This window comes from Hyperolius riggenbachi, chromosome 1 (genome assembly GCF_040937935.1).
Source record: "Hyperolius riggenbachi isolate aHypRig1 chromosome 1, aHypRig1.pri, whole genome shotgun sequence".
Lineage (NCBI taxonomy): Eukaryota > Metazoa > Chordata > Amphibia > Anura > Hyperoliidae > Hyperolius > Hyperolius riggenbachi.
Genome location: NC_090646.1, coordinates 85,453,677 through 85,525,765, shown reverse-complemented (window position 1 = coordinate 85,525,765; position 72,089 = coordinate 85,453,677). Strand labels below are relative to the sequence as shown.

General features: G+C 46.7%; 1 protein-coding gene across 1 annotated transcript; it reads left to right on the top strand.

Annotated features, from left to right (window-relative positions):
* The first annotated feature begins 19,962 nt into the window (after positions 1-19,962).
* Positions 19,963-70,357, top strand: LOC137563527 (NELL2-interacting cell ontogeny regulator 1-like). The gene is made up of 4 exons (XM_068276108.1): positions 19,963-20,126; positions 32,962-33,112; positions 55,681-55,769; positions 70,037-70,357. Exons 2-4 carry the CDS (start codon positions 32,989-32,991, stop codon positions 70,106-70,108), a joined length of 285 nt encoding a protein of 94 aa, XP_068132209.1. The 5' UTR covers positions 19,963-20,126; positions 32,962-32,988; the 3' UTR covers positions 70,109-70,357.
* Positions 70,358-72,089: the final 1,732 nt, after the last annotated feature.

Genomic DNA, 72,089 nt, shown 5'->3' with positions numbered 1-72,089 from the left:
CTACATCATCAGAGACATGACCACTACATCATCAGAGACTTGACCATGACTACATCATCAGAGACATCACCCATGACCACTACACCATCAGAGACATGACCACTACACCATCAGAGACATGACCACTACACCATCAGAGACATGACTACTACATCATCAGAGACATGACCACTACACCATCAGAGACATGACAACTACATCATCAGAGACATGACCACGACATCATCAGAGACATGACCACTACACCATCAGAGACATGACCACTACACCATCAGAGACATGACCACTGCATCATCAGAGACATGACCACTGCATCATCAGAGACATGACTCTACATCATCAGAGACATGACCACTACATCATCAGAGACTTGACCATGACTACATCATCAGAGACATCACCCATGACCACTACACCATCAGAGACATGACCACTGCATCATCAGAGACATGACCACTACACCATCAGAGACATGACCACTACACCATCAGAGACATGACCACTACACCATCAGAGACATGACCACTGCTTCATCAGAGACATGACCACTACACCATCAGAGACATGACCACTACATCATCAGAGACATGACCACTACATCATCAGAGACATGACCACTACATCATCAGAGACTTGACCATGACTACATCATCAGAGACATCACCCATGACCACTACACCATCAGAGACATGACCACTGCATCATCAGAGACATGACCACTACACCATCAGAGACATGACAACTACATCATCAGAGACATGACCACGACATCATCAGAGACATGACCACTACACCATCAGAGACATGACCACTACACCATCAGAGACATGACCACTACATCATCAGAGACATGACCACTACACCATCAGAGACATGACTACTACATCATCAGAGACATGACCATGACTACATCATCAGAGACATCACCCATGACCACTACACCATCAGAGACATGACCACTACACCATCAGAGACATGACCACTACACCATCAGAGACATGACCACTGCATCATCAGAGACATGACCACTACACCATCAGAGACATGACCACTACATCATCAGAGACATGACCACTGCATCATCAGAGACATGACCACTACATCATCAGAGACATGACCACTACATCATCAGAGACTTGACCATGACTACATCAGCAGAGACATCACCCATGACCACTACACCATCAGAGACATGACCACTACATCATCAGAGACATGACCACTGCATTACAGAGACATGATCAACGCATCATCAGAGACATGACCACCCCACCGTCAGAGACATACCCCTACATCATCAGAGACATACCCCTACATCATCAGAGACATGACCACTACACCATCAGAAACACGACCACTGCATGATCAGAGACATGACCAATACACAATGAGAGACATTATCACTACACCATTAAATAATTGAAAGGTGTTCAGGAGGACCGGAACAGAGGTTACTGGATTAACAAGTGTCAGGAGGACATCGTCCGCGAAGAGGCTTAGTTTGTTTTCAAGTGGAGGGATTTTGTAGCCTGTGATGTTGGGATTTTCTTGGATGGAAATAGCCAGTGGCTCCATAGCAAGTGCAAATATAGCGGGGGACAGGGGGCAGCCCTGTCTAGTTCCTCTTTGTATAATAATAGGAGGTTGGGTGGCACCTGGAAGTTTTAATGTAGCTTGGGGAGAAGAGTAGAGATGGGAGAGCCAATTTAGAAATCCGCCTCCTATTCCAATCTTCCTGAACACAGTGAACATATAAGACCATGCAACGGAATCGAATGACTTTTCAAGGTCAAGGCTTAATAGTGTCAGGGGTGTCTTTGTGCGCTGGGCATGGGCTATAATATTGCATTTTTTCCTGAGGTTATCAGTGACTTGGCGGAAAGGTATGAATCCTACCTGTTCTTTGGTTACTAGAAAAGGAAGGTTTTATTTATGCGGGCTGCTATAATGGATGTCAAAATTTTGTGATCTAGATTCAGAAGGGATATTGACCACTACACCATCAGAGACATGACCACTGCATCATCAGAGACATGATGACTACTGCATCATCAGAGACATGACTACTGCATCATCAGAGACATGACCACCACATCATCAGAGACATGACCACTGCATCATCAGAGACATGACCACCACATCATCAGAGACATGACCACTACACCATCAGAGACATGACCACTACACCATCAGAAACACGACCACTGCATGATCAGAGACATGACCATTACATAATGAGAGACATGACCACTACACCATCAGAGACATGACCACTACACCATCAGAGACATGACCACTACACCATCAGAGATATGACCCCTGCATCATCAGAGACATGACCACCACATCATCAGAGACATGACCACTGCATCATCAGAGACATGACCACCACATCATCAGAGACATGACCACTACACCATCAGAGACATGACCACTACACCATCAGAAACACGACCACTGCATGATCAGAGACATGACCATTACATAATGAGAGACATGACCACTACACCATCAGAGACATGACCACTACACCATCAGAGACATGACCACTACACCATCAGAGACATGACCACTGCATCATCAGAGACATGACCACCACATCATCAGAGACATGACCACTGCATCATCAGAGACATGACCACCACATCATCAGAGACATGACCACTACATCATCAGAGACTTGACCATGACTACATCATCAGAGACATCACCCATGACCACTACACCATCAGAGACATGACCACTGCATCTTCAGAGACATGACCACTACACCATCAGAGACATGACAGCTACATCATCAGAGACATGACCACGACATCATCAGAGACATGACCACTACACCATCAGAGACATGAGCACCACATCATCAGAGACATGACCACTACACCATCAGAGACATGACCACTACACCATCAGAAACACGACCACTGCATGATCAGAGACATGACCATTACATAATGAGAGACATGACCACTACACCATCAGAGACATGACCACTACACCATCAGAGACATGACCACTACACCATCAGAGACATGACCACTGCATCATCAGAGACATGACCACCACATCATCAGAGACATGACCACGACATCATCAGAGACATGACCACTACACCATCAGAGACATGACTACTACATCATCAGAGACATGACCATGACTACATCATCAGAGACATCACCCATGACCACTACACCATCAGAGACATGACCACTACACCATCAGAGACATGACCACTACACCATCGGAGACATGACCACAACACCATCAGAGACATGACCACTGCATCATCAGAGACATGACCACTACACCATCAGAGACATGACCACTACATCATCAGAGACATGACCATTGCATCATCAGAGACATGACCACTACATCATCAGAGACATGATCACTACATCATCAGAGACTTGACCATGACTACATCATCAGAGACATCACCCATGACCACTACACCCTCAGAGACATGACCACTGCATCATCAGAGACATGACCACTACATCATCAGAGACATGACCACTGCATTACAGAGACATACCCCTACATCATCAGAGACATACCCCTACATCATCAGAGACATGACCACTACACCATCAGAAACACGACCACTGCATCATCAGAGACATGACCACTACATCATCAGAGACATGACCACTACATCATCAGAGACTTGACCATGACTACATCAGCAGAGACATCACCCATGACCACTACACCATCAGAGACATGACCACTGCATCATCAGAGACATGACCACTGCATCATCAGAGACATGACCACTACATCATCAGAGACATGACCACTGCATTACAGAGACATGATCAACGCATCATCAGAGACATGACCACCCCACCGTCAGAGACATACCCCTACATCATCAGAGACATACCCCTACATCATCAGAGACATGACCACTACACCATCAGAAACACGACCACTGCATGATCAGAGACATGACCAATACACAATGAGAGACATTATCACTACACCATTAAATAATTGAAAGGTGTTCAGGAGGACCGGAGCAGAGGTTACTGGATTAACAAGTGTCAGGAGGACATCGTCCGCGAAGAGGCTTAGTTTGTTTTCAAGTGGAGGGATTTTGTAGCCTGTGATGTTGGGATTTTCTTGGATGGAAATAGCCAGTGGCTCCATAGCAAGTGCAAATATAGCGGGGGACAGGGGGCAGCCCTGTCTAGTTCCTCTTTGTATAATAATAGGAGGTTGGGTGGCACCTGGAAGTTTTAATGTAGCTTGGGGAGAAGAGTAGAGATGGGAGAGCCAATTTAGAAATCCGCCTCCTATTCCAATCTTCCTGAACACAGTGAACATATAAGACCATGCAACGGAATCAAATGACTTTTCAAGGTCAAGGCTTAATAGTGTCAGGGGTGTCTTTGTGCGCTGGGCATGGGCTATAATATTGAATTTTTTCCTGAGGTTATCAGTGACTTGGCGGAAAGGTATGAATCCTACCTGGTCTTTGGTTACTAGAAAAGGAAGGTTTTATTTATGCGGGCTGCTATAATGGATGTCAAAATTTTGTGATCTAGATTCAGAAGGGATATTGACCACTACACCATCAGAGACATGACCACTGCATCATCAGAGACATGATGACTACTGCATCATCAGAGACATGACTACTGCATCATCAGAGACATGACCACCACATCATCAGAGACATGACCACTGCATCATCAGAGACATGACCACCACATCATCAGAGACATGACCACTACACCATCAGAGACATGACCACTACACCATCAGAAACACGACCACTGCATGATCAGAGACATGACCATTACATAATGAGAGACATGACCACTACACCATCAGAGACATGACCACTACACCATCAGAGACATGACCACTACACCATCAGAGACATGACCCCTGCATCATCAGAGACATGACCACCACATCATCAGAGACATGACCACTGCATCATCAGAGACATGACCACCACATCATCAGAGACATGACCACTACACCATCAGAGACATGACCACTACACCATCAGAAACACGACCACCACATCATCAGAGACATGACCACTGCATCTTTAGAGACATGACCACCACATCATCAGAGACATGACCACTACACCATCAGAGACATGACCACTACACCATCAGAAACACGACCACTGCATGATCAGAGACATGACCATTACATAATGAGAGACATGACCACTACACCATCAGAGACATGACCACTACACCATCAGAGACATGACCACTACACCATCAGAGACATGACCACTGCATCATCAGAGACATGACCACCACATCATCAGAGGCATGACCACTGCATCATCAGAGACATGACCACCACATCATCAGAGACATGACCACTACACCATCAGAGACATGACCACTACACCATCAGAAACACGACCACCACATCATCAGAGACATGACCACTGCATCATCATAGACATGACCACTACATCATCAGAGACATGACCACTACATCATCAGAGACTTGACCATGACTACATCATCAGAGACATCACCCATGACCACTACACCATCAGAGACATGACCACTGCATCATCAGAGACATGACCACTACACCATCAGAGACATGACAACTACATCATCAGAGACATGACCACGACATCATCAGAGACATGACCACTACACCATCAGAGACATGACCACTACACCATCAGAGACATGACCACTACATCATCAGAGACATGACCACTACACCATCAGAGACATGACTACTACATCATCAGAGACATGACCATGACTACATCATCAGAAACATCACCCATGACCACTACACCATCAGAGACATGACCACTACACCATCAGAGACATGACCACTACACCATCAGAGACATGACCACAACACCATCAGAGACATGACCACTGCATCATCAGAGACATGACCACTACACCATCAGAGACATGACCACTACATCATCAGAGACATGACCACTGCATCGTCAGAGACATGACCACTACATCATCAGAGACATGATCACTACATCATCAGAGACTTGACCATGACTACATCATCAGAGACATCACCCATGACCACTACACCCTCAGAGACATGACCACTGCATCATCAGAGACATGACCACTACATCATCAGAGACATGACCACTGCATTACAGAGACATGATCACCGCATCATCAGAAACATGACCACCACACCGTCAGAGACATACCCCTACATCATCAGAGACATACCCCTACATCATCAGAGACATGACCACTACACCATCAGAAACACGACCACTGCATGATCAGAGACATGACCAATACACAATGAGAGACATTATCACTACACCATTAAATAATTAAAAGGTGTTCAGGAGGACCGGAACAGAGGTTACTGGATTAACAAGTGTCAGGAGGACATCGTCCGCGAAGAGGCTTAGTTTGTTTTCAAGTGGAGGGATTTTGTAGCCTGTGATGTTGGGATTTTCTCGGATGGAAATAGCCAGTGGCTCCATAGCAAGTGCAAATATAGCGGGGGACAGGGGGCAGCCCTGTCTAGTTCCTCTTTGTATAATAATAGGAGGTTGGGTGGCACCTGGAAGTTTTAATGTAGCTTGGGGAGAAGAGTAGAGATGGGAGAGCCAATTTAGAAATCCGCCTCCTATTCCAATCTTCCTGAACACAGTGAACATATAAGACCATGCAACGGAATCGAATGACTTTTCAAGGTCAAGGCTTAATAGTGTCAGGGGTGTCTTTGTGCGCTGGGCATGGGCTATAATATTGAATTTTTTCCTGAGGTTATCAGTGACTTGGCGGAAAGGTATGAATCCTACCTGGTCTTTGGTTACTAGAAAAGGAAGGTATTTATTTATGCGGGCTGCTATAATGGATGTCAAAATTTTGTGATCTAGATTCAGAAGGGATATTGACCACTACACCATTAGAGGCATGACCACTGCATCATCAGAGACATGATGACTACTGCATCATCAGAGACATGACTACTGCATCATCAGAGACATGACTACTGCATCATCAGAGACATGACCACCACATCATCAGAGACATGACCACTGCATCATCAGAGACATGACCACTACACCATCAGAGACATGACCACTACACCATCAGAGACATGACCACTACACCATCAGAGACATGATGACTACTGCATCATCAGAGAAATGACTACTGCATCATCAGAGACATGACCACTACATCATCAGAAACACGACCACTGCATGATCAGAGACATGACCATTACATAATGAGAGACATGACCACTACACCATCAGAGACATGACCACTACACCATCAGAGACATGACCACTACACCATCACAGACATGACCACTGCATCATCAGAGACATGACCACCACATCATCAGAGACATTACCACTGCATCATCAGAGACATGACCACCACATCATCAGAGACATGACCACTACACCATCAGAGACATGACCACTACACCATCAGAAACACGACCACCACATCATCAGAGACATGACCACTGCATCATCAGAGACATGACCACCACATCATCAGAGACATGACCACTACACCATCAGAGACATGACCACTACACCATCAGAAACACGACCACTGCATGATCAGAGACATGACCATTACATAATGAGAGACATGACCACTACACCATCAGAGACATGACCACTACACCATCAGAGACATGACCACTACACCATCAGAGACATGACCACTGCATCATCAGAGACATGACCACCACATCATCAGAGACATGACCACTGCATCATCAGAGACATAACCACCACATCATCAGAGACATGACCACTACACCATCAGAGACATGACCACTACACCATCAGAAACATGACCACTGCATGATCAGAGACATGACCAATACATAATGAGAGACATGACCACTACACCATCAGAGACATGACCACTACACCATCAGAGACATGACCACTACACCATCAGAGACATGACCACTACACCATCAGAGACATGACCACCGCATCATCAGAGACATGACCACCACATCATCAGAGACATGACCACCACACCATCAGAGACATGACCACCGCACCATCAGAGACATGACCACTACACCATCAGAAACATGACCACTGCATGATCAGAGACATGATTAATACACAATGAGATACATGATCACTACACCATTAGAGACATGACCATTACACCATCAGATACATGACCACTACACTATCAGAGACATGACCACCACACCATCAGAGACGTGACCACTACACCATCAGACACATTACCAATGCATCATCTGAAACATGACCACTGCATCAGAGACATGACCATGACTACACCATTAGAGATATGACCAATTTGTCATCAGAGACATGATCACATCTCAATCAGAGACATGAGCAGCACACCAACAGAGACATGACCACTACACCATCAAACACATGACCATGACTGCAGCATCAGAGATCATACATCACTATACCCAGGCCCGCCATCAGGGGGGGACATCCGTGACTCCCGTCACGGGCCCCGGCCCTGCAGGGGGGCCCCATCCCCGCCTCGGCCCTGCCGGGTGCCGCCCGGCCGCCGCTCAACCCCCCCTGACCGCTTCTCCCTCCCTCTCCCTCCATCCCTCTAGCCGCCGCCGCCGCCTCCGCCGCCTCCGCCTAGTCAGACCCCGATCAGGCGGCGACAATAGTGCGGGCGCTAGGACCCAGCGCCCGCACTGATATGCGGAAGTGACGTCACTTCCGCATATAGAGCGGGTGCGTCCAGCGCCCGCTCTGGTCGGGTCGCCGCTGATCTTGAGGTCTGACGCTGGGCAGCACTCACTGGCAAGGTAGGGGAGGCAGCGACGACGACGGCGGCGGCTCCCTGTCACTCGCTCACTAGCTAAAGGGCCTCCCTGTCACTCACTCCCTAAAGGGCCTCCCTGTCACTCACTCCCTAAAGGGCCTCCCTGTCACTCACCCACTACTTAAAGGGCCTCCCTGTCACTCACTCCCTAAAGGGCCTCCCTGCCACTCACTCACTACTTAAAGGGCCTCCTTGTCACTCACTCACTACTTGAAGGGCCTCCCTGTCACTCACTCACTACCTAAAGGGCCTCCCTGTCACTCACTCACTACCTAAAGGGCCTCCCTGTCACTCACTCACTCCCTAAAGGGCCTCCCTGTCACTCACTCACTCCCTAAAGGGCCTCCCTGTCACTCACTTCCTAAAGGGCCTCCCTGTCACTCACTCACTAGCTAAAGGGCCTCCCTGTCACTCACTCACTACTTAAAGGGCCTCCCTGTCACTCACTCACTACTTGAAGGGCCTCCCTGTCACTCACTCACTACCTAAAGGGCCTCCCTGTCACTCACTACCTAAAGGGCCTCCCTGTCACTCACTCACTCCCTAAAGGGCCTCCCTGTCACTCACTCACTACCTAAAGGGCCTCCCTGTCACTCACTACCTAAAGGGCCTCCCTGTCACTCACTCCCTAAAGGGCCTCCCTGTCACTCACTCCCTAAAGGGCCTCCCTGTCACTCACTCACTACCTAAAGGGCCTCCCTGTCACTCACTCACTCACTCCCTAAAGGGCCTCCCTGTCACTCACTCACTCCCTAAAGGGCCTCCCTGTCACTCACTCCCTAAAGGGCCTCCCTGTCACTCACTCACTAGCTAAAGGGCCTCCCTGTCACTCACTCACTACCTAAAGGGCCTCCCTGTCACTCACTCACTACTTAAAGGGCCTCCCTGTCACTCACTCACTCCCTAAAGGGCCTCCCTGTCACTCAATCACTCCCTAAAGGGCCTCCCTGTCACTCACTCACTCACTCCCTAAAGGGCCTCCCTGTCACTCACTCACTAGCTAAAGGGCCTCCCTGTCACTCACTCACTACTTAAAGGGCCTCCCTGTCACTCACTCACTACTTGAAGGGCCTCCCTGTCACTCACTCACTACCTAAAGGGCCTCCCTGTCACTCACTCCCTAAAGGGCCTCCCTGTCACTCACTCACTCCCTAAAGGGCCTCCCTGTCACTCACTCACTCCCTAAAGGGCCTCCCTGTCACTCACTCACTAGCTAAAGGGCCTCCCTGTCACTCACTCACTAGCTAAAGGGCCTCCCTGTCACTCACTCACTACCTAAAGGGGCTCCCTGTCACTCACTCACTACCTAAAGGGGCTCCCTGTCACTCACTCACTACCTAAAAGGGCTCCCTGTCACTCACTGCCTAAAGGGCTCCATGTCACTCACTACCTAACCTGGGGGTCCCTGTCAGAATCCAGGTGAGAGGTGTCTACCATAATAAGGGGGCATTCTGCCTATTTATGTGAAATGCTGTCTATTTATGTGCCTCATGACTGCTGAATTTGTCTTGTTGGGGGCCTAATGATTGAATTTTTACTTGTTGGGGGCCTCATGATTTGTTGGGAGCCTCAAGATTGCTGAATTTGTCTTGTTGTGGGCCTCATGATTTGTTGGGGGCCTCATGATTGCTGAATTTGTCTTGTTGGGGGTCTCACGAATGCTGAATTTGTCTTGTTGGGGGCCTCATGATTGCTGAATTTGTCTTGTTGGGGGCTTCATGATTGCTGAATTTGTCTTGTTGGGGGCCTCATGATTGCTGAATTTGTCTTGTTGGGGGCCTCATGGTTTGTTGGGGGCCTCATGATTGCTAACTGCGAGACTATGGGAAAATCTGAATCATTACCATATGAGACAATAGCATTAAACCTACTTTTTTAGCTTTTTTAAACAGAAAATAAAACTGGGAGGTTCTAAAAAAATGATGGAGCACTTCCTCCTTCCGGCTTGAAGGAGGAAGTGCTCGATATCGAGGCTTGCAACGCGTCCATTCAGACACTTGCACCTCCTTGAAACGCTGGGTGGAGATCGGCGTTCTGGGTAATTAACCCCGCCGCATCTAGCCGCTCAGCTGTGGCAATTAGAGCTAACTTGAATCACGAGTATCCACCGTGGTTATTCGTGATTAATTTGTGGACAGCAAGCCTCCAACTAGCTCTGCCAACATGTAATGGCTACACACATTTCTCAGTTTGTGGGGGGGGGGGGGGGGGGGCCCGGACTGATGATTTGTGAGGGGCCCCAAAATTTCTGATGGCGGCCCTGACTATACCACTACCTTATCAGAGACATAGCGAGGGAGGATACCATTGATATTAATAATATAATTATCACCACACCATCAGAGTCTTAATCATTACAACCTAAGAGTTATTACTAGGGACATAATCACTATGCTATAAGGGACATTACAATGGACTTACTACTACACTGTTAGGGACCCTGATCATTCATTACTAAATACAAAATTATCATACAATTTTGCTCCAATTTGTACACTACTTCTTGCTTATTCCCGACTTACCACTACAGCTAGACCTGGATTAAGATGGTAAGAGGCCTTAGGCAAGATAGCGGTTCTTGCCCATCGCTGATGGTCACCTGGCTTTTTCTTCCCACAGTGTGATGTTAGCACCTAGGTACTGACATCACACTATGGGAGCCTTGTTGCATTGTGGGTTCCAACTGCCAAAAAAGCAGAACCTCCTTCCACAGACATCACCTGCCAGCAGTAAAAAGGTCACCATGTGATACATTTCAGAATGTAAATCAGGGAGAGGAAAGATTTTACAATGGGCAAACACTGACTAAATCATTTATACATAATTATTGTAAAAATGAAGCACTTTTTAAGCACGTTATTTTCACTGCAGTTCCTCTTTAAGTTTTTGGAAGAAGTCCTTTCTGGAAGTCCAAGAAAGTTCCTTTTGTTTAAAAGTCAATTTAAAATAAAAGTCAGTCTTGGTCCTCTGCTGGCTCCACAATTCGTAAGTGATGTTACAAAATGGAGAATGTCTGAACAGCTGTGATTTGAGAGTACGTTTGAAAGTTTCCAGGCTCAGAGCATGGCAGACAGGCTGGGGGAGTGTGTTCCAAAGGAGATTTGATGCTCGTGAGAAGTCCTGGAGGTGGGAGTGAGAGGAGGTGACCAAGCGAGCATGATGGACAGGCTGGGGGAGTGTGTTCCAAAGGATGGGTGATGCTCATGAAAAGTCTTGGATGCGGAAGTGAGTGGAGGTGACAAAGCTAGAGAACAAGAGGGTCTCCTGTGAGGAATGATGGTTCCGGGTGGGATGGTACATGGAAATTAATAAGCAAATGTATGAAGGTCACAACTTATTAGAGCATTTTATGATTGGGTGAGGACTTTAAAGAGGAACTCTAGTGAAAAAAAATACAATGAATAAAATTGCTTATTATTTACAATATTTATTTATAGATTATTTAGTCAGTATTTGCCCATTGTAAAATCTTCCCTCTCTCTGATTTTACATTCTGAAATATATCACTGGTGGTGATATCTTTAGTTCTGCCAGGTGATCTGTACGGAATGTTCTTAACTGAGAGTTCTATGCACAGAGGGAGATAGTGCTTGGTTGGCAGATGGAACCAGCTGTTTCCCACAATGCAACGAGGTTCACAGACCGAAAACTGTCAGGACCTTTGTCCTGACATCACACTGTGGGAGGGGTTTCACCACAATATCAACCATACAGACCCCCCTGATGAAATATTTGAGAAAAGGTAAAGATTTCTTATGGAAAAGGGGGTATCAGCTACTCATTGGTATGAATTTCAATCCTTGGTTACAGTTCCTCTTTAAACTCGATCCTTTGAGTAATTGGTTGATTTAGGATTTTTTTTAATTGTATATGTACCGTATATCGCGCTATCGTGCCGTGAAGCTGACATATTCTTTCTTGCGGCTCCCACCGAGCAAAACAAAGCATCTATGCGGAAAATAAGGTGGTGTAAACATGGAGCTGCAAATATGCAAATCTGAACAATTGCTTTTCAGGTAAAGTTTATACTAATAACTCAGTGTGAGCACTCTGCACATGACAGCTTCCCTTTAACAGCTGTGCGGCGAAGAGACGTTTGACATTTGATTAAACAAAAAACGAGCTTTCTAGCATTTAAGCAAACAACTGCTACATATTTAACGAGCACTGAATGGATTTAACTACTGTAATTTTGTTAAATGTAGTACAATCACATCCTGTTAAATATTACATCATTTTAATCTATTGCAATTACATCGTGAATCAGTTGTTTATGTCGAAGAAAATGCTCAGGCCTTGAATCCAATTTGTGTTATGAGCACTTTTCCCAGAGGAAACAGATCATCTTATTCATTTAAAGGAAACTAGAGCTAACAAATAATATAAGTTTACATACCTGGGGCTTCCTCCAGCCACATCCGCACGGATCGCTCCCACGCCGCCGTCCTCAGCCTGGAGAGATAAGTAGAGGACGCACTTCTCTTGCATCAGACTGGCCGTGGCTGGCTGAAGTTACGGGACCCGGTACCGGAGCAGGAGAAGGCTGAGGATGGCGGTGTGGGAGCGATCCTTGCAGATGGGGCTGGAGGAAGCTCCAGGTATGTATAAAACTTGTATTATTCATCAGCTCTGGGACACTTTAAAGACAACTTGAGGTGGGTTTTAAGAACCCTATAAGGACACAGGGGCTGGTTGTGCATACTATCACCAGCCTCTGTTACTATACTGTGCCCCCCCCCCCCCCAGGCCCCCTCTGTGCTCTGCTGTCCCCCATAAATCAAACCACCGTGCTAGTGACACACAGCGTGACGATAGCAGGCTGCTTACATGCAGACCGTCACTCTCCGCCACTCCCCCGCCTCCTCTTTAGCGCCACTCCCTGCCTACGTCCCCCCTCCCACCTTTGTAAGCTGATTGGAAGGAAGGGACGCAGGCGGGGAGTGGCAGTTTTACTTTATGGGGGGCAGCAGAGCGCAGGGGAGGGGGGGGGGGGGACAGTATAGTAACAGAGGCTGGTGATTATATGAAGAACCAGCCTCTGTGTGCTAATAGGTTTCTTAAAACCAACGTCAGGTTCTCTTTAAAAACACCTGAATTGAAAGGGATATGTAGGCTAATATGTTTATTTCCTTTTATCGGTGCACATTGCCTAGCTGACCTGCTGATCCTTTGCCTCTAATACTTTTAGCCATAGACCCTGAACAAGCATGCAGCAGATCAGGTGTTTCTTTGGGTGCAGCCATAGGCACTCACTGACTAATTTGGTCAGAGGCCAAATGATGATAATAATATATCAGCCACCAAATTACACAAGCAGATAAATGATTAGGTAGCCAGCAGGACTCCGGGCAACTGGTATTGCTTCAAAGGAAATAAATATGGCAGCCACTATATGCTTCTCACTTCAGGTGTACTTTATTAAAGGATACCCGAACTGAAATGTGACATAATGAGATAGACATGTGTATGTACAGTGCCTACCACACAAATAACTATGCTGTGTTCCTTTTTTTCTTTCTCTGCCTGAAAGAGTTAAATATCAGGTATGTAAGTGGCTGACTACACTTCCTGTAGTCACAGGAAGTGACTACAGTGTGACCCTCACTGATAAGAAATTCCCATTTTTATCTCTTTCCTATTCTCAGAAGCCATTTTCTGCTAGGAAAGTGTTTTATAGTTGGAATTTCTTATCAGTGAGGGTCACACTGTAGTCACTTCCTGTCTGAGTCAGGACTGAGTCAGCCACTTACATACCTGATATTTAACTCTTTCAGACAGAGAAAGAAAAAAAGGAACACAGCCTAGTTATTTGTGTGCTAGGCACTGTACATACACATGTCTGTCTCATTATGTCACATTTCAGTTCGGGTATCCTTTAAGGTCTGCCATGGCTGTTTTCCCCTTTTAGACCATGCCAGTGTTCTGATTCTTTTTTCTTTTTCCAGTTAAAACAAAACTATTGTAGGAGTAATATGGAAGCTTCCAATTTCATGACTTTTAAAAGTGCCAGTTGCCTTGCTGTCTAGCTGCCTGTTGTAAGTGAATCAGAGTCCTCTTTTACACTCGTGCAAATAGCCCGCTGCAGAAGAGCCACAACACACCAAAGCCCCTTTCACATTACCCTGTGACAGAGTGCGCCGACAGGATAATGAGCAAAAGCCCGCCCCCTGTTCAGTGACATACTCCCTGCTGGACAAGAAGTACGTCACTGGGATTCGCACTGGTCGCACGCTGCACCACGCCTCGTTGTTCACACTCTGGGTCGCCATAGACTTGCATTACTGCATAATCCATGCAATAGGCACAGATCATGCGGTAACGCACAGGTGACTTTGCGGCAGGTAAGTGGCGAGTTAACTACTTCCGTCGCAGCATGTTGCATGCCATTAAGCATGAAAGTCTCTATAGACATTTATTGACTTTTGGTAGAAAAAACTTACCACAACACTATAGTACAAAAGGGCCCTCAAAATGCAGCAGCTATGTATGTGATCCCAATGCAGGAGCCTAGTCCTGGCTTTTATGTTAATTAGTTGGTTTTTCTTGAGGAAGGTTCCCATAGGGACCTGAAATATTGGGTTTCCATCAATGAATACATTTTTTTTTTAATTGTATATTTTTTTTGCTAGGGCTCCTTACTATGTGAGTTACTATGTGGCGCTGTAGCAAGACGCCACGGCACACAGGGCTCCGGCTCTTTTTCTTCTGCTGCCCTTCTCCCCCGTCGTCCACTCGTCTTTCTGAGCGGGATGGACTCCTCTCTCATCCAGGGGACACAGGCAGGCCAGGCGCCGGCAGTCACGAGCTGCCGATCGGTTCGGGATAGGGCCGCCACCCACGTGGCTGGCCGTGGATCCCCATGCACGCCCATCTCCGGCTGCTCCGCACTCCAGCAGCACCCGCCGCTGTGGCAACCCAGGACGCCCAGCTACCACGACTGGGACATGGCCGCGTGCAGGACACCTGATGCGGGCCGGAGGTCACGGGAGGCCGCTCGTTTTGGGATCGGGCTGCCACCCACGTGGCTGGCTGCGGACCCCCGTGCACGCCGCTCCTGCTTCGCCCTCCAGCGAGCCAACGCCGCTGCCAGCGACAACGGCAGGCCAGGCGCCAACGATCACGAGGGGCTGCTCGTTTTGGGATCGCCTCCCCTCCCCAGTGGGAGCCGCTCCGCTGTGCAGCCATGGAGGACCAGGCTGCCGCTGCTGAGCCTTTTATCTCAGGTAACGGGTGTGGGAGCCGCAGCCAGGAGGTCACATGGACACATCTGCCGGGTCGAGGGGCCGGAGGGAAGCACAGCAGCGGTCATTACAATCATCATCAGCCCCCTTCGCATTATCTGCTGGGGATGGGGGGGGGGGGGCGCAGGCCATGGGCTAATTTTTGCAAATCTGTGTAGGAGCTGTGGGGCTGGGACTTTTATGGACCATGTGGACTGGTTAACAACTATGGGGACGAAGGGACTCTATGTCTATCTCTCACTACATGTGGGGGGTCTGGAGGGCTGCAGGGCAGAGAGCGCCGCTCAGATTGTGGCTGGCAGCTCCGCTGGACATAGCTCTTGGACAGACCCCTCTGGTCTTTCTTGTCTTTCTCTCGTCAATGTGCAATGTGGTATATGTAAGGTATGCTCTGAGGAATGCTTATTGTTTGTCTACTGTATTGTCTACTGTAACTTGTGTAATGCATAACCTATGTTTACTGTACCATCACCGACCCTGATTGTGCCAAAAATAATTCCGGGTACAACTCACAGTTGTACTTGGCGAAATAAATCTGATTCTGATTCTAATTGTTGAAATAAGCATGCAGTGGAGTGATAACTTCTTGTGGTACTTGCAGGGCCGTTTCTTGGGCAGTGCGGGCAGGGCGACCGCACTGGGCGCAGACCAGCAAGTAGATGAAGGGGGGGCGCAAGCAGAAGGACATAACCGCTAGGGAGCTGGTGACGCGCGGTGCAGCCAAATGGAAGAAGAAAGAAGATTACCAGCGCAATCACCTTCCTTGACTCTTCCTAGGCTGCCTGTTTCAGACTTCAAGTCATCATCATGTCACCACCACGTGATGACAACTGATGTCTTGTAGCGATACTGCAGGCTGTCAGTGCGCGGCACCCATGGAGGAGTCGGCTTTCCGGGCTCTCCTCGCCTGGGTGTTTTCCTGCTTCCTCCTGGATGAGCGGCTGGTCACTAGAAAGTAGGCAGATCTACTTGTGACCTGTGGCTGTGTTTCTGTTCCTAAGGGTTCCCGAGTGCACGGGGGTGGGGGGAAGGGGGCGCAATTTTTACACCCTCGCCCTGGGTGCAATTTAGCCTAGAAACTGCCCTGGGTACTTGATACATAAAAAGTAAGGCCTCTTTCACAAGTGCAGTTCACCCTTCACAGTGATGCATCCACCGCCTGTTGACTGTTGCGATTATTCTGCTGGTTGCTTGCAGGCAGCTGCCAGCATTCGCTGCCAGCAGTAGGGTGGTCCTTGTCCACTACATTTACATCTGAGTGGATGGAGGCAGCCAATTCTTAGACATTACATGCAGTGGTTTCCTGCTGTGCAGTAACCACCCTGTGGGACAATCGCTGACATGTGTGGTTACAAATGCAGCCATTTGGTTTCATTATATAGTAACCAGTAGATGGTACTTGTGGCCTGGCAGATCAGGAGCTCAACCACATAGCAAGTGTAAATTTACTGATATTCTACTATCGGGTTGTCTGGGCGCCCAAATTTCCCTGGCGTCCTTTTTGCATGTACGTTTATTCGGCTATGGCCTTCCCTATGCTATCTTTCACACTAGCCCTCCCCTATCTATGCCTAACACTAGTCCCACCCCTCTAACTACACCTGACTATACACCACTATGATGGAGTTTGGCTATCACCGCATCTAAAGTACTTGGTAGGCATCACCATAGCTGCAAATTACGTTGCGATCTATGGTGGGGTGTTATATTCCGAATGGCCCCACCCCATAATTACCTGATTCCTCTGCGATAATTCATAGAACTCGTTGTGTTGTAAATTCTCGGAATGCTTTGATGTCTCTCTGCTAGCAGAGGATATAGAAACTGAAAGCAGAAGTCCTCTGTTATTGTCTCACACTGCCTCCTAGTGACAAGTGGCCATAAATACACATCACAGCAGTACTAATTAGTGGCAAGGAAATGCAACAAATAAGAAATAAAAAATGTGCTAAAATAAATTGACTTGGAACACTTGCAACAAGGCTCGTAATTAATTGGGCAGCAAAAGGGTTAAGGTGAAAAATTAGTAAACTTTATGAATCAACCCGATTTTTTCCATGGAGCTTCCTTTCGAGCTAAGCTTACAGCTTCGAAATGGATGAATCAAGTGCTGCATTTGATTGGTCAGTTTCCAAGCTGAATAAGCATGCATGCATTTATCATAACATTTGCATCATCTCAGAATTTTTAGCTTTTCATTGATCATCCTTACGCCTCAGTAGTGTTGCAATGGTTTTTTGATGGGAAAGTTGATAGGAAAATGATTGCCTAATTATCCAAGTAAAAGGACCCAGAGGGATCAATTTATAAAAGGCTGTTAAAGATTCAAAATAAAATGTTACTTTTAAGTGATCAAAATACAGCTGTAGTCTGTGTTTGAAGTTGCAAAAGTGATAGTGAAGAAGCAAAAATAGCTTCACCGCCTTCAGGACTGATGTCTGTTTATTTTACTCCGGCATGACAAAAACCTCTACGTTTTAACACATTTTTGTATTGGTTTGGGGCGGGGGGGGGGGGGGGGGGGGGCATGTTTGATGTTTAGTTGCGGTTTTGCTCTGACTAAAATCGAGACTGATGCCCTAGAATGGTTATTTATTTAGCTACATGCATGGGAGGCGGGGCTACATACAATATAGAGCAATATATAGCTACTAGTGACCTAAACCTGTTTAAAAACAGGCTCTAAGTCTGTCACCACTGCACACGCGCACCCACCCGGCTGCTCGGCCCGCCCCCCGGGCCCGTCCTGCATCCTGTCCCAATGGTTGTCAGTGCAAGACATGCGCAGTAGAGCAAAAGCAATGACACAGGGATAGGACGCAGGGACACTTGCCTTTTATTAGGTAGGATAGGAAGTGTTTCTGATGCTAAAACCAGGATAATTAAAGAGGGTGTGTAACAAAAAAAAATAGCCACTGGGGGGTACTTACCTTGGGAGGGGAAAGCCTCTGGATCCTAATCAGGCTTTCCTTGTCCTCTTCACCCTCCGGGATGCAGTGCTTGCAGCCCCCCAAAAATCAGCTGACAAGCTTGTTGACTGTAGCGCAGGCGCGGTAGCGGCTGAAATATTACCTTCCGCGCTCCTGCAGAGGCACAGTTGTGGATTTCCAATGGGCACCAGTGGAAATGGCTCGCGCCTGCGCAGTAGAGCGGACCCGATCCGGCTCGGCTAATTCCACCGGAGCCCATTGGAAAGCTGCTACTGCGCCTGTGCAGGACCGCGGAAGGTAAATATTTACATGGTTGCTGTTTGGGGGCTGCCAGCCCTGAATTCTGGAGGGTGAAGAGGACGGGGAAGCCTCATTAGGATCCAGAGGTAGGTACCCACCAGGGGCAGGTTTTTTTTACAGATACTCTTTATTTATCCTGGTTTCAGCATCATAAAACACCTCCTATATCTATATATTGCTGTATATTTGTAACTCTGCCCTCCCAGTGATATTTAGCCTAGGCTGTTTAGTTATGCGGATTTCTCCTCCCAGAGCATTCTGGGAGAGCAGGTAGATTTTATACTGGCTTTGAAACTCTCAGTAAACTAACATTCAGCAGAGATCACCTGACAGGACGAAATATCTTGTCACCTGTGATAAATTTCACAAATGTAAATCAGGGAGAGCAAACATTTTACATTTGGCAAACACAGACAAAATAATTTTTAAATGAATATTATTTTTTTTTAAAAAGGGCAATTTTATTCATTTTGTTATATTTACTACAGTTCCTCTTTAATGACATGTTTGCTTTAAAGTCCATCACATGCACTTCTTATATTTACCACCAGATTCCCCACCTGTGGCGAAAACCCCCCATATTTTATTCCTGCATGTAAATGTGTAACACCCACCAACAGCCATTACCCTTCAACATGTCAGATGTCTTCTGGGCACCATTGCAGAGACTGCTCGGTTGCTATGACTGATCACCATGGCAACAAGCATCACCTAATTCACTGCACACTCACCACATACACACGCACACACAGAGACACAGAGCCCTGGCTCCCAAATGCTGGTCTGCTAGCACATCCGAGCAGCCATTTCTGACACCCAGAAGACAAAAGAGAAGCAGGACACAGGTACCTTGCATGCTGCCAGCTCCTCTGATGGGAACAGGCATCTGCCTATGTATAGATCATGGTCTCTGTAGGACTGCATTAGCCAATATTGCATGCTGGAGGGTGGGAGGGGGTGAGATGGACCTACTGCTTAACATATAGATCTCTCTGCCTCTGCAGTTTATCTCAGCCTCAGTGTTCTGACATTGCATGCCAAGCAGAGCCTACAGGCAATTAGCCTCATATATGGGAATGGTTAATAATGTAACAGCAAGGATTTCCAGTGGCACGCCGCGTCCAACCACAAACAGAAATCTGCTCCCGTTTAGCTGCATACATTAAGCACATTACGCTCATTTTAATTGGGTTTTCGTCGGGTTACTCGCATACAATTGCTGTAATTCTAGGCAATGAAATCATTCTCTCACTAGCTGTAATAATAATAATACAGTATTATCTCTGTTTAAGATGGTGAGCTTATGTATTATGCATGGGCTGCTTTTATGGAATTAATATTAACAGGGGATGTGATGGATGGAGGGGGGGGGGGGGGGGGGGGGTTGCAGGCCTCGCCAGCGGTGAAGCAGTTAATAACATAAATGATTTTCTGCATTGACTGAACAGCATTGACACTGCAGATAGGTGACTGGCTGCTCCGCTGCAGTGAAAACTGTGCTGTGCACTTTGTGTGCTGCTGCTGCTGCTGTCTCTCTCTAAACCACCCCCCCCCCCCCCTCTCATTTCCACGCTGAATGGGTAACACGCCACTTCATTAAAAAGTAATGGGATTTGCTAGATGCCATTTATTTTTTTCTTGCTGTGTAAAGATTTCATGCTTGTTTGCTTAGCGGAGCTGCGAAGGGTTGGCTGGGTAAAGTGTGTTCTAATTACATAATCATTCTATTTAAGTCTGCGTTCCTGCATCTGACCTGCTCTGTTTTATGACACAGGAGTAGATTGGGGGTATTTATAGATCATGCTTCCCCGAGTGGCACAGGGACCGTTCCCGCTACTTGTTGGTGGGGGGCTAACGCACTTGGAACACCATCTTTTCCTCTGATTCAATGAATGGGCGACGATTCATAACTCTGCCCATAGTGCTATTCAGTGCGGCAGGGCTGAAGTGCCAAACACATGCCAATGCAGCAATATCCTCTCCTGGCATCAGGTCTATAACCGTAGCTGTGGCAAGCTGTACGGCTGCTAGAGGGCCCCGGGTGGAAGGGACCCTAACCTGTTTGTTGCTCTCATTTTATTGTTGTTGTTGTGACACTCCTCCCTAAAACTACCAGACACTTGAGCTTAAATCCGGTGGTTGAGTTTCCTGTATGCGTACATTTGATATAGGCACTTGTTTAAAATGGCGCAGGATAGCGTTATTAGAATATCAGTAAATTTACCAATATTCTACTACGTCATTCATATAGTAAAATATTAGTAATGTTTACCGATATTTTTCTACGCCCTAACCCCTCCCTACTCTCACACAGAACCCTCCCCTGGTGGGCGGCTAACCTTAACCCCCCCCTTCCTCCTCCGCAGGTGCCTAACCTTAACACCCCCCGGTGGGCAACTAACTTCCACCCCCCATGGGTAACTAACCTTAACCCCCCCTTGGGGGCCTAACCTTAACAGCGACATGCATCCTATTTAAAAGGACGCCCACTATAATAGCGGGTGCCTGGGTCAACCGCTATGCGGACTGTGGCTACAAATAGCGGACGTAAGCCCCAGCAACTGCTATTGTAGCAGGCCCCTTTTAAACAGTGGCTGAAAAGTGTAATGGTTAAGGGCCTCTGACATAGGCGACATGGGTTCAAATCTCAAGTCTTCCTGTTCAGTAAGCCAGCACCTATTCAGTGAGGAGACCTTGGGCAAGACTCCCTAACACTGCTACTGCCTATGGAACGCATCCTAGTGGCTGCAGCTTAAAGAGACACTGAAGCGAAAAAAAAAATTATGATATTATGATTTGTATGTGTAGTACAGCTAAGAAATAAAACATTAAGATCAGATACATCAGTCTAATTGTTTCCAGTACAGGAAGAGTTAAGAAACTCCAGTTGTTATCTCTATGCAAACAAGCCATTAACTCTCCGACTAAGTCTTAAGGTAGCCATACACTGGTCGATTTGCCATTAGATCGACCAGCTGACAGATCCCTATCTGATCGAATCTGATCAGAGAGGGATTGTATGGCTGCCTTTACTGCAAACAGATTGTGAATCGATTTCAGCCTGAAACCGATCACAATCTGTGGAGCCGCCGCTGCCGCCTGTCCCCACCCCCTCATACATTACCTGAAGCTGGCTCCGGGTCCTCTTCTCCGCGCTGCACCCCGCACCGCATCCCAGCGTACACTGTGTCACTCTGTGACCAGGAAGTTCAAATAGAGCGCCCTCTATTTGAAATTCCTGGTCACTGGAGTGACACAGGAAGTTAATGTACGCTGGGATGGAAGCAAGAGCGGTGCAGCGCGGAGAAGACGCGGAGAAGATGTCCGGGAGCCAGCGTCAGGTAATATATAACTGTATCGGTTCGGCTGCCGCTAGCGACGCACTCACTACCCGCGGGCGATCGACGGAAGTGACCCGCACGGCGCGATCGACGGACCGATCCGATTTCGGGAGGAAATCGGATCGGCGGGTGCATTAAGCGCGAACGATTGGCAGCAGATTCGATCCCAGTGATCGAATCTGCTGTCAAATCGGCGGCAAATCGGGCCAGTGTATGGCCAGCTTTAGTCGTGGAGAGGGCTGTTATCTGACTTTTATTATCTCAACTGTAAGTGAACTGTTTACTTTTTCTCTGCTAGAGGAGAGGTCATTACTTCACAGACTGCTCTGAAAGACTCATTTTGAATGCTGAGTGTTGTGTAATCTGCACATAATATAGAATGATGCAATGTTAGAAAAAACACTATATACCTGAAAATAAAAGTATGAGAATATTTTCTTTTCTGCTAATCTTCTAGTAATTATTCATAGTACACAACCAATTCACTATATCATATTTTTTTTTCGCTTCAGTGTCTCTTTAAGTGCTTTGAGACCTCCAGGAGAAAAGCGCGATATAAATGTTATTTGTCTAAACAGGACGGCTCCTGCGCCAATTTCAACTGCTCCGTCCTAGATATTATTTTATAATGGTGGTCACTGTATGCTTTGTATACCTAGGTATACTGTGCATTGCTGCATTCACTTGTCCTCATGGTGGTAGGTGAATGGAGAACACCATTGCTTAGTTGTGGTTAGAGCTGTGGCCCAAACAAAGTATTGCAAATAAAGATTTGTAGTTCTGTCTCTGCATTGCAAACTCTACCATAGCCATCTTAGCTTCTCTATTGCTTCTTATTTGGTCCTTGTAAATGTCTCTTTTACACAAGGGCTACCTACAAGCAGTGTACTCACTGCCTGACAACTGCTGTCGTGTACCGGCTGGGGTGCTTATTATTGCTCAGTGGGGGCAGTGAAGAGGGGGCATCCCAGCCATATTTAGATACTCCAGGATGCAGTCTCTTGCAGCTGAGTACCATCACAGTGCTACAAATGCTGCCATTCAGTTGCATTGAACTGCAGTCGGAAGGATCTTACTGGCCGAGAGACCTAAGGCTGAACTGCCCAGCAAGCGTACAGTCCAGCCGCCCATGTGAAGGAGGCCTAACAGTGTCGCTGTGTCGTGACCAGTCACCCCATGATAATTCACGCTACTTTCTACTCCCTACAAATGTCCTTAAAGTAAACCCTTAATTGGATAAAAAACCGAGTTTAACTTACCTGGGGCTTCTACCAGCCCCCTGCATCTGCCCTGTGCCTGCGCCGTCACCGAGGGATCCACCAGTCCCCTGCAGAGCCCCTCTTTTGGCCGGGCGACTCAGCCTTATGATTAAGGTTCCCTTCAACCACGTAAGTACCAGTGGTCTCTGCCCCCTAAAGGATCAGAGACCGCCGGTACAAGGAACGGTGGAATAACTACGAATACAGACGGATCGTCGCACATACCCATCGCAATCGCCATCCACGCGGCACGCCTGGAACCTCAGCCACCGACTCTGCCGTCTCTATGACAGCAGAGTTCCTGTGAGCCGGTCAGGAGCCGCTTTCATTGGCTCCTGACCCTGCCTATCAATGTAGGCCATTGGGAGTTGCTTACGTTAATAGACAGGGTCAGGAGACGACAGAGCGATTGAGAACGTGCAGCGTTTGTGTATTGAAATCTATGCCCTGGCAGCCAGATAGCCATCAAAACAGGGCGTAGATTTCAATCAGCGTGGTCCTTAACTAGTTAATATGAACAGGTTGTCTTTGATTTTTTTTTCTTTCATGGGCATTTTATTAATGTCAACATCAGAGGCGGCCTTTGGGGGGTGCAAGTGGGGCAATCGCCTCAGGCCCCACACCTGAAGAAGGCCCCGCACCCTCTCCCGCGGGAGAAAAGGAATACATTTCTAATGTAAAAGGGGGTATCAGCTACGTACTGATTGGGATGAAGTTCAATTCTTGGTTACGGTTTCTCTTTAACCCTCCCCGTTATGTCTCACAAACTAGAGGCCTGTGCGGGTCTAATTTTTCTGATCCGCACCCGACGGGCATCCCCACTACCTGCACCTGACCCGCAACCCGCTTTTTGGTGAATCGGGTGCCCGCACCCGACCCCCAGGCCTCAAGACCCACTTTTTTCATTTTATTATAAAATATACATTAGTAGTCTCACTGGAAGGCTGTAAAGTAGGTGAAACCTATTTTTATACACAAACCAAAGCCAAAGAAGCATTTAAGATCTTTTTTTTTTCTTTTGACTAAATTATGACTAAATTATCTCATACTTGCTTGCTTTCAATACCCGAGACTCGACCCGCACCCACAGGCCGCTACCCGCAACCCGACCCGCAATCCGATTACAATCAAAACGGGTACCCGAACCCGACCTGCAATTCGGGTAACCCGCGGGTCCCCAACCCAATGCAGGCCTCTATCACAAACCCCCACCCCACCACATCACCAAGGTCACATCCCCAGCGTCTACACCTATTTCACGTTAACACAGAACAACCAACCTCAAATAGGAGAGGAGGCCCTTGCCACCACTAGTTGTCCACATACAATTCTTTTTAGATATGTTTTGCAGTCCGTACACCTTCATCCAGGCACTTGAAGACTCAGAATCTGCATAATAACTTCAATTTGTTAGCCTGTTGCTGAAGTAAGAATGCCTAGGAGTATCCTTCAATCACCAGTTACAAGGCTTCAGTGAAGAAACACCTTCTAGAACAGGAAAAAGTGTTTAGTTGAAGCTTCCTTAAAGGGAACTCGAAGTGAGAAGAATATGGAGGCTGCCATATTTATTTCCTTTTAAACAATACCAGTTGCCTGGCAACCCTGCTGATCTATTTGGCTGCAGTAGTGCCTGAATAACACCAGAAACAATTATTGACAGATAATTATTGTCAGAAACACTTGATCTGCATGCTTGTTCAAGGTCTTTGGCTAAAAGTATTAGAGGCAAAGGATCAGCAGGACAGCCAGGCAACTGGTTTTGTTTAACAGGAAATAAATATGGCAGCCTCCATATATCTTTTGCTTCAGGTGCCCTTTAATCTCTCTTTTTCAGTACTTCATTTGACAGGTTAGATATACGGAATGTTTAAAGGGTCAGAGTTATGATAAGGTGAATGGTCAGGGTGAGTGTTATGCCACGTACACACATGCGACAACGATCGTTCGTTGAGAACGACGAACAAACTTTTAATTGATGAAAGAACGACCTAAGTAAAGATAGTTTTAAAAGGTGTGTAACGATCTGATCGTTAGAACGAACGTTACATCACGTAAAGCAACTATTGCGCCTGCGCATAAAAATGAGAAGTTTCACAGAGAAATAGTGAAATGCGCATGTCAAGCCTAGTACGAACGACCGTTTCCAACGATGTACTACTTTTGCAAACGATCGTCGTTGGTTAAAATCCGCCGAGACAGAACTTTCTTTTGTAGCGATTTGGCTCGTTCGTCGTTTGCCTTAATAGTCGGTGGTTGGTTTTTTTAACGATCGACGTTGGTAAAGATCGGGGAACGATCGTTACAAACGACTATATTCGCATGTGTGTACGCACCTTTAGGCTTTAAGCATTGAATGGGTCAATGGTAGCCATAGGATTTAGGACAAGGCTAATAATCTTCAGTAACAGCTGCTTAAGTTAGCTAGTGAAGTTACTGACTACTATGTCACACTGGTAGCAACTTGCAGCTACTAAATTGTAGTTGCATAGGCTTTTAAAAACAGCATGTTTTAAAATGATTAGTACTTGAAGAGGCATTGGTTGCTATGGTGATATGACTTATTTTGTAAATGTTAAACTTGTCCTCTACCCATCTGGCCTCCGAAGGCTTCCAACTGTTCTTTAGTATGACAGGTAACTTGCTGCTGACTTTTAAGAATCAGATACACCTTACTGTCGGTGACACGTGAGAAACAGTAAATTATATGAGAATAACCATAAGGATATTCATTATAAGCAGCACTGTACTCAAGGTCTTAGGACTGGTTCAGATGTGCGGTTCTGCGACGTTAAAAAATGGTCTTGGCGTTTAACGCTGTCCATTCAGATAAACGTGCTGATCGTTAAAGAGTAGCTGTTAGGTATAAGGTCTCAGAGAAAAAAAACACATATATCAGTAGCTAAATATTGGCTGTACTTACATTACATATGCATTTCACTGTCCACGTTTGGATTTCACAGAATTTTTATATAGTATTTGCAGAGAATGATGCTCCTGACAGCTCATGGCAGGTTTCATGTTTGTCTGTCTCCTATGAAGCCAATTGTGTCGTCATGTCCTCCCTGCTTCCTGATGATTCGAATCACAAAAATGATCCTAATGGACAACACTACTGTGCAGTGAATATTAATTAACCATGTGGCTAGGAACAATAGCGAACTCATGCAGTATACTCTGCCCTGTGATTTTTCAGTGCTGTGAGCTGGACTGCATTACAAGCTGCTGTAACATGAGCCTGTAACTTCTCACTAGCAGCCGAGGGGAGGGCCCCAGAATGCTTTGCAGTATGGTATGCGGCCTCTCATCCTTTTTAAGGGCTTGGGAATAACAGCCTTGCTGTTCAGCACACATCAAAAGTAAGAGAGATTTTTAACTTCAGTATTGCCTTTTTGGCTTCCTTCTTAACTGTTTAACACAGGAGAATAGAGGTTTAAATTAGCTTTTGCAGCCTGACAGTTACTCTTTAACCAGTTGTAACGATTGCGGAATTGTTTCCGTGGTCAGCGCACAAGATGTGCGCTGACACTGCGGAAATCCTCCACAAGCGTGTAATTTACAGAACCCAGCTATGGTGCAATGCACCTGTAGAGGGAAATTTCCACCGGCAGATGGAGCTGTGGAGTGCAGAGGAACACAGCCTCTGCCCTGCCACAGATGCCACATGGGAATTGCACGAGTTGAAGCAATGCAGGGCAAGATAGCCCTTAAAGAAAGAGAGAGCACAGAAACAGAATGTATGTGTGTCCACCAATCTAGTCGCTACCCAGCGATGGTGAACACACAACAACGGAACCGAAGTGGGAACGCAATCGCAAGAGTGGCAATTGCCAATAGTGACACAAGACCGAATCAGACAGAGCACAAGTGTAGCAAGAAAGACATAGCAAATAACAATGATCAGAACGTCAAAGAAAATAACAAACGCTAGCTAAACGCGAACTCCGCACTCATTTGCAACAGCGAATGCGTTAAAGACATGATCACCACGTGTTAGGCACCCAGTGTTTAGCATGCCACCCTAACTAACCAATGTGACACAAACACGAAAATAGAGAACGCGAACGCTTGCTAAACGGTTACCTCACCGAGCCTACAGCAAGCGTTCGTACCAGACAAGACAGAGAGAAGGAGTAGCCAGCAGCAAGCGCAGCTCTGGCCTACACTCCCAGACAGAGTACAGAAGGAACCACCGCCACTACCGCTAGGGCGAATGCGATCCAGACAGACAAACAGATGGAGCAACCAGTAGCAACTGCTGCTCTGGCTTGCACCCCTACAGACAGAACGGTTTCCTGTCGACCGCCGCTGGCGACAAGACAATCGCAACAGATAGACAGTTATAAGGCAAAACAGATAATACAACCAGACTACGCTAGAAGGGATGCCTAGTGCAGTCCCAAGGAATTACTCTAAAATAATCTTAGCAAACAATAGCAAGGCTGATACTCCAGGTGAGTTTAGCAGGAACAAACCATCATGACCAGCAGGGAATTCTGGGAGCAAAAGGTATACTTATACTGCAAGCCATCAAAGGAAGCAGCTAAGCAATTTGCATGACAAGTGTATGCAAATTCCTCATCAGCAGAGCAAATCTGAAACTTACAGAGTGAAGACAGGTCTCTTTTCCAGAGACCTGCAGCACTCAGACCTAAACAATGGTCAAACAGCTGTCTGCCTATGCAGACAGCAGCGCGGATCATTACACCAGTGTTAACCGGCATTTGTGCAAACGCAGTGTTTTGATCCCGATATTCGGCAACATTGTTCCCAGCGCATAGCCTATCCTACCAGGATCGTTTATTGCCACTCTTCCGTGTCCACCTGTGGGGATGAAAAATGCAGCATGCCGGAAAGCGCCACTGGAAGCTGCACGCTCACAGAAAACTATTTGAAACAAGACCCCGGGCTGCCACGGGCCGCTGGTACAGATGTATGTCTGAACCAGCCCTTAAGGTCCATATTAATGTTCAACAAACGTCACCTCAAACAAACAACCAACAATGTGGAAACAACTTTACCAAAGACAAATGACGAGTCTTTGCAACGATGCTGTTTGCATACCAATATTGCGGTTACACACACAGTGTTTCTCTCCCTCCTGCCTCTTCCCCCTCCCCTTACTTGTAGAGTCATCAGACACAGACTGGGGGCGGGAATGATTTGTCTGTCATCTGTCCACACAGGAGCAGCCTTCTAGCAAATAAGGAATAAAACATGCCAGCCAACTAGCAAAGTACATCTGTAGGTAACTTTTCTTCAACAATAGCACCATCATTTAGACAACCCGCTCTGCTCGAAAGCCTGAGTTCTGTTTGCGATGTTTACATTTGATTCCTGTCTCTGCTGAACTAGTTAGCCTTAATTTTATCACCTAAGTTAGGCAAAAAATATCTAAAGCTCGCCATACAAACATCAGTTTTGATCCCCCAAATGGACCCCACCAGCCAGCCATCATGCCCCCTTTGTGCCCCTTCAAAAAATTTGAAGCTGAAGCCACACCTGTATCTATCGTAATGGGAAGTCCCACTATTTGAATCATCTACCACATATCAGCATTGAAAATCATGGAATGATCAGAATATAACCTCAGATTAGATCCAAGAAGTCAAGATCTGCCAAAACACAGACACCAAATCCCAAATGCTAATAACATCTAGCTGAGCAGATAGTTCACCACCACAACCAGCTACAAACCACTAACAGAAAATAGTCTGCAGTGTTTGCAGTGAAACCCATTGCATTCATGTAAAAAAGGCGCCTGGAAAAAAGGGTGCGGGGGATTGTCGCTAGTAGAATAACGGTAAAATTACCAATATTCTACTACTTAATTCCAATAGTAAAATACTGGTAACCTTTACCAATATTTTACTATGCTCTAACCTAACCCTGCTCTCACACAAAACCTCCGTCTACCGATGCCTAACCCTAAGACCTCCCTCTACCGATGCCTAACCCTAAGACCTCCCTCTACCGATGCCTAACCCTAAGACCTCCCTCTACCGATGCCTAACCATAAGACCTCCCTCTACCGATGCCTAACCATAAGACCTCCCTCTACCGATGCCTCACACAGAACCCTCCCTCTACCTATGCTTAACCCTAATACCCCCCTCTACCAATGTCTAACCCTAAGACCTCTTTCTACCAAAGCGTAACCAATAGACCTCCCTCTATCGATGCCTAACTCTAAGACCCCTCTCTACCGATGCCTAACCCTAAGACCTTCCTCTACCGATGCCTAACCCTAAGACCCCCCCCCCCCCACCGATGCCTAACCCTAAGACCTCCCACTACCCATGCCTAAACCTAAGACCTCCCACTACCCATGCCTAACCCTAAGACCTCTGTCTACCAAAGCAGCGCCTAACCAATAGACCTCCCTCTATCGATGGCTAAACCTAAGACCCCTCTCTACTGATGCCTAACAATAAGACCCTCCTCTACCGATGCCTAACCCTAAGACCTCCCATTACCGATGCCTAACCCTAAGACCTCCCACTACCCTTGCCTAACCCTTAAGCCCCCCAGTTGGAGCCTAAAACTTAACCAATCCCTCCTTCTCTCCTCACCCTAACCCACCCCCCACCACAAACCCGCGATTTGCAGCAAAGAAGGGAAATTTGGGGGCACAGAGGCACCCTATAAAAGTGTGGGTGCCGAGGCTTGTCAATATGCGAATTGCATCGATTTTATATTTGGGCACTGAAACTTCAGCTAAAGGTGCAGATATGATGCAGTGAAAGGAGTCTTCATACTATTATTATTATTATTATTTAGTATTTATATAGCGCCGACATCTTCTGCAGCGCTGTACAGAGTAGATTGTCTTGTTACTACTAAGTATAGTATACTATATTCACAGTATATTTACCATTGTTACAGAGATAAAAGTGTTAATGCTAATCCAACATTTATCAGAATCCATCCTAGCAGATCGGAATTTTGGCCAAGACAGATGTATTGAGTGATTTGATAAGCTCACTTGTCACTCACTTTAGCTGTATATTGATGTGTAACCCCATCATCACAGAGATATTTAGCCTAGGCAATTTAGTTAAGCACAAATGCAGACATCAAACCAGCAAAAGTTGATTCCGGTGATACCATTAATGACTAACTACATGGTTTATTGCAGGGCTCAGGAATCTTTTTGGCTGAGAGAGCAATAAACGCCACATATTTTAAAATGTAATTCTGTGGGAACCATACAATATTTTTCAAACTAGAATTGTGTGCATGCGCAGTAGAGGGCTCACGTCCCTGTTGCCATGGTAATGTGTATACAGTTGTTCCTTCGGGCAGCGGAAGTGTCAGACACGTCTTCAGCTTCTCTTAGGTTTCAGCAACATCAGCAATTTCCCCGAGAGCTAGACAGGAGAAATACAGACTAACAGTTTGTACAATTAGCTATCTGACTTTGGCATTGATTCACTTTGTAGGATGAGATCCTCACACTTTGGCCCAATAGGCTGCTTGTCAAGTGACTGACAGCCTATTCGGCCAATCAAAGTGCAGGACTCTCGTCCTACAAAGTCACTGGACCTGACAGGATCCAGGGTGGGACAAATGGAGCAGCCGTTAGTTTTGGGGTAGCGCAAATAAGTTAGTAGTTAGTAGTGCATGCTACAGCAGTAGCGTGCCTACTTTGAAAATTTTACTTGAGCTGCCACACTAAGCTGTGCTGCTTGAACAGTGTAGCTTAGTGAATCAACCCCTAACTGTGAGCCAGATGTAGCCATCAAAAGAGCCACATCTGGCTCCCGAGCCATAGGTTCCCTACCCCTGGTGTATTGCAAGCTTTTGAAACATTAAGTTTCTTCTTCAGGCATTATACAGAACTGTATCAGAACTGTACAATTCAGAAGATGCTTGAATTGTGCACACAGTAGAATGAACTCAGCCGTTTGAGAATCTTGCGTGTGCACAGGTGTCCAGTGACATTGCATCTCTAAGAAACACAGACGGACAAGTGACAAATGAGTGCATTGATCAGCACTTATCCTGCCAATTGAAATCTGCCCCATTGCACCTCCTCCCCTTCCACTGAACAGTACACGTTGTTCACCTGTACCCAAGTGTTGTGTATGTATAGCAGTGGTTTCTCATGGTATAGCCCTAGCAATCAAGCACAATGAATATAGGTGACACTGATTCTTCATGTGCACACACATTTAGGGCTATGGGCAACTGATTTTAGCAGCGTTTTGGAATTACCAACGATCGCTGGCAATACCAAAGGCAATATCCTAATGACAATCTGTATGGTATGTTTGGCATTTTCGTGGTGTGTAGATTTTATAAATCTCTGTGTTTGTGTCGGTATCTGGATTCTGGTAGATTCCAATAAATCACACACCTTCAGCAAGGTACCTTGTAGCAATCAGAATCCATATATCCAAAGTAAAGTCCGGACCAAGACAGGTTTGACAGGAACTAATAAATGTATTGTTCCACAAGAAGGTTACATAGGCAAATGACCGTCACTCTAACAATCATTTCGGGGTCCTAGGAGGTCCCCTTTATCAAGTCAATGTGACATCCCTGTCTGTCACATTGCCTTGATAAAGGGGACCACCTAGCACCGCAAAACGATCATCGGAGTGATGGTCATTTGCCTATGTAACCTACTTGTGGAACAATAAATTTGTTGGTCTCTGTCAAACCTGTCTGTGTGCGGACTCTACTTTGGCTATATGGATTCTGGGTTCTGTCCATACATTTTAGCTTGCTGGAAGTATTGTCTTTGTGTTTTTTACATTCTGTAAAGCAGGAGGGTAGGAGGACTCATTGCTGCAGGAGGTAAGATACTGCTGAATGGGGCGGGGATGTCACAGATGAACTGGATGTCATTTTTCTACCGTGTAATAGTTGAGACTCCCCTTTCTGGTCCTCCAATCTACTACACCAGACATCCAAATAACTGCTATGACCAACGACCTTACAAACTGCAGTAATGAGCATTATGAATGGAGGTCAGGACGCCATTTTGTTATTAATCATAGCCATACTGGCGAGCACAGCTGTGCTTTGTTCTCTTGCTGGCAGCGCTTAACAAGATAAATTGTTGTTTTTCTTTGTAGTTGGCGGAGAAACACGGATATTAAACAATGTATTGTAGAAGCACGACAACCTGCATTTACTCCTTCTTCCTCCTGATGATAACGGCGGGGCTGCCCTTTACGAAGCTCGTCTCAGCGGAAGAACTGCCTGGAACCACAATCCCGCCAGAAAGTATGTCATGTCATCTATTACTGGAGCGCCAAGTGCAAGTGGGGAGCATTCACACTGGGCTGCATGGGGAGAATAAGCAGATATATCTTTGAAAAGAAGGAAATATTTCTGGGTCATTTTTATATGTATGTATCAGATAAAGGAGTGAGAAGAGAGTTTGCAAATTGCAAAAAAAATGCACGTACAAGATCACATACATTTTACAAGTGTATCTCCCATGCGCAATGTTCCACTCCTCAGACGTCGATCATGGCCAGCGGGGGCAGTGGCGTACCTAGGGCATTTGACACCCGGTGCTGGGTATTAAAAAGACACCCCCCCCCCCCATTAAAAAAAAAAAAAAACAGCAAATGTGGCATGCTAAACGTGACACGGCGGGTAATGCCAGGTGTAGGCTCGCTCTCCCCCCTAAAGTTGTCCTTAGTATAGTATAGTGGCACCAGTATAGCTAACAAAAAATGGGTGCGGTTATAACATGCGGCGCGCATTGCGCGCCGCGGCGAAAAATGGGCGTGGCCATGACCGGATGAGGGCAGAGCTAACTAATTTAAAGTGAACCCGGGATAAGAGTGATATGGAGGCTGCCATATTCATTTTCTTTTAAACAATAGGCAGCCCTGCTGATCTATTTGGCTGCAGTAGTGAACTGAATTACACCAGAAACAAGCATGCAGCTAATCTTGTCAGTTCTGACAATATTGTCAGAAGCCCCTGACCTGCTGCTTGCTTATTCAGGGTCTATGGTTTAAAGAATTAGATGCAGAGGACCAGCACAGCAGCCAGGCAGCTGGTATTGCTTAAAAGGAGATAAATATTGCAGCCCAATATTATTCTCACCTCGGGTTCCCCTTAAAAGTGCAACACAAAGACAGTGGGCCTTTCCCCAGAAAATTCACATAATTGTTCAGGTTTTCTCAAGAAAATACACGTAATGTGAACAGATTTGACCAGAAAATAGTTCAATCATGTCGGCAGATTTGCCCAAAAAACACGTTCAATCATGTCGGCAGATTTGCCCAAAAAACACGTTCAATCATGTCGGCAGATTTGCCCAGAAAATACATGCAATCATGTCGGCAGATTTGCCCAGAAAATACATGCAATCATGTCGGCAGATTTGCCCAGAAAATACATGCAATCATGTCGGCAGATTTGCCCAGAAAATACATGCAATCATGTCGGCAGATTTGCCCAGAAAATACATGCAATCATGTCGGCAGATTTGCCCAGAAAATATATGCAATCATGTCGGCAGATTTGCCCAAAAAACACGTTCAATCATGTCGGCAGATTTGCCCAAAAAACACGTTCAATCATGTCGGCAGATTTGCCCAGAAAATACATGTAATCATGTCGGCAGATTTGCCCAGAAAATACATGCAATCATGTCGGCAGATTTGCCCAGAAAATACATGCAATCATGTCGGCAGATTTGCCCAGAAAATACATGCAATCATGTCGGCAGATTTGCCCAGAAAATACATGCAATCATGTCGGCAGATTTGCCCAGAAAATACATGCAATCATGTCGGCAGATTTGCCCAGAAAATACATGCAATCATGTCGGCAGATTTGCCCAGAAAATATATGCAATCATGTGGCAACCTGGCCAGAAAACACTTCAATCATGTAGCAGACCTGGCCAGAACAGTCGATACACCTGCTAATATAAATTAAATAAAAATTTACTCACCTGAAGCAGCAGCAGACCTCCTGTCCCGGCCTCCGTCCGGCGCGCAGCTCTCACGATCCTCTGCAGCCAGCAACTGAAACTCCCGCGGTGAGAGCAGGGCTACGGGAAAATGGCGCCCGAAGCCCTGCATTGCAGACTCAGTCTCCAGAGCAGGGCTTCGGACGCCATTTTACTGTAGCCCTGCTCTGCCGCTGTTGGAGCTGCGGGCTGCTGCTGTCAGTGAACTGACACAGCGTCTATTAGACGCCGAAAATCAGTTCACGCTGGGGGTGCTTGGACAATATTAGGGGGTGCTTCAGCACCCAAACCACCCCCCTGGCACCGCCACTGCCCCAGTATAGCTAGTATAGTTGCCCCAGTATAGCATAGTGGCCCCAGTATAGTTTAGTGTAGCATAGTGGCCCCAGTGTAGCATAGTGGTCCCAGTGTAGCATAGGTGCCCCCAGTGTAGCATAGTGGCCCCCAGTGTAGCATAGTGGCCCCCAGTGTAGCATAGTGGCCCCCAGTGTAGCATAGTGGCCGCCAGTGTAGCATAGTGGCCCCCAGTGTAGCATAGTGGCCCCCAGTGTAGCATAGTGGCCCCCAGTGTAGCATAGGTGCCCCCAGTGTAGCATAGTGGCCCCCAGTGTAGCATAGTGGCCCCCAGTGTAGCATGGTGGCCCCCAGTGTAGCATGGTGGCCCCCAGTGTAGCATAGTGGCCCCCAGTGTAGCATAGTGGCCGCCAGTGTAGCATAGGTGCCCCCAGTGTAGCATAGTGGCCCCCAGTGTAGCATAGTGGCCCCCAGTGTAGCATAGTGGCCCCCAGTGTAGCATAGGTGCCCCCAGTGTAGCATAGTGGCCCCCGGTATGAGGGAAGCTTGGAAGGTGGGGTGGAGGGGTCCCCTCCTTCCGGCGCTTCCCCCTCCTAATTAGCAGCAGCCAGCAGCTTAGCGAAGCGGGCGGGGAGGACTTACTCACCTGCTCCAGGCGATGGCGCATAACGTCATCCTCACGTGACGCTGGTCTCTCTGTCGCTCACTGTGCTTCCGCAAATCAGGAAGCACAGTGGGCGGTGGAGAAGGTGGAGACCAGCGTCAGGTGACGATGACGCTATTTGCCATCGCCTGGAACGCAGGAAGTAGGTGAGTAAGTCTTCTCCGCCCGCTCCTGCCCGCTCATCAAGCTGCTGCTAATTAGGAGGGTGAAGCGCCAGAAGGAGGGGACCCAGGTGAGGGAGGTGGGGGGTCCGGCCCCCCTCCCCGCCGCTTTCCCCGCCACCCCTCCTTTCCGGGTTGCTTTCCCCCTCCTGTCCGGCCGGCACAGGCCTCTGTGGGGGCCTTGATGACACCCCCTGGGGCGCCCGACACCCGGTGCGGGGCGCCCCATGCCGCCCTATGGTAGGAACGCCACTGAGCGGGGGGACATCTACAAGGGTACTTGTTAGGTCTAGAGTCCCGGCAAGCTCCATGTGCCGGCTGACTTGACAAAGACACACTGGTGTGTCCAAATGTATTGTCATTATCACCCGGCACACGGAGCTTGCCTGGACTGCAGACCCACCATGTACCCTTGTTGATGTCCCCGCTGGCGACGGTCGATGGATTATCATCAGAAGCGGTCGTTATCGGCAACCTCAACTGACTTTAATCTACCATGGGCTTGATTCACTAACTGGCACTAAGCCGGTTAGTGTGCCTTATCACTTAGTGGGCACAAACTATAGCGCTAACCTTATCTGAGGTTAGTGTGCCTTATCTGAGGTTAGTGTGCCTTATCTGCAGTTTGCGATGTAGCTTTGTCCATCTTTTAGTATGCACAAAGCTATTTAGTGTGCACTAAGCTACTTAAGGCACACTAACTCAGATAAGGCACACTAACCTCAGATAAGCCACACTAACTCAGATAAGGCACACTAACCTCAGATAAGGCACCCTAACCGGCTTAGCGCCGGAAAACTCTTTTTTACTCCGGCGCTAACACTTAGTGCCGATTAGTGAATCAAGCCCCATGTGTTTACACTACTGTACAAAGATGTGGTAAAATTGTATAATCAAGATTGCAAATGATACAATCTTGATTGTACGATTTTAGGTAATAGAAGGGTAAACTTAGTGAATATAATTTGAGTTGATGCTTTAGGTAGTCCCTCATATTACACGGTGGTAAGACTGGACAATCAAGATTGTATCATTAGCATCTTATGATTAGTGGCCAGCTCATTCCTCCTGGTGCTGGTATTTCTAGCCTGTAAAATGCCACACAAGTGTTTTCACTGAAGTAATAATTACAGGTTGGTAGATTTTCAGTTATGTTTAGAGATGGTCAATAAAATAGTAATAATTCGGAACTGCATGCAAATTATATGTAGTGGAGAATCTGGCCAATCAAATTCAGTAGGAAATACATCTGATTGGCGAAATTTCAAGCTGCAAACAGTTTATTAAATTACATTTCTGTACAAGATAAAATTATTAGCATCTTCTTGGATATCTCTTGTTACAGCCTCTGAAAAATGTAACAAGATAATTTAACCACTTGATGTTTTAAGTACAGTATATCTATGCCACCAGAGACTTCATCTTAGCTCCGGGGGCATAGATATAGGTATCTCGCCACTCCCACCGCTGCACGCACTCCAGCTCACTCATGTGAGCACTCCTGTGCACGTACTTGCCACCGCCCATTAGCACGGATGTCAATGAATGGGAACGCAGTTGATCTAATTCATTGTGTCAATGATCGCCAGCATCAATTAGATGCCTGCGTCATTGTGATGTCAGAGGTAACATGTCCACGCATTACTTCCTGTTTAGCGTACTTATAGTACGCTAACAGAAATAATGCTCAAGGACATCTTGTGGCCAAATAGTAGAATTACACCTACCTACGTACATTTTTTTTCAATAAAAACCCTACACACCCTGCACATATTAAAACTCCTTACCTTCCATACTCTCCCATAGTTACCCACGTAGAAATTTTGCATTAAAAAAAAAATTGACAATTAAATAAATGCATAAATAGTTACCTTAGGTAATGAACTTTTTTAATATGTAAGTCAAGAGACTATATTACTTTTATTTTTAAAAGATATGGGATTGTAAATAGTGATGGACGCAAAACTGAAAAAATGCACCTTTATTTCCAAATAAAATATTGGCGCCGTACATTGTGATAGGGACACAATTTTAATGGAGTAATAACTGGAACAAATGGGCAAATAAAATACATGCGTTTTAATTATGGTAGCATGTACAGGATCTTCTCAAAAAATTAGCATATTGTGATAAAGTTCATTATTTTCTGTAATGTACTGATAAACATTAGACTTTCATATATTTTAGATTCAAATACACACAACTGAAGTACTTCAAGCCTTTTATTGTTTTAATATTGATGATTTTGGCATACAGCTCATGAAAACCCAAATTTCCTATCTCAAAAAATTAGCATATTTCATCCGACCAATAAAAGAAAAGTGTTTTTAAAACAAAAAAAGTCAACCTTCAAATAATTATGTTCAGTTATGCACTCAATACTTGGTCTGGAATCCTTTTGCAGAAATGACTGCTTCAATGTGGCGTGAAATGGAAGCAATCAGCCTGTGGGCACTGCTCAGGTGTTATGGAGGCCCAGGATGCTTCAATAGCGGCCTTAAGCTCATCCAGAGTGTCGGGTCGTGCGTCTCTCAACTTTCTCTTCACAATATCCCACAGATTCTCTATGGGGTTCAGGTCAAGAGAGTTGGCAGGCCAATTGAGCACAGTAATACCATGGTCAGTAAACCATTTACCAGTGGTTTTGGCACTGTGAGCAGGTGCCAGGTCATGCTGAAAAATGAAATCTTCATCTCTGTCACGGAACAGCCGTGAGAAACGAGAACGCAATCGGTTTATTGCGCCGATTGCCCTTGATTGTAGTCAGGCCAGCGATTTAGAGACTGACATTCCTGTTTTTTAAATAGGCAGTTTTTTTCCCCCTGTTAGCAGCTGGAAGGAAGACTGGCTCAAAGTTTGTCTAAGCTGATCTCACATTCAGATGTTAATTAAAGGAGCCAACAGGGCCTTTCATAACTTGGAGAGCCAGGAAGCTAATCCCAGCAGGGGGCTATTCAAAACCTGCTCCCACTCCAGACTCAACGGCACCGAGCACGGGCCATAAGAAAGCATGGGTGGTAGGATTTCCTGTCGGTATACGAAAACCGTATATCGCACAGCTATGATATTCATATAGTCTTGTTCGGTAACATCTGGCCATCGGGTTGATATGAAATTCATTGTGATGGCACATCCGGGTATTGAGATATGAATCTTCTCAGGAGCCTGACCTGCTGGCTTAGCCATGTCTGATGTCATATTAATCTGTATTTTCCAACAAGTATGAATCTCTTACCCCCCTAAATATAACGTGTACGGTTCAGGAGTTACAGCAATTCATAAGTTTAGCTCTAAAATCTCTCAGAGGGAATGAACTGTCATTTGTTGGTAGCTCAGAGGGGGCCGGCATTGCCACACCCCCAAACCAGCTTCATCAAAAGCACAGAGCCAGCAGGCGGGCTTGAGTCCTCCCATTCCATCCATATGAGAACATCCTGCTGCCAGCCAGAGGACATAGGGCTGGTGGCCATTTTGCTGAACTTTGAATGAAGCTCTGAAACAAAGGACACATGTGCTTGCGGCCATCTTGATTGGCCATCTTCTGTAACCTGGAACAAACAATTCTGCTGAACTTTGATTGAAACCAAGAGGTTTAAGAATTTGAAACCGTTTTGCTTGAACTTGATGATTTTCCCACGAAAGGACATATTTCCACAAACCCTAAGTATTTTTCTCCCTTCTTTTATTTTTTATACTGGCTATTACTATTTTAATAATTGTTGATTTTAATAATTGTCTGTATATATTAATTATTTATATTGCTGTGAATAAACGACTTTATCCAAGTCATTCACTGTCCGCTACCCTGCTTATCAGCACACACAGAACTGATCCCGGGTCTCTGAAGATACGCTACTGTTTGTTTGTTGTTGGCTAGACAGAACATCGTGTGTTTAACCATTTTATTCGCAGGACTAGTCAGTCAGTGGGCTCCTCAGTCCCATGGTAACCGCGGTGGTGGCAGTTTACCCTGAACCAGTGTGTGAAGTTGTAATTACCCGTATCTCACAGGCTCCCTTCTGGTTTGTCTGCGGCTAATTCTTAACGGTTCCTGCGCATTGACTGCGACCAGAGTTCGCACAATCTGTGTGCTGGCACCGTTTAGAAGGCCAATTGCGGTCAGCCACCAGGGCTCTTGTGACAGTGTTAGGCAGCGGTTGGGACCTGTGTTGTGCTGAAAAGTATCTAAGATAGCGCTAGCGCTATCCAGAAACGAACTAATTCGTTGGTGTAGCTGGAAGGCAATATATTTTTTATATATACAGAGAGACTGTGTAGCCAGTACCCCTCCCCAAAAGTTTTATTTTATTTGGCATGGAAATGTCCGGGAACTACCAGAACATGTGCCTAGCAGACCTGGAAAATCTTTGCAAAGCGAGGGGCATGGACATCCTCCGCAAGAACAAACGGGACCTGATAGCCGACTTGTCCAGGTGGGATACCCAGCAACTGCGGGAGCCGGGAGTGTCCGCTGAAGTGGATACCAGCCCATCTGACCCAAATCGAGGGGAACCACTGACTGAGAATCCTGACCGTACAGAGGTTGTGCATCCTGAGGGCCCTGCATCAACAGTTACGCAGGAGAATGTCAGGGTGGTCCCCAATCTCAGAGGTTCTGAAAGTACTCGCCCGGAACTGGCCAGTACTGGACTGTCCATGGGTGCTGACCCGGTAATGCAGCAGGCATTACGAAAGCTGATGGAGACTGACCTGGACAAGTACCTGCAGTACATGCGTGAAGAGCGCCAATCTGCAGAGGCGCGGGAGAGACGACAGCATGAGCTCAACATGGCAAAGGTTCAACAGGCCAGCCGGAGTTCACCGCCCAGCCTCCCTGCTGAAGGAGTTGCAGCACCCGTAAGTGCAAAATTTAAATTTGCTAATATTGAGAAAGACACAGACTTGTTTTTGCGGTCTTTTGAAAAGCATGCCGTCAGTATCGTCTGTCCCAAGACCAGTGGGCCAGACATCTGACACCTTTGCTGCGCTACAAAGCGCTTGATGCCTTCGCAGAATTGCCTGCGGAGAAGGATAATGATTATGCTGCTATAAAAGACGCTATCATTACTAAGTACCAGCTGACGCCAGAAGCCTATCGCAAAAAGTTCAGGGCCTGGCAGAAAAAGTCTTCTGATTCGTACCGAGATGTGGTCAGCAGCTTGCTCACCACACTCCGCCAGTGGACTCGAGGCCTCACCAAAGGGCCTTATGATGTCCTGGAGGACTTGATAGTCCTCGAACAATTTCTGAACATTTACCCTGCTGATGTACGGCAGCAGAGGCGTCCGAGCCATTAGGCAGCTATAAATTTTCGCCTAAGGCGACAGGAAGAGGCAAGGGCGCTTCTGCACTGAGTAGTGAGAGAAGAAATGCCTCTCAGCTGACTCAGGTGTCAGTTTACACAGCAGCAGCGGGGCTGACTGGACTTCAGCTCAATGATTCAAAGAACCACAGTAATGAATGAGTCAGTGAGAGAAGGCACTCATCCTAGTCAGGGATCCGAGGAGTACAGCATCATCAGCTCCTGAGTCCGACTCCTGAGAATTCAGTCCCTCTCTCTCTGCTACTGGTAACTGCGTGGATGTAGAGACTGTGTAGCAGCCAGGCATTGACTTCCCCCCAGGCCGCCTTTCATTCAATGATTTAGGGTTGGTCCTGTGTCTGCTGTATTCAGGTTTGTTGATGTAAGGCAATGTAAAATACTAGGCTAGCTGATAAAAGTGCAATTAGAGGGCAGGCTAGCTGGTAAATATACACAGCATGATGTAGAACTCGTCTGGAGGGTCAGTGGGAAAAAATCTGTCTGGTCTCTCCCCATTGTTATAATGACTGCATGTGCAGATAAGGTCTTAACCAGGTTGAAAAGTTTTGACAGTCCCTAGACTCCAGGAGGGCTGCTTGCTGACTTGTGTAAGAGATTGGCAGGGACAGCAGTCCTATTACCAGCAACTAGTCTCTGTGTAATGTGGGACTGCAATACAGATAAACTGCTCCATCTCAGGCTATTCTCAGTCTCACTCCACTCCTCCTATCTCTGTATGTGTATAGTGTATATCTACTGTGTGCTGTGTATAGTGTGCTCTCTCTCTGTGTGTGTGTGTGTGTGTGTGTTGTGTGCAGTGTGTGTACTGTGTGTGTGTGTAGTGTGTGTACTGTGCTGTGCGTGTCTAAAGTGTGTGTGTGTGTGTGTGTACTGTGTATAGTGTGTATGTTGTGTGCAGTGTGTGTACTGTGTGTGTATGTGTATGTTGTGTGCAGTGTGTGTACTGTGTGTGTGTGTGTGTGTGTGTGTGTATAGTGTGTGTACTGTGCTGTGCATGTCTAGAGTGTGTGTGTGTGTGTGTGTACTGTGTATAGTGTGTATGTTGTGTGCAGTGTGTGTACTGTGTGTGTGTGTGTGTGTGTGTGTACACTGTGTGTGTGTGTGTATAGTGTGTGTACTGTGTGTGGTGTGTGTGAGTGCATGCCGCAATAAGTATATTTTATGGTGAAACGCTCTGCTGCATAACAACTATTTTCTGGTGAACCCATGCCGCAATAAGTACATTTTCTGGTGAAACGCTGCTGCATTATGATTTTCGGGGGTCTTGGGGGTGGGGTTCACCACAGGAGTGGTGTTCACCATGAGGGGTGCGGGGTATGGGACTGGGGGCAATCACGGGGGGGGGGGGGGGGGTGCCACAGGATTTTTCGCCTGGAGTGACAAAATGGCTAGAGACGCCCCTGTACGGCAGTTTGTGTTGGAGCGCAAGCCTGCGTCAGCAACTGTCGCTCCAGACCTCGCGGAGACCTTTGCAACTACCCGGGTGTCTGATGCACGCAGAACCACACCATCCAGCTGGAGGGGAGGTCAGTCCAATACCTCGGCAGACTCTCCTGCCCCTGTGAGCCATCAGCCACAGAGGCCACTCAGCGCAGCTGCTGCACCCAGGCCTGCAGCCCCTGGAGAGGTCACCTGTCACTACTGCCGCCAGCAGTGGCGGCGCTACACTGGGGCTTCCCCAGGCTTCAGCCCCAGCTGGCAACTTGTTAGCCCCTCTTAAAGCCCCCCCGCTGGCTGTGGCCACCGCAAGTCTGTACTTGTCAGATGACAAAAAATGATCGAGGCGCTAGCCGCGCTAATAAGGGATGCGGGAGCCTGCTTTATTCCTCCCTCCCTCCTCCCTTCCTATGAATGCGCCCCCACCTGCTGTGAATGTCCCCCCCCGTAGGCAGTGTGTGCGGAGCAGAGCGGAGCGGTAGGTCCTCCTACCGCAATCCATGCTCACCGGCAACTAGTCTCTTGCTTCCTGTTTACCATGACGTCACAGGAAGCAGGAGACTAGTTGCCGGTGAGCATGGATTGCGGTAAGAGGACCTACGGCTCCGCTCTGCTCCGCACACACTGCCTACGGAGGGGACATTCACAGCAGGTGGGGGCATTCAGAGGAAGGGAGGAGGGAGGGAGGAATAAAGCAGGCTCCCGCATCCCTTATTAGCGCGGCTGGCGCCTCGATCATTTTCTTCCTGTCTTCTCTCCCCAGGGCAATCTCCTCACACACAGGGGCACCTTCCTCCCCACCCACGGGCATTCTCCCCCCTCCACTGATGACCCCCCTACCCACTGGCACCCTCTTCCCCACCCACTGGCACCCTCCTCCTACCCACTGAGACTATCCTCCTACCCACTGGCACCTTTCTCCCCCACCCAGTGTCACCCTCCTTTCCACCCACAGGTACCCTCCTCCCCACTCACTGGCACCCTCCTCCTACCCACTGACACCCTCCTCCTGCCCACTGGCACCCTCCTCCCCACCCAGTGGCACCCTCCTTTCCACCCACAGGTACCCTCCTCCCCACCCACTGGCACCCTCCTCCCCACCCACTGGCACCCACTGAGCTGCCCTGGGGCTCCCAGCCCACCACCACCAGCCAGGCCTGAGCTGCCCTGGGGCCCCCAGCCCACCACCACCAGCCAGGCCTGAGCTGCCCTGGGGCCCCCAGCCCACCACCACTAGCCAGGCCTGAGCTTCCCTGGGACCCCAGCCCACCAGCCACGCAGGCATGAGGCCTCCAGCCCACCACCAGTCAGGCTTGAGGTGCCCTGGGGCCCCCAGCCCACCACCACCAGCCTGACTACATATACTGGGGACAGCTATACGCCTGGCTACATATACTGGGGACATCTATACACCTGGCTACCTATGCTGGGGACACTGTCTGTCATTATGTGCATGAACTGGTGAAAAGTTGTCCCTTATGTGCATTTACTGCGGAAACGCAGTCTGTCATTATGTGCATTAACTGGTGAAAAGCTGTCCCTTATGTGCATTTACTGCGGAAACGCAGTCTGTCATTATGTGAATTAACTGGTGAAAAGTTGTCCCTTATGTGCATTTACTGGGGAAATGCTGTCTGTCATTATGTGCATGAACTGGTGAAAAGTTGTCCCTTATGTGCATTTACTGCGGAAACGCAGTCTGTCATTATGTGCATTAACTGGTGAAAAGCTGTCCCTTATGTGCATTTACTGCGGAAACGCAGTCTGTCATTATGTGAATTAACTGGTGAAAAGTTGTCTCTTATGTGCATTTACTGGGGAAATGCTGTCTGTCATTATGTGCATTAACTGGTGAAAAGCTGTCCCTTATGTGCATTTACTGCGGAAACGCAGTCTGTCATTATGTGAATTAACTGGTGAAAAGCTGTCTCTTATGTGCATTAAATGGGGAAACTGTCTGTCATTACATGCATTAACTGGTGAAAAGCAGGCTCTTATGTGCATTTAATGGGGAAACTGTCTGTCATTACGTGCATTAACTGGTGAAAAGCAGGCTCTTATGTGCATTTACTGCGGAAACGCAGTCTGTCATTACGTGCATTAACTGGTGAAAAGTTGTCCCTTTATGTGCATTTACTGCAGAAACGCAGTCTGTCATTATGTGCATTAACTGGTGAAAAGCTGTCTCTTATGTGCATTTAATGAGGAAACGCTGTCTGTCATTACATGCATTAACTGCTATAAAGCTGATTCTTATGTGCATTTACTGGTGAAAGGCTACCTGTCATTATGTGCGTTTACTTCATTTTTTTTTCATGTAACTACGTTAGCTGGTTCAACTACATTAAAGTTAGCCCCGCCCACATGACATCATGACCACGCCCAAATTGAAGCGCGCCGCAAATTCCTCCCCCCCCCCAAGCCCGGCCTGCCAGCCCTCGTGCCCCCTATGAGCCCCCCCAAAAATCTGAAGCTGGAGCCGCCACTGGCCGCCAGCCCGGACACATGAAATTTGACTGTCCGGAGCGGAGACAGACACCACCAGCACCTGCAGCACCTGTATCTCACCCACAGCAGAGGCAACCCGCCAGCGAACCACAGTCTGGATCATCAGATTTTGTCCTGTTTGCCCGCGGAAAGGAAATCCGCGACCGAACCGACCAGCAGCAACTTGTTAGAGTGAACGCCAAAGTTGTCACCGGATTCCGAGACACCGGAGCTGACATCACGTTAGTTCACTCACACCTTGTGCCAAAGGAGAGCATCAGCTCCTGCCGATCCCTTGCCCTTACTGGAGTAGAGGGCACCCTTTTTCACATAGCCCACGCGAGAGTGATGCTGGATTGGGGAGTAGGGATCCAAGAAAGGGTTGTTGGGGTTATGAAGGATCTCCCAGTCCCTGTGTTGCTGGGGACTGATTTGGGCAAGCTTGTGTCCTACTATGAACCTGCCACGACCGCCTTGTCGCTCACGGAAGGAGACGGACTCTCCGCCCACCACCAGGTACTTTATACACTTGGGGGAGCACCAGGGGGAGGTGGGTTGAATGTGCCCAGTTTAAGGGTACCAGGTTCAATAGTGCCTGCTTCAAAGGCACCTGAGTTTGAGGTACAGACTGTCTGTTGTGATGATGCTGTAACTGTACCTGAGTTTACTGTACAACCTGTCTGTAATGAAAAAATGTCTATACCTGTCAATGTCATTACTGCATGCAATGATGATTTGAGTAATGTCCGTCTGTGACAATCTGACAGTGTACCTGTGCTAGCAGTACCGCGCAGCTGCACTGCTCAGAACCCGAGCTCAGAACAGGTGGAGGGGGTTCCGGCCTCCTCCCCCTCCTCTGACCGCAGGGATGAGACCTTTCAGCCGCTGGCCTCGTGTGACATGAGCCAGTTGGCTGAAACTGACAGCGCCGTATTCTCAGCCGCACTACAAAGTGACCCAAGCCTGGAGGTGCTCAGGCAGCAAGCCGCTGAGCCCCTCGCAGACGGGGCCGCTTTCAAGGTATACTGGGAAGGTGGGAGACTGTACAGTGAGTCTGTACAGCCCCCTACAGGTAGATCCCACGCGAATACCAAATGGCTTGTGGTCCCGAGTGCGTTCAGGGGACATGTGCTGAAATCTGCACATGGTAATCCTCTGACAGGGCACTCAGGGGTCCGCAAGACACTTGCCGGTATTCGGAAACAGTTTTATTGGCCCCGGATGAACAGGGATGTAGCAAACTACTGCAGAGCATGTGCCGTCTGTCAGGAGCTGGGAAGGTCCAGGGATTCCCGCATGGGTGGTAGGATTTCCTGTCGGTATACGAAAACCGTATATCGCACAGCTATGATATTCATATAGTCTTGTTCGGTAACATCTGGCCATCGGGTTGATATGAAATTCATTGTAATGGCACATCCGGGTATTGAGATATGAATCTTCTCAGGAGCCTGACCTGCTGGCTTAGCCATGTCTGATGTCATATTAATCTGTATTTTCCAACAAGTATGAATCTCTTACCCCCCTAAATATAACGTGTACGGTTCAGGAGTTACAGCAATTCATAAGTTTAGCTCTAAAATCTCTCAGAGGGAATGAACTGTCATTTGTTGGTAGCTCAGAGGGGGCCGGCATTGCCACACCCCCAAACCAGCTTCATCAAAAGCACAGAGCCTGCAGGCGGGCTTGAGTCCTCCCATTCCATCCATATGAGAACATCCTGCTGCCAGCCAGAGGACATAGGGCTGGTGGCCATTTTGCTGAACTTTGAATGAAGCTCTGAAACAAAGGACACATGTGCTTGCGGCCATCTTGATTGGCCATCTTCTGTAACCTGGAACAAACAATTCTGCTGAACTTTGATTGAAACCAAGAGCTTTAAGAATTTGAAACCGTTTTGCTTGAACTTGATGATTTTCCCACGAAAGGACATATTTCCACAAACCCTAAGTATTTTTCTCCCTTCTTTTATTTTTTATACTGGCTATTACTGTTTTAATAATTGTTGATTTTTAATAATTGTCTGTATATATTAATTATTTATATTGCTGTGAATAAACGACTTTATCCAAGTCATTCACTGTCCGCTACCCTGCTTATCAGCACACACAGAACTGATCCCGGGTCTCTGAAGATACGCTACTGTTTGTTTGTTGTTGGCTAGACAGAATATCGTGTGTTTAACCGTTTTATTCGCAGGACTAGTCAGTCAGTGGGCTCCTTGGTCCCATGGTAACCGCGGTGGTGGCCGTTTACCCTGAACCAGTGTGTGAAGTTGTAATTACCCGTATCTCACAGGCTCCCTTCTGGTTTGTCTGCGGCTAATTCTTAACGGTTCCTGCGCATTGACTGCGACCAGAGTTCGCACGATCTGTGTGCTGGCACCGTTTAGAAGGCCAATTGCGGTCAGCCACCAGGGCTCTTGTGTTAGCAGATGGAAGCCTGAAGTGCTCCAAAATTTCCTGATAGCTAGCTGCATTGACCCTGCCCTTGATAAAACACAGTGGACCAACACCAGCAGCTGACATGGCACCCCAGACCATCACTGACTGTGGGTATTGACACTGGACTTCAGGCATTTTGGCATTTCCCTCTCCCCAGTCTTCCTCCAGACTCTGGCACCTTGATTTCCGAATGACATGAAAAAGTTGCTTTCATCCGAAAAAAGTACTTTGGACCACTGAGCAACAGTCCAGTGCTGCTTCTCTGTAGCCCAGGTCAGGTGCTTCTGCTGCTGTTTCTGGTTCAAAAGTGGGTTAATGCTTCCATCTGCTGAAAAGCTTTATGGAGATGAAGATTTCATTTTTCAGCATGACCTGGAACTGATCACAGTGCCAAAACCAGGGACGGATCTAGACCAAGTTGCCCCAAGTTGCGCCTGGGGCAAGGTCAGGTTTTGGCGCCTAAACTGCCATTCCCCATCCAAATTTTGCCGCCTTTTTAAGAATTCAACAAACTGCGCCTGGAGCAAGAGACCTGCTTGCCCCCCCCTAGATCCGTCCCTGGCCAAAACCACTGGTAAATGGTTTACTGACCATGGTATTACTGTGCTCAATTGGCCTGCCAACTCTCCTGACCTGAACCCCATAGAGAATCTGTGGGATATTGTGAAGAGAAAGTTGAGAGACGCAAGACCCAACACTCTGGATGAGCTTTAGGCCGCTATCGAAGCATCCTGGGCCTCCATAACACCTGAGCAGTGCCACAGGCTGATTGCCTCCATGCCACGCCGCATTGAAGCAGTCATTTCTGCAAAAGGATTCCCGACCAAGTACTGAGTGCATAACTGAACATAATTATTTGAAGGTTGACTTTTTTTGTTTCAAAAACACTTTTCTTTTATTGGTCGGATGAAATATGCTAATTTTTTGAGATAGGAAATTTGGGTTTTCATGAGCTGTATGCCAAAATCATCAATATTAAAACAATAAAAGGCTTGAACTACTTCAGTTGTGTGTATTTGAATCTAAAATATATGAAAGTCTAATGTTTATCAGATCAGTACATTACAGAAAATAATGAACTTTATCACAATATGCTAATTTTTTTAGAAGATCCTGTATTATATTAAAACTATAATAGCCCAAAACTGAGCAATAATGATTTTTTTCTTATCATTCCCATTAAAATATATTTAGAATAAATACATTATTAGCAAAATGTACCAACCAAAGAAAGCCTAATTGGTAGTGAAAAAATAAGATATAGATCATTTTGTTGTGATAAGTAGTGATAAAGTTTTCAGTGAATAAAAGAGAGGAGCGCTGACAGGTGAAAATTGCTCTGGTCCATAAGGGGGAAAACCCCTCAGTGGTGAACTGGTTAAGAGACGAAGCACATCTTGATGCCCAACATTTTCAGAGTTTTTCTCACAAGCAGAGGAATATCAAACCTGAAGTGTACCTGAGACCAACGGTGGAAGGGATTCTTACTTACCTGGGGCCTCCTCCAGCCCTTCCGTCTGCTCCCTCACCATCCTCTTGGTCCCCTTCATTGTGGCGCTGACAGCCCTGTAAAGTTCACAACTTGGCTGAGTTGCAGACTACTGTGCATGCTCAGTCCCACGCACCACCTGATCTCGCTCCCATTGCTGCAAGCGTTATGCACAGATGCCAAACAACCAATTGCTGAGCGTTTTTGCGTTTGTTGTTAAGACTGTTATTGCACTTGCACAGAACACTCCCGGCAACAGATGGAGCATGTGGCTGGGACCGCGCATGCGCAGTCGTCCACAACCTAGCTTGGTTTCATACATCGTAGAAGCGCTATGTAGGGGACTGGGAAAACAGGGAGGGAGCAGATGGACTACAGGGGGCTGGAGAAAGCCCCAAGTAAGTATAAATTCTTTCCTCCCTTGCATCTCAGGTTTACTTAAAGGAGAACTGTGAAACAACAAAGGGTTTAGAAAAAAAGTTTAACTTACTAAAGAGTTTAACTTACTTGGGGCTTCTATTCTACCGTTACAACCCCCCTCCCCAGATGTTCTATGCCCGCTGCAGGACAAAGCAATTCTCCGGTCCCCCACCGCAGCTCACTTTTGGTATTTGCTAGTTTAATGTCGTGGGCCACTGCACCTGTCACGTTTAATGTCGTGGCCCTGGTCACGATCGTCCTTGCTCCCGCTCACGTCACCGCGTACTGCGTCTACATGTACTGCACACTTGGGGGGGGGGCTTACAGTTCTCCTTTAAAGGGAATCTAAAGTGAAAATAAAGTTATGATATAATGATTTGCATGCGTAGTACAGCTAAGAAATAAAACATTAGTACCACAGATATGAGTCTCATATTGTTTCCAGTACAGGAAGAGTTAAGGAGCTCCAGTTGTTATCAATGCAAAAGAGCTTCTCTGAGCTCTCCCACTATTTTAGTTATACAGTCAGTGCTCTATTCTGAAGCACTTATCTCAACCTGTCTCTCACTGTTTCTTGTTTGTTTAAGGTTTTACTGCAAAGCTAATGACCCTTTGAACTTGCCTACTCTGTATCATACAGAGTATAGTTTGTAAACTGCAAATGTTAGAGAATGCTGCAATGTTATAAAGAAAGCGACAGTATATAACTGAAAATAAAAATATGATACTATTTTCTATGCTACTAATGTTTTATGAATTATCCGTACTACACATACAATTCATTATATCATAAGGTTTTTTCGCTTCAGTGTCACTTTAAAGTAATTTCAGGAAAACTCATTTTGTCCACTTTTTTGCTTGCAGGAGGGTGAAAAGGTATTTTATTTATAAAATGTGAAACATCTCCTATGAGACAATAGAAAATGACACTCACCTAAAGGATTATTATGCTGGGAATACACGGCTCGATTTGGAGCCATTTAGATGGCTCGATAGATAATTTTTGACATGCCCGATCTCCCGCCTGATCGTTTCCGTGCTCGATTCTGCATGGAGGACAATTGGAAAAGATAAGAAAAACGAGCCGAAGAGAAGAGAATTGCCTGCAGAATTGAGCGCGGAAAACGATCGGGCGCGGAATTGAGCGGCAAAATCGAGCCGCATATGCCCAGCATTAGGAACACCTGTTCAATTTCTCATGAATGCAATTATCTAATCAACCAATCACATGGCAGTTGCTTCAATGCATTTAGGGGTGTGGTCATCATGGTCAAGACAATCTCCTGAACTCCAAACTGAATGTCAGAATGGGAAAGAAAGGTGATTTAAGCAATTTTGAGCGTGGCATGGTTGTTGGTGCCAGAGGGGCCGTTCTCAGTATTTCACAATCTGCTCAGTTAGGCTCAGTGCACACCAAAACCGCTAGCAGATCCTCAAAACGCTAGAGGTTTTTGGAGCAGATTTCGGAGCGATTCTAAGCACGTTTACAGCCATTTTCTAAACATGCCTACCGTTTTTGGGAGCGTTTTTGTGAAGCAGATTACAAATATTGTTACAGTAAAAGCTGTTACTGAACATCTTCTGTAACAAAAACGCCTGGAAAACCTCTCTGATCTAGCGTTTTCCAGAGTGGTTTGAGCTTTTCCTATTCTTTACATTGAGGCAGAAACGCTTCTGCAAACCGCAAACGTGCTGCAGGAGGCACGTTTGCGGTTTGCTAGAAACAGCAAACCACTGGTGTGCACCATCCCGTTGAAATACATTAGCCAAGCGTTTTCACAGGCGGAAGCGATTTGCGGATCGCTGCAAAAACCGTTCGATGTGCACTGGTCTGGTGCACATCGAGCGTTTTTTGCAGCGATCCGCAAGTAGTGGAGATGAGAGGTACCCGGTGGGGTTTTCTGCTGTTGTAGCACATCCGCCTCAAGGTTGTGCATGTTGTGGCTTCACAAATGCTTTGCTGCATACCTCGGTTGTAACGAGTGGTTATTTCAGCCAACGTTGCTCTTCTATCAGCTTGAAACAGTCGGCCCATTCGCCTCTGACCTCTAGCATCAACAAGGCATTTTCGCCCACAGGCCTGCCACATACTGGATGTTTTTCCCTTCTCACACCATTCTTTGTAAACCCTAGAAATAGTTGTGCGTGAAAAATCCCAGTAAGGTCTTTACTGGGATTTTTCACGCACAACTATTTATAGGGTTTACAAAGAATGGTGTGAGAAGGGAAAAACATCCAGTATGCGGCAGTCCTGTGGGCAAAAATGCCTTGTTGATGATAGAGGTCAGAGGAGAATGGGCCGACTGATTCAAGCTGATAGAAGAGCAACATTGGCTGAAATAACCACTCGTTACAACCGAGGTATGCAGCAAAGCATTTGTGAAGCCACAACATGCACAACCTTGAGGCGGATGTGCTACAACAGCAGAAAACCCTACCGGGTACCTCTCATCTCCACTACAAATAGGAAAAAGAGGCTACAGTTTGCATGAGCTCACCAAAATTGGACAGTTGAAGACTGGAAAAATGTTGCCTGGTCAGATGAGTCTCGATAGAGTCAGAATTTGGTGTAAACAGAATGAGAACATGGATCCATCATGCCTTGTTACCCAGTGCTGGGCCGAAATTACACATGAGCGTAATTACGCATCGTAATTCAATGTAAATTTACGCGTAAGCGCTAAGCGTAACTTACGGTCTTACGCGTAAATATTTACGCGTAAGCAGTTAAGTGGTATCGTAATTACACTGTCTACCGTAATTGCTAGGTATGCGTAATTTTACGAACACTTACGCGTAATTTTACGCGTAATTACTAACGTAAAAACTCCCCTTTTCTAAGAGTAGCCAATCAGTCAACATCCTAAGCAACCAATAGTATCTTCTCCCGCCCTTCAGTATAAGCGTACGTTTTGACGCATACGAATGATATGTACGCAATAACTGTCACATTGACGGCTATTGCGTACACATCGTCCGTATGCGTAAAAAAATACGCATTAATGGGTATTACGGCACTACGCGTAACATCGTAGTGTAAGCGCCTACATTACGGTATCCTTACGCATAACTGCGTAAGTTAACGCGTAATTACAGTGATGAACCGTAGATAATTTCCTACGCCGTATCCGTAATTGCGTAATGGGTAATAGCGTAAAATTACGCGTAATGATCCGTAAGCGTAGATTTTTCCATTACGACCAGCACTGTTGTTACCACTGTGCAGGCTGCTGGTGGTGGTGGTGTAATGGTGTGGGGGATGTTTTCTTGGCACACTTTATTATTATTATCAGGGGCGTAACTAAGCCCCACCGGGCCCCCCTGCAGAATTTCAGAGCGGCCCCCCCCCCCCCCGGGCCCGCTCGTGGCCGGTTTTTGGGTGCTGGAGGGGTGGCAGCATGAGGGGAAAGCCTTGCCCACAGTCGGCGGGGAGAGGGGAAGTTCCCCCCTCTCCCTCACCTCGGGGCTCTCCCCTCTGCGCTCCCCTCCAGCTAGTGAACCTGTGTGGGCAGCGAGCAGCAGCGGCGGCAGGATACATACCTTCCATCACATCCCAAAGATGCTCTATTGGGTTGAGATCTGGTGACTGTGGGGGCCATTTTAGTACAGTTGACTCATTGCCATGTTCAAGAAACCAATTTGAAATGATTCGAGCTTTGTGATATGGTGCATTATCCTGCTGGATGTAGCCATCAGAGGATTGGTACATGGTGGTCATGAAGGGATGGACATGGTCAGAAACAATGCTCAGGTAGCCTATGGCATTTAAACAATGCCCAACAGGCACTAAGGGGCTGCGTAATATGTTGGCGCTTTATAAATACAATAAATAATAATAATAATCAGGGGCGTAACAATAGGCCCTGCAGCGCCTGCGCCCGCTCGTGGCCGGTTTTTGGGTGCTGGAGGGGTGGCAGCATGAGGGGAAAGCCTTGCCCACAGTCGGCGGGGAGAGGGGAAGTTCCCCCCCTCTCCCTCACCTCGGGGCTCTCCCCTCTGCGCTCCCCTCCAGCTAGTGAACCTGTGTGGGCAGCGAGCAGCAGCGGCGGCAGGATACATACCTTCTTCCTTGTGTTCCATCGCCGCCTTCTCACTCTAGCGGCTGACGTCACTTCCGCTTCCGGAAGTGACGTCAGCCGCTAGAGCGAGAAGGCGGCGATGGAACGCAAGGAAGAAGGTATGTATCCTGCCGCCGCTGCTGCTCGCTGCCCACACACGTTCACTAGCTGGAGGGGAGCGCAGAGGGGAGAGCCCCGAGGTGAGGGAGAGGGGGGGAACTTCCCCTCTCCCCACCGACTGTGGGCAAGGCTTTCCCCTCATGCTGCCACCCCTCCAGCCCCCCAAAAACGGCCCCGAGCGGGCGCAGGCGCTGCAGGGCCTATTGTTACGCCCCTGATTATTATTATTATTTATTGTATTTATAAAGCGCCAACATATTACGCAGCCCCTTAGTGCCTGTTGGGCATTGTTTAAATGCCATAGGCTACCTGAGCATTGTTTCTGACCATGTCCATCCCTTCATGACCACCATGTACCAATCCTCTGATGGCTACATCCAGCAGGATAATGCACCATATCACAAAGCTCGAATCATTTCAAATTGGTTTCTTGAACATGGCAATGAGTCAACTGTACTAAAATGGCCCCCACAGTCACCAGATCTCAACCCAATAGAGCATCTTTGGGATGTGATGGAACAGGCGCTTTGAGCCCTGGATGTGCAACCCACAAATCTCTATCAACTGCAAGATGCTATCCTATCAATATGGGCCAGCATTTCTAAACAATGCTTTCAGCACCTTGTTGAATCAATTCCACGTAGAATTAAGGCAGTTCTAAAGGCGAAAGGGGGGTCAAACACCATATTAGTATGGTGTTCCTAATAATCCTTTAGGTGAGTGTATAATACAATGGTATAATGTAAGAGGAATATTGTTATATAAACTTAATTTCACTGTGTAGTTCAGATGCTAAAACTTCTTTTTGTTTCCACAATGCCCTACCGAGTTAAAAAAAATCAAGTGTAGTACCAAATATGTGTCTGTAGATGGCAATATTACAGCTGTGATTGATAAGGCTGTGGTATCCAGATGTTAGATGCTACCTGGTAGGTATGGGCAATGAGATGGATATAATGCTACAGGGTTAATTGCAAGCGACATACATTTTCATAACATTTGCATAAACTCGGAGTCTTCAGCATCTCGCTGGCAATCCCTAGAAGCTGGATGGGAAAGCATCTTATTAGTGTATGTGTAGATGAAGGCCCATATGCAATGCATTTTTTCTCCCGGGTTTTCTCCTGGGTCCTAGGAGATGATTTTTCATCTTGTATATAAAATAATTTTTCAGCAATTTGCAATTGAAATAATACCTAAAAGGAGGCAAAAACAAAAGTACCATCAAAATGATTGTGGCATTTTAATACCAAGTTGTGAAAATGTGATTATTTAGTATATATATATATATATATATATATATATATATATATATATATATATATATACACTGTAACTATAGTCCAAATGCAGGGAGCTCCTGACTGTGAACGCCTGCCAATACGAACCTCCAACCCACCGCAATGTCGGGGACTCCCTGTACTTGCCCATGCAGAGGAGGACACAGGACAAACTGAGGACACGGGAGACACAAAGGGACTTAGAAGAGGACACAAGAGGGAGAGCGGCGGAGACAAGAGGCACAAGGGGAATTGAGGCACAAAGGGGGCATACTGTAATTCACAAGATTCCCCTTCACCATGGCTGCACCAGGTTTAGTATATATATTTTTCCCCAGGTTCTTGTCCTAGCCCTTTTACACGTAATGCGTTGGTATGCATTAATATGTGTTAGTACGCATTAGTACATGTTTTTTCCATAGCAATGCATCGTGAAAAGATTTCAGTTAAAAAGCGTATAGTAGGAACTGTGCCATAGGAAAACATGGGCATTACTTCAGGTTTTTTTTTCAGCTTTAACTGAGAGCAACTCATTAAGTGTAAAAGGGGACTCCGCGTTTGCAATTATGCTTAGCGATTTCTGGTTTGAACTAACGGCCACGGACCTACAGTGATACTGATTGACAGCTAAGTTACAGTATTCCTCCAAGTTGTTGCTGACATGATCTCTGTCCTTCCAGGTCGCCCCTGTGTGGACTGCCATGCTTTTGAATTCATGCAGAGAGCATTGCAAGACCTCAAAAAGACAGCTTACAACCTAGACTCACGGGTGAGTATGACACTGTTCTGAACACTGTACAACCCTGTAAATTGTAACTGTGATGCTAGCAGGGAAAATTGGTAGACAATCTCTTTATTCCCCGAGTTTCTGTAAAGCCTTTAATGTAACCCTTTAGTGAAAGGGATATGGAGGCTGCCATATATATTTCCTTTTAAACTATGCCACGTGCCTGGCTGTCCAACAGACGCTCAACCTCTAATACTTTCAGCCACTGATACAGAACAAGGATGAACATCAAGATGATTAACTGCTTGTTACAGGTGTGTGGTTAAAGGGATACTTAAGTGACCTGAAAAAAAGGATTTAACTTACCTGGGGCTTCTACCAGCCCCCATGCAGCCATCCTGTGCCCACGCAGCCACTCCCCGATGCTCCGGTACCCCGCCCCGGGTTAGAGTCGGTGGGCCACTGTGCCTGCACTGCCCTGGCCACGTGTATCATTGCACACATTCCTGCCCGCTATTGCAGATGGGATCATGTGCAAGGATATGTGTGGCAAGGGCTGCGCAGGTGCAGTGGCCCAGCAAAAACAAAACTAACCTGCAGTAGGGAACCGGAGCATCGGTGAGCGACTACGTGGGCACAGGACATCTGCAGGGGGCCGGTAAAAGCCCCAGGTAAGTTAAACCCTTTTTTTCAGGTCACTTAAGTATCCCTTTAACCACTTGCCGACCGCCCACCGCCGATGGGCGGCGGCAAGGGCTGGGCCCAAATGACCGTAATACGCCCATCGGCGGTGGCGGCGGCGGGCGTGGTTATGCGGCGATCGCGTCATTAGTGACCCCCCCTGTGTACTGTTTGCATCTATCCCCCTGTAATAACCCACTGATCACCTGTCAATCACCTGTCAATCACCTATCAATCACCCATCAATCACCCCCTGTCACTGCCACCCATCAATCATCCCCTAACCTGCCCCTTGCTGGGCAATCTGATCACCCACCCACACCATCAGATCGCCTGCAGACCCGCCATCAGATCACCTCCCAACTGCATTGATTACATCTGTTCTCTCCTCTAAACACCCACTAATTACCCATCAATCACCCCCTATCACCACCTGTCACTGTTACTCATCAGATCAGACCCTAATCTGCCCCTTGCGGGCACCCAATCACCCGCCCACACGCTCAGATTGCCCTTAGACCCCCCCCCCTTTATCAATTCGCCAGTGCATTATTTACATCTGTTCTTCCCTGTAATAACCCACTTATCACCTGTCAATCACCCGTCAATCACCTATCAATCACCCATCAATCACACCCTGTCACTGCCACCCATCAATCACCCCCTGTCACTGCCACCCATCAATCAGCCCCTAACCTGCCCCTTGCGGGTACTCTGATCAACCACCCACACCATCAGATCGCCTGCAGACCCGCCGTCAGATCACCTCTCCAGTGCATTGTTTACATCTGTTCTCTCCTCTAAACACCCACTAATTACCCATCAATCACCATCAGTCACCACCTGTCACTGCTACCCATCAGATTAGACCCCTATCTGCCCCTAGGGCACCCAATCACCCGCCCACACCCTCAGAACGCCCTCAGACCCCAGCCCTGATCACCTCGCCAGTGCATTGCTTGCATCTATTCCCCCCTCTAATCACACCTTGAGACACCCATCAATCACCTCCTGTCACCACCTGTCACCCCCTAGCACACCTACCCATCAGATCAGGCCCTAATTTGCCCCGTGTGGGCTCCTGATCACTCGGCCAAACCCTCAGATCCCCCTCAGACCCCCTTCTGATCACCTCCCCAGTGCATTGATTGCATCTATTTCCCCCTCTAACCACCCCCTGAGACACCCATCAATCACCTCCTGTCACCCCCCTAGCACTCCTATCCATCAGATCAGGCCCAATACAACCTGTCATCTAAAAGGCCACCCTGCTTATGACCGGTTCCACAAAATTCGCCCCCTCATAGACCACCTGTCATCAAAATTTGCAGATGCTTATACCCCTGAACAGTCATTTTGAGACATTTGGTTTCCAGACTACTCACGGTTTAGGGCCCCTAAAATGCCAGGGCAGTATAGGAACCCCACAAGTGACCCCATTTTAGAAAGAAGACATCCCAAAGTATTCGGTTAGGTGTATGACGAGTTCATAGAAGATTTTATTTTTGTCACAAGTTAGCGGAAATTGATTTGTATTGTTTTTTTTTCACAAAGTGTCAATTTCCGCTAACTTGTGACAAAAAAAATCTTCTATGAACTCACCAGACTCCTAACAGAATACCTTGGGTGTCTTCTTTCTAAAATGGGGTCACTTGTGGGGTTCCTACACTGCCCTGGCATTTTAGGGGCCCTAAACCGTGAGGAGTAGTCTAGAATCCAAATGCCCCGGGTGCTGGAGACAGACAGTATAGTACGCGCTACGCGTCACGTATCTGGCGGCGGCATGCAGGGATCACGTGACGTGCAGCGTGCTCTCCTCCTCGCCCGCCTGCGCAGCTAGTAGTTGCGCCGCGGCACCCGCCCCGCATAGCCAGTCACACCGTCCGACCCAGTGGCAGTGAGTGTGGCCTCCCCAGGCCCCAGCCAGCCCCAGCAGGCAAGGTGGCACCCACGGTGGTCTGGTCAGCAGCAGCGCACACAGGTCCAGAGAGGCTACTGCAGTCTGCAGCTCAAGGTGGGTGTCCTGCTGTCCTCCTGTTCACTACTCCGGCAGCCAGCCAAATTGTTTTTTGCACCAGTCCAGGCACTGCAGGCAGCCACCCAGGCCTGAGCTGCCTTCCTGAGCCTAGCACCAGCACAGCCAGGTGGCACCACCAACCACCAGGACTGGGGGGCCCCAGCCCACCCACCACCAGCCAGGAGCCAGGCCTTAGCTGCCCTGGGGCCCCCAGCCTACCACTGCACCAGCCAGGCCTTAGCTGCCCTGGGGCCCCCAGCCTACCTACCACCACCAGCCAGGCCTTAGCTGCCCTGAGGCCCCCAGCCTGCCACCAGCCAGGCCTTAGCTGCCCTGGGGCCCCCAGCCTACCTACCACCACCAGCCAGGCCTTAGCTGCCCTGGGGCCCCCAGCCCACCACCACCAGCCAGGCCTGAGCTGCCCTGGGGCCCCCAGCCCACCACCACCAGCCAGGCCTGAGCTGCCCTGGGGCCCCCAGCCCACCACCACCAGCCAGGCCTGAGCTGCCCTGGGTCCCCTAGACCCTAGGTTCTCAACATGCGGTACGCGTACCCCAGGTGGTACTTCTGATGGTTCCAGGGGGTACTCGGGCTTGAAATAATTAACCAAGAATAACAAATTTAGAGTTTTAGAAAATTATAAATCTTGTTTAAACAACACCAAATTAGTGTTTTAGCTAATTAAAAGCAATTGTAAATGCTTGGAAATTGTTTAGAACTAATTATCATGTATTACGATTATATATATATTTGTCAAGGGGTACTTGTGATAATGTTTACTGTGCTAGGAGGTACTTGGTGAGTACAGGGCTTTAAAAGGGGTACATACCAATAAAATGTTGAGGAACACTGCCCTAGACCACCACCACCAGCCACGCAGGCCTGAGCCCGCCCACCACCAGTCAGGATTGAGGTGCCCTGGGGCCCCCAGCCCACCACCACCAGCCTGACTACATATACTGGGGAGAGTTATATGCCTGGCTACATATACTGGGGACAGCTATACACCTAGCTACCTATGCTGGGGACACTGGCTGTCTGTCATTATGTGCATTTACTGGTGAAAAGTTGTCGCTTATGTGCATTTACTGGGGAAATGCTGACTGTCATTATGTGCATGAACTGGTGAAAAGTTGTCTTTTATGTGCATTTACTGGGGAAATGCTGTCTGTCATTATGTGCATGAACTGGTGAAAAGTTGTCTCTTATGTGCATTTACTGGGGAAACGCTGTCTGTCATTATGTGCATTTACTGGTGAAAAGCAGACTCTTATGTGCATTTACTGGTGAAAGGCTATCTGTCAGTATGTGCATTTACTTCATTTTTTTTATGTAACTACGTTAGCTGGTACAACTACATTACAGTTAGCCCGCCCACATGACGGCATGACCACGCCCAATTTTTCAGGCACAAATTACCCCCCCCCCCCCCCCCGCCAAGCCCGCCTTCCAGCCCTTGTGCCCCCTTTGAGCCCCCCCAAAAATCTGAAGCTGGAGCCGCCACTGTCTACTAGTAGCAATATAAATTATTAAAATTGTAAATAAAGTAAAGAAATGTGCATAGGATGGTATGATTTGTCACTGCTCACTTCTTCCCCCAGTGGTGACAAGCGGGTGGTGAATGGTGAGCACATCTGTCCTTTTCATTTCCCAGCTCAGTAGTGATTGATGACCTGCAGTCACCTACTATTTTCACAAAGACAATACTGCCTTGCTGTCTGACATCAGTGGACAGAAGTAGCAGAGCACCAAACAGAGCGTAAACAGATCAGGAAATGCAGGGTTCAACTCGCCTTGCCTGGGCTAATTTAAAGTGTAAATGTCGCGCTTAAAATAAAAAAAATCAATTCCTTATTTTTATCTGGAAAACAAGTAAGATGCTAACCAGGCAATCCAAAAGTTAAAATCACGTACTTTTCTTGTTGATAAATGATCATTCCCCAGCTTATTTGGTACTAGCTGGACGCCCGGCGTTGCCCGGGTATGTATTTGGCTGGTGTTGGCCCCGCCCCCTTTTCATAACCCTAACACACAATTACTTGGTTACTTAATGACCAAGTTTGTGAGCTTTGCGATCTTTGGCATCAATAATTTGCATTGAAATAAAATAAATCTGATTGGCTGTGGCTCCACCCCTTTTCTGAATTTGAACCATATGGGTAGAAAAAAAACAACGTTTTGTAAGAAATAATACCTTTTAATGGCTAACTAATAGAGTTAAATGATGCAAGCTTTCTGGGATCTAGTCCCCTTCTTCAGGTATATTTCCAGATGTAGGCCTCTTGCACACTGCAAGCAATTCCGATTTAGATTCCGCTTTTTAATCTGTTTTTACATCCGATTCAGATTCCGATTTGCAGTGTGCAGGGAGCAAACTGCAAATCTGAATCTGAATCGGATGTAAAAACTGATTAAAAAGCGGAATCGGAATCGGAATCGCTTGCAGTGTGCAAGAGGCCGTAAGCTGAAGTAAAACACTGATGCAGATAAATGGTAAACACGAAGATGCCAGTTGTGTTGGTTACTGTTTATCCGTTAGGTGTCAGGTGATCAGCAGGCTGGAGCCAGTGAGTTAGTGCAACCATACATGAAATCCAGCAGGTTTCTGAAGATCATGAAGCCAAATCAATCATGTTACATAAGGTGTCATGAATCCTGTTCCACAATTTAAACCTTCTGTTAATGTCTCAGAAACTTTTCTTGATTGGTCATTTTTGAAGTTACCCTTAAGAACAAGTACTTTTAGATCTTGCATGCTGTGTCCTGGTTCACAGAAGTGTTGGCCCACTGGTGTGTCCATTTTACCCTCATTAATTTTAAAGCGGTGATGGTTCATTCTTGTGCGCAGTTTTTGTCCTGTTTCTCCTATATAGATTCCTCTTGAGGGGCATTTCATGCAGCGTATCATGTATACAACATTGGATGACTCGCAGGAAAATTGGTCTTGTATTTGATGATATTTCTGTGAGTTTGGTATTTGTATTTGGCTTGTGCTCAAGATATAAGGGCTAGAGTTGGGCCGAACGGTTCGCCGGCGAACCTGGTTCGCGCGAACCTAGGTGGTTCGCGTGCGGGTACCGCACGCGAACTTTATTGCGGAAAAGTTCGCCCCATTGCGGTTCGCCCCATAATGCACTGAGGGTCAACTTTGACCCTCTACATCACAGTCAGCAGGCCCAGTGTAGCCAATTAGGCTACACTAGCCCCTGGAGCCCCACCCCCCCTTATATAGGCAGGCAGCGGCGGCCGTGGCCACTCGTGTGCCTGCATTAGTTAGAGTAGGGCGAGCTACTGCAGTCTCTCATAGGGAAAGATTAGTTAGCCTTAGCTTGTCCCTGGCTGCATACCTGTTCATTGATCCTGCCACTGCATACCTGTTCATTGATCCTGCCACTGCATACCTGTTCATTGATCCTGCCACTGCATACCTGTTCATTGATCCTGCCACTGCATACCTGTTCATTGATCCTGCCACTGCATACCTGTTCATTGATCCTGCCACTGCATACCTGTTCATTGATCCTGCCACTGCATACCTGTTCATTGATCCTGCCACTGCATACCTGTTCATTGATCCTGCCACTGCATACCTGTTCATTGATCCTGCCACTGCATACCTGTTCTGTGAACCCACCACTGCATACCTGTTCTGTTCAGTGGACCCGCCACTGTATACCTGTTTAGTGAACCCGCCACTGCATACCTGTTCTGTTCAGTGGACCCGCCACTGTATACCTGTTCAGTGGACCCGCCACTGCATACCTGTTCTGTTCAGTGAACCCGCCACTGCATACCTGTTCTGTTCAGTGGAGTTTGGTGTGTCAGTGTGAAGCAGTACCTTAATTACACTCCCTGATTGATGTATACACATGCAAGATGTTTTAAAGCACTTTAGGCCTGTCATTTAGCATTCAATGTGATTTCTGGCCTTAAAACGCTGCTTTGCGTCAAATCCAGATTTTTCCCGGTGACTTTTGGCGTGTATCCCACTCCGCCATGCCCCCCTCCAGGTGTTAGACCCCTTGAAACATCTTTTCCATCACTTTTGTGGCCAGCATAATTTTTTTTTTTTTTCAAAGTTCGCATCCCCATTGAAGTCTATTGCGGTTCGCGAACTTTAACGCGAACCGAACCTTCCGCGAAAGTTCGCGAACCCGGTTCGCGAACCTAAAATCGGAGGTTCGGCCCAACTCTAATAAGGGCAGGTCTCACACCTTGTGTTATTGCAGGGTAATGTGCCTGGAGTATCTGGTGTACATAATGCACTTCTGATAATCATTTGTCTCAAATTGGGAGGTTGACTGAAAGCAAGCAGTGGTAAATCAGGAAAAACATCCTTCAGGCGTTTGTCTTTATGGAGTATTGGTTGTAGGGCTTTTGATATCTTCCTCAGTTTCTTTAATTTTGGGTTGTAGGTTACCACAATTGGGATTCTGTTGTTTTCAGTCTTTGGGGTGTACTTCAACAGTTCCTCTCTTGATTTTAAAGTTGCTCTGTGTATTTGATCATCAACGATTTGTGGATGATATCCCTGATCTATGAATATTTTACGTAGTGACATAAGTTGTCTGTCTCTGTCCTCTGAATTAGAACATATTCGGTTATACCTCAGAGCCTGGCTGTAAACAATAGATTTTTTGGTGTGTTCCGGGTGGAAACTCTTCCATTTTAGGTAAATATGCCGGTCAGTTGGTTTACGGTATATGGATGTTTGTAAAATTCTATCTTGTATATAAATTGTGGTATCCAGGAAACTGACATGGGAGGTTGAAAAGCTGAGCGTTAACTTGATGTTCTTGTGGTACTCTGAGAAGTTTTTGTGGAATCTGATTAATTCTTCCTGTGATGCTGTCCAGATTAATAGGATATCGTCTATAAATCTGAAGTAAGCCCATGGTTTAATTTCACAAGTTGAAAGGAAGTTTTCCTCCAATCTGGCCATAAACAAATTTGCATACTGGGGCGACATCCTACTTCCCATAGCACTGCCCATTGTCTGTAGATACATATCATTTCCAAATGAAAAATAGTTGTGAGTTAGTATATACCTGATAAGTTGTAGTGTGGGCTCTGTTGGTAGATCATTTAGCTGAAGGAAATGTTGGCAAGCTGCAATACCGTCCTCGTGTGGAATGTTGGTATAAAGGGATTCAACATCCATTGTAGCCAGGATAGCACCCTCTGGGATGGGACCCATGGCAGTCAATTTGTTAAGAAGGTCAGTGGTGTCTTGGATGTAGCTGGCTGTATTCCTTACCATGGGTTTAAGAATATTTTCTACCCAGCCAGATATCTTTTCTGTTAGTGTCCCCAAACCAGAGATGATAGGACGACCTGGATTTCCTTCTTTGTGTATTTTTGGTAAGATGTAGAAGGTGCCTATTTTAGGATTAGCTGGTATTAATGTAAGTATGTTAGATGATTTTGAGGAAAGATCATTAAGCATATTCTTCAATTCCGTTGAGTATTGCAGCGTGGGGTTGGTTTCTAGTCTTTTGTAGTAGGTGTTGTTGGAGAGCTGTCTGTTTGCTTCTTGAATATAGCTGGATTTATCCAAAATCACTACAGCTCCTCCTTTGTCAGCTGGTTTAATTACTATGTTGTCATTGCTTTTAAGCCGTTAGCTGCAGCCGTTAGCCCTGCCTCCAGGAAGAGCAAATGTTACGACCAAGTTGGTCGTTGATTTTGCAGGGGGGGTTTGGGGTTGAAGGGACCCCCGTTTGGCCGCGGATAGTGGCGTTTTAGCAGGGGCACACCCCTGCTAACTATGAGCTCTGAAGCGAGATTTATTCTCGCTTCAGAGTCTTTTTAAGGAGATCATTAGGAATAAGAGGAAAAAACAATTTTTTAAAAAGACCGTATAGTTTTTGAGAAAATCGATTTTAAAGTTTCGAAGGAAAAAAGTATACTTTTAAATGCGGTAAATGTCACTTTTAGTAGCAAACCTAACGGTAGTGTAATTTTACATGCATCAAACGAAAGCGCAATAAATTTCCTGACGGGGTTTCCAGGGGGTCTATACGCAGCCGCAGCGCTTTGGCCAGGGATCGCTATACAGCCGCAATATGGCTGCATGAAGATCCCTGGCATTTTTTCCTATTTTCCCAATTTTTTTTTTATGTTAGTGTGGGAATTAAAAAAAAAAAATTATGTGGGGTCCCCCCTCCTGAATCTTTTTAACCCCTTGTCCCCCATGCAGGCTGGGATAGCCAGAATATGGAGCTCCAACCGATTGGGACTTCACACCCTGACTATACCAGCTGCAAAAAAGGTCCCCTAATGCCGATTTTTGTTCTGGGGTATATGTTGGGGGGGCCCCCCAGGTTTATTTTGCCCTGGGGCCCCATTGTTGCTTAAACCGTCCCTGCCTCTGTTCCTCTCTGATTGGCCAATATTTCTGATGCTGCCTGAGACAATGCGCTTTCTATAGTAAAGGGCAGCAATGTATACACAGGAGAGTAAGTGAGGAAATGACATCAAGATTAGGTACAAAATCGCCACACTAAAAATGGGAAATGCTAAGAAGGATTTTCTCTTTTTTTACTGTAGAAAAATCACTAATATCAAAACGTGGACAGTGTAATACATATGTTATGCAAATAGAGCACGTATTTATCTACTTATATAACTGACAGCTCCTCTTTAACAGGAGTTTAAGTCACTTTCAGAAGATATGTAAGGGGTGGTCAATCATGCGGGAATAATCCGACCACTCTGGGGCTTTTGGGAGCTTATATTGTACATGCTAATGCTTTTAGTGGATGAAGCTGGCAGAATTCTCTCTGCCCACTTGAAAGGGAAGGCGGAGGTAATCTGTCTGATCAATCTACCTCCTGGATTACACGTGAGCAAACGTCTTAGGATGCAAAATGGTCGCTGTGCTGGTCCGCTTGTGCCTTGGCACCCCTTCCCACTTCTATACCGACAACTGTGCCTTTGTACATGGCACATGAGTACCAGTTTTGTACCTGCAGCTTATGCTACCGCCATAGACATGAGATCATCCCACAATGAACAAGGATATTGTCCTCATACATTTCAGATGCAGATGTTAAAAATTCTAGCTTGGATCACAGCAGCCAATGTAACCTATGAAGGGGTGCAACTATAGGGGAGCAGCTCCTGCAACCAGGGAGAGGTTGGGGGTGGGGGGGTGGTCAGAGCTGTGGGGGTGGGGCAATTACTGATGTTCCCTCCCTCCAATGCAGGGTTCCTTCAAATCAAGTGTTTTTGTGGCAAAGACCATGATGGCCACACTTGTTTTATGACCCTTGAAAGATGATCCACCAGGCTGGGAGGGTCACCAATGGTGGGAGTGGGAGGTTGTGACCATTAGGAGGGTCTCATCAAATTTTTGCTGTGGTGGGCATGATTTGTAGTTACTCCCCAGGCTAGAAATATGAATTCTGCAAATGTGATTACCATATAATGTTATTGTAACGATACTACCTGCTCCTCGCTCCTGCGGAGACGCATCCTCTTCCGGCTTGCGCTCCACGGACTCTTCCTCCTCTGCTAGCGTGCGTTCCAAGGGGCGCACGCCGTACGCCAGGGGGCGGCGCGCGTTCCGAAGGTGACGTCACCAGGTCATCTTAAGCCTTCCGGGAACGCCACGCCAGTTATAGCGTCTGCTAGGCTAGCTAGGTAGCTGTTCGTGAAGCTAAGTTAGTGAGTGTTATAGCTTGTGTATCTATATTGCCTTCTGTGTACCGACCTGATTTCCGCCTGACTATCCGTTTGCCTGATCCCTGTATCTATATTGCCTTCTGTGTACCGACCTGATTTCCGCCTGACTATCCGTTTGCCTGATCCCTGTATCTATATTGCCTTCTGTGTACCGACCTGATTTCCGCCTGACTATCCGTTTGCCTGATCCCTGTATCTATATTGCCTTCTGTGTACCGACCTGATTTCCGCCTGACTATCCGTTTGCCTGATCCCTGTATCTATATTGCCTTCTGTGTACCGACCTGATTTCCGCCTGACTATCCGTTTGCCTGATCCCTGTATCTATATTGCCTTCTGTGTACCGACCTGATTTCCGCCTGACTATCCGTTTGCCTGATCCCTGTATCTATATTGCCTTCTGTGTACCGACCTGATTTCCGCCTGACTATCCGTTTGCCTGGTCCCAGTACCCGTGCCGACTCCAGTACTGGGTGGGAATATTCCTGAGTCCTGTCCTCCTGAGCCTCGGGCCCTCACCACGCACGGCCTGGCCGAGGCGGACTCTGGGAGCTAGGTTACAGTCTGCATAAACACCTTTGTCTATACACTTCTGAATAAACTTGTGCATCCCTGTTAACCCCTTCCTGCTGTCACCGGTGCGAGCCCCACGCCCCAACTGCCCGTTACAGTTATATTTTTGGTTTCTTATTGGAATTTTTCTTGCCTGAGAGACGAAGGTCTCACTTACATCGTGTTCATAAAATTTACTCATGTTTTTCTTCTCAGAATTAGAAAAAAAGACATAAATTATACATGCTGCACATAGATTAATTCATTTATTGTCATTGTGTTACACAACAAAATTACTGTTTATGACAGCCCCATGGTGCACATAAGGAACATAGTGACAGTAAGGTAGAAATAGAGGAATTATACAAGTACTAGTAAAATGGCCCGCCCGTAAAAAAAACGGGCGCTAGGTCACCGCTGCTAAACCTCGGCAAAGCGCATACTGACACTTCCTGCTCACCCGCCCCTTACCACTGTCCGAAGTATATGCACACAGGGAGATGTTGCTTGCTTGGCAGTTGGAAAAAGCTGTTATTTCCCACAATGCAATGAGGTTCTCAGACAGCAAACTGTCAAGTCTGGAAGCAGGGACACACACACACAGGGACAGGAGGCAGAGACACAGGGGGTTTATTATATAGGATGCCAGATATTTCGAATATTTAAACAATTTGTACACAGTGTTAAAGAGGAACTCCAGCCTAAACAAACATACTGTCATTAAGTTACATTAGTTATGTTAATTAAAATAGATAGTTAATATAATCTCTTACCCACCCTGTTTTAAAAGAACAGGCAAATGTTTGATTTCATGAGGGCAGCCATCTTTTTGGTTGAAAGGAGGTGACAGGGAGCATGAGACACAGTTCCAACGGTCCTGTGTGCTGATTACCCCTCCCAGTTGCTAGGCAACGTGAATAACAACATAGGAAATCCCATCATGCTTTGCAGAGCATCAGGGAAAAAAAGCCCAGGCAGTTTTCTGTGATGGGTGGAGCTTAGCTAAAAATGCAGCTAAAAATTATGCTTTGGTAAGAAAAACAAAGTTCTGATGCAGTGAAACTGTTAAAGAAACACCAAGCCTTTTCAGTTCTGTTGAGTAGATTTTTAGTCCGGAGCTTCACTTTAATTATTTTAGAGAGGATTCAGAGTTCATCAAGTTGATGGCAATCGGGAAAAAGCTGTTTTTTTTAGTCTGTGTGTGTATGCAGATTGACCTAAAACATCTACCCGATGGAAGGAGCTCAAATAAGGTTTTTCAAGGGTGAGTGTTGTCCTCGATAATGTTTTTGGCCCTTCTCATACAGCAAGTTTTATACAAGAGTTCAAGTAATGGTATTTCAGTGTTGATAACGACTTCTGCTGTTTTAACAACTTGCTGCAGGGCTTCTCTAGTAGCCTTGGTGCAGCTGTTGTATCAGGGCTGTCATGCAGTTGGTCAAGATGCTCTCGATAGTGCATCTATAGTAATTACCCAGTAGTTTCTGAGGAAGGTTAGCGCTCCTTAGCTTTCTCAAAAAGTAGAGGCGTTGTTGTGCTTTGCCAATAACAGCTAAAGCATTGTCAGCCCAGGACAGGTCCTCTGCGATGGTGACTCCCAAAAACTTAGGGGTTGATTCACTAAGCCGTGCTAACTCATAGCACAGCCTCGCGAAACCTGTCACGTGTGTTATAATGCATGAAAAACATTAGCTCAGCCGTGCTATGAGTTAGCATGGTTTAGTGAATCAATCCCTTAAAGTGAATAGGAACTGCATTTAAAAAAAATGAAGCAAATACTTACCTAAGGAGAGGGAAGACTCTGGGTTGTATCCTCTCTCAGTGCTCTCTATTCTGTGCTGACTCCCTCCCGTTTCAATCCCCCGCTGAAAGGGAATTTAGAATTCTTCAGGAGCTGTGTCCTCCCGAAGACGTGCGGCTCCATACTGCACAGGCGTGAGCGTGCAAGAGAGCGTGCTTGTGCAGGCGCAGTACAGGGCCGCTCTTCTTCAGGAGCACTCGGGCTCCCTGAAGACTTCTGAAGCCTCCTTCGGCCGGGTAAAGCAGTATTTGACTAATTTAGTCAAATACTGCTACCGGGCTTACCAGCACTGGAACGAGGGGACCAGGAGAGGAGCGGGAAGGCTCTATAGGACACAGAGCCTTCCCTCTCCTTGGGTAAGTATCTGTCTCATTTTTTTAAATGCGGTTCCCATTCACTTTAAAGTGTAACTGAGCCGAAGCTTGGGTACAAAATTAGATACTTACTTCCAGATCCTATTGAGGCTTCCCTCTCCATTCTAATGTCTCCCATCTATGTGCGCGACCTCCCAAAGCTTAGTGACAATGCATTGTCGCTAATCACATTGGGGCTGTGCGGCTCTTCTCCCTCTATCGTGTCCACATAGGCAGGTGCAGTAAGCAGGAGTTGAGGGCTTTGTGCTACTGCGCATGTGTGGCCACGTTCGCATGTCTACTGCGCGGCCACGCTACAAGATGAGAAGGAGCGCGGCCCCGGTCTGGAGGGACATCGCTCCGCCATGGGGGACATCTGAGTAGAGAGGGAAGCCTCAATAGGATCCTGAGGTTTCCTTTTCTTAAATTATCTGATTTTTATCCCGAGCTTTGGCTAAGGATTGCTTTAAAGCTGGAAACTCTCTTCACAGTCACTGCATTGATCACTATAGTTATGTGATTGGTCTTTTTGGTGGTCTAAAAGTCCAGTGTAATTTCTTTGGTCTTTTTTGTATTTAATAACAGGTTGTTATTGTCACACCAGGCATTCAGGTTCTTAAAGGATACCCGAAGTGACATGTGACATGATGAGCTAGACATGTGTATGTACAGTGCCTAGCACACAAATAACTATGCTGTGTTCCTTTTTTTCTTTCTCTGCCTGAAAGAGTTAAATATTTTGTATGTAAGTGGCTGACTCAGTCCTGACTCAGACAGGAAGTGACTACAGTGTGACCCTCACTGATAAGAAATTCCAACTATAAAACACTTTTCTAGCAGAAAATGGCTTCTGAGAGCAAGAAAGAGATAAAAAGGGAAATTTCTTATCAGTGAGGGTCACACTGTAGTCATTCCTGTCTGAGTCAGGACTGAGTCATCCACTTACATACCTGATATGTTAACTCTTTCAGGCAGAGAAAGAAAAAAAGGAACACATCATAGTTATTTGTGTGCTAGGCACTGTACATACACATGTCTATCTCATCATGTCACATGTCACTTCGGGTATCCTTTAGCTTCTTCCCTGTATACAGTTTTCCCAATGTCTGATATAAGCCCAATGACACTCGTATGGCATCATCTGCAAATGTAACAATCATATTTGATTTGTGGTTTGCTTTTCATGTCCTGATAACAATGCATTTTCTTTTCTTTGAAGACGGAGACGCTTCTTCTGAAGGTGGAGCGGAGGACTCTGTGTGACTGCATATCCGTGGAGGGGCTGAGCTGAAGATGGGCTAACGCCGTCGTCAAGGACATCCACCTTAACCCTTCTGCTGCTGGACTGGGCTCTGCAACACGCTGCTCTGCAGTGTGGGCTGGCTCCCTCTGGCAGCGTAAGTGTTAAACACAGCTCATATCATGAATGAATAAAGAAAATTCACGTGACAAATCCATCCTGACACTGAACTGTGCATGTGTGCAAGGAGGAACCTGTGTGCCAGAAATTCTTAATAAAATACATGGGATTTTTTTTGTATTCCTTTTTGGGGTTTTTTTGTGAGGTAAACTACAGCTTTGATCAGAACTGCAATTAAAATAAAACCACCAGCATTGTAAATAACCCCCCCCCCCCCCCTCAAAATGCTATTTTAGTTTTGAATGGCATGGAAAAAAGTTAGGACAACTTTAGAGGTTTTATTGCTGTCTGGGACCTCATTTGGGAGGATTTACTTCACCTCCTGCAAAAATGGATGAAGCAAACATTTTCCCCACTGTTTGACTGAATGTGGAAGCAATTCTCAGTATTGTCAGTCCCAATAGATAACCATTCTAGTATCGTGAATGCATTCCTGTGATTCCCATTATAAAAGGGCTGATTGGCAAGATGCAAGTGTTCCAAAATCAATTTGGAATGCTGACAGTGTGAAAAGAGCCTTAGGAGACACAGACAGCATATACAACCTGACTGAGGGTCTAACCCTTCCCAATTCTGTTAAAAAATAACATTGTTTTGTTGAATTTGGACTGTGAAAGGTTAGCCCACCCAAACCAATAGTTCAGTTATGAATGGGGACTGAAACAGCTATCTTCTTATAGGAGGTTCTGGGACTTCTTTTTAGAAATTGTGGTCTAGAATTTTATTTTTATTTTTGCAGTAAGAACAAGTAAAAAACAAACAAAACAACAACTCCCCAAAAAACAACCAGAAACACTTGGGTTTACTTTCTTCTTGCGCCCCCCAAAATTAGCAGCCATCCAGAATTGACATACCAGTTTGGGGTAGCCAAACCATTAAAAGCTGCAGCCATTTTTTTATTCATTTTAGTTTTAGAGAGATTTAAAAAAAAGTGAAAAATTTGTTTCGGGTTTACTCCCTGCCTTGTCCTTGCTGGGGAGAATTTGTATTGTTTTCTGAGTTTATGTCCTCCTCCTATATGACTCCTATCCTTACTTTCCCTAGTAGAAACAACAATAGGTTTTTAGTTGTTTTTTTTTTGTAGGATTGAGTTAGAACCACCGCCATATTTGTATTGCTGCTGCCCCTTACTGCCTGTCCTGGTGACCCACTAGGCTTAGGCTCTGTTCCCACTTGAGCAGAGAATGGACTTTTTTTTGTCCATTCTCCGCTTGTCTTTGCTAATAATAATCCCGGGCAGGCAAAAGCGTTCCTCTATATAGCCTATGGGGGTAACTTATCTGCCCCGGGCTACAGCCGGACCATCAGAGCGGACAGTGTAATGGCACAAATGGGAACAGAGCCTGACAGGTCACACAGCAGGAAGTAAGCCACATTTTTGACAAGGGGCACATACACACATACAGTATTTTCAAAAAGTTATGGCTGCAGTTTTTATGGCTGCAGTTAGGCCATAACCTTTTGCTTGCGTATCCTTGCTCAGTATTTAAACTCTAACTTCACCTTTCTGACAAATGTAATGTGTTAAATGAGGGCAGCCAAATAATGAAATGTGTAAATAGTATTAACTGCCTTTCCAATTAATATTTCTTACGAGTTCTGAAATATCTGTTGTGCCCAATAAGAAATTGTTCAGGTTCTGCTTTCCATACAAAAGTAGGTTGTGCCTATAGAGTATTCCATAGGTAGCTGTGGATACAGTAAGGGTGCCCATACTTTATTTGATACAGCGAGCTGATTGACCTTTAGATGCGATCATTTTATCAAATCTAAAGAATTGGAAGAGATCGATTGAAGAACAATTTTATTGAATCGAAAGAAAATCAGAGCCCCAAAATAGTCGCCTGATCAA

Excerpts from the sequence above, each read along its gene's own strand:
- LOC137563527 (XM_068276108.1), top strand. The coding sequence starts at position 32,989 with ATGTATTGTAGAAGCACGACAACCTGCATTTACTCCTTCTTCCTCCTG. Across the intron at positions 33,113-55,680 it reads AACCACAATCCCGCCAGAAA|GTCGCCCCTGTGTGGACTGC; the intron begins GTATGTCATGTC and ends CTGTCCTTCCAG. Across the intron at positions 55,770-70,036 it reads CTTACAACCTAGACTCACGG|ACGGAGACGCTTCTTCTGAA; the intron begins GTGAGTATGACA and ends TTTTCTTTGAAG.